At 39.2% G+C, this 60,929-nt stretch overlaps 1 protein-coding gene and 3 pseudogenes across 2 annotated transcripts; 3 read left to right on the forward strand and 1 right to left on the reverse strand.

Annotated features, from left to right (window-relative positions):
- Positions 1-14,827: 14,827 nt before the first annotated feature.
- On the reverse strand, positions 14,828-24,643 carry LOC115667626 (glucuronokinase 1-like; annotated as a pseudogene).
- A 4,986-nt stretch (positions 24,644-29,629) lies between these two features.
- Positions 29,630-30,909, forward strand: LOC115684251 (uncharacterized; annotated as a pseudogene).
- Positions 30,910-31,166: 257 nt separating this feature from the next.
- On the forward strand, positions 31,167-32,574 carry LOC115684238 (uncharacterized; annotated as a pseudogene).
- A 1,982-nt stretch (positions 32,575-34,556) lies between these two features.
- On the forward strand, positions 34,557-41,627 carry LOC115684237 (disease resistance protein RUN1-like). 2 transcript variants are annotated; one of them, XM_030608960.2, is made up of 5 exons: positions 34,557-34,716; positions 34,872-35,483; positions 35,594-36,689; positions 39,886-40,161; positions 40,521-41,627. In XM_030608960.2, exons 2-5 carry the CDS (start codon positions 34,909-34,911, stop codon positions 41,316-41,318), a joined length of 2,745 nt encoding a protein of 914 aa, XP_030464820.1. In that variant the 5' UTR covers positions 34,557-34,716; positions 34,872-34,908; the 3' UTR covers positions 41,319-41,627. The 2 variants fall into 2 exon arrangements, with proteins under 2 accessions (XP_030464820.1, XP_030464821.1); XM_030608961.2 differs by having other exon boundaries at positions 34,593-34,716; positions 34,905-35,483.
- The last annotated feature ends 19,302 nt before the right edge of the window (positions 41,628-60,929 follow it).

The following is a 60,929-nucleotide window of genomic DNA, read 5'->3' on the forward strand; positions in this document are numbered from 1 at the left end:
GGCCGACCATTGCTAGCCACAAGTAAAGGCCACGACCCTCACCTCCGGCCCACCAGTGGAAAAAAAAAAGGAAGGGAAAAAATAAAAAAAATATTATTAAAAATTATCCATGTTAGCACTGGTCGTGTCACGTAGGACCGCTGGCGTTCAAGTCAATGATTTCCGCTAAAATTGATCGGATGAACTTAATTGGGAAAACGTAAAAATGTTTAGGACTCAATGTATAATTAAAAAGTTTATGATTTTTTGAAGAATTTTTCCTCTATTTTAGTGCTAAAACTTTTGGATTGCGATCATTTAAGTGGCTCTGCGGCTCATTAAAGCCACTTAAATGGAGGTCTCACTGAATTGGCCGTTCATAGAGTTTTGGTATTAAATTCATCATTTATAAAATTTTAAGTCTGAAATCTTAAAATTAGAAATTTGTCTAAACGGCGACACGAGCCAAAAGCAAAAATCACAAAGCCAATATTCGACTTTGCCACTATTTTTCTCTTTCTTTTTCTTTTAGTTAAACTCAAAAGCAAAATAAGAGAATAAACATTCTCTCCAAATTATTTCATTTAAAACAAAAAAAATCAAAAAAGAAAAGAAAAAGGAAGTAAGTAAAATTTTCTTCAACTCTGGTAACTTCTCTGACCTTGCTCTGTTTTGAGACTAAATAATATAGCTTGGAGACTTGTGGGAAAGGATTGCTTCTCTTTGATTAACTAGGAGAATAAATGCTTGGAATGTTTGGCAAGCTAATCTGACCCCAATTTCCCAAATTTGGAAAATTGATGCATTTAATAATCCAAAACTTTATGAATGATCAATTTAATGCCAAACTTTTTAAAAAGGCCCGTTTAAGTAACTTCATAAGCCATATCAGATTTTGCATCACCAAAGTCTCTTAAGTGATCATTATTCAAAAGTTGCGTCACTTAAATGATCGATTGAAAAGTTTTGGCATCAAAATGGACGCCGTATAAGTTATGGCACTGATATATGTCATTATGCCCGCTACCTTTTCGTCTCATCCACACCATATCAAAATTCTCTAATGTTGGGACTAATAATACAATCTAGAGTTTGGTGAATAGATTGTGTCAAGATTTTGAAACTCTTTTCATGTAATATAATGAGATGCATCTCAACAGCACCAGAAAAAGATTAAAGAATTATGCGCAAATGGTACTAATGATGCTGGTAATGATAAATGTGAAATGTAAAATACAAAGCAATTTATAGTAGTTCGACTTTTTCCTCAAATCTACGCCCACTCTTCAGAAGACAGCCTCAACACAAGTTGGATTCCATTAGTAATCTTCGAGATAAGTTACAATCAGTAAGTGTTGCTCCTAAAATCAGCCCATTAACGTCTATGTTTTCTTCGTTCAACGGTCATCTTCAGATGAACAGGTTATCAATATCAACACAATTTAGTGCTCACTACTAGCATGTGCTCGGTATCATCAATCTGGTGATGCTATCCACGGTTAATCCGTGAAAAAGGACTTGCGATTGTTTATCCAATGTTCCTTTTAAGTATATTTGCCTTCAGAGACATTATGTGGACCAAAGGTCGACCCTGCTATCTCCAAGTCTTCATCTCGTCATATTGAAATTTCTTCTCCCTTTGTTAAGATATTTGTTTTGGTCTTCATCGAGCTCATATAGATCATTGATATCATCAGAGTCCATTTTGATATTAACATTGTACTTATAGTTTTCAAATCATCAAAAACTTATAAGGATGTAATCCTAACACCTAAATCTAATGTATCCCCAGCACCTAAATCTAATCCTTCTCTCTCTCTCTCCTCCCTTTCCACAAAAGCAAACCAGAATGCTTCGACATTTGGTGTGCCCGAGCTGCTGCAACATCCATCCTCGCCACTCCATTCCCACTGTCGCTGCCGCAGCCAACGGCAAGTTCACTCCCACGGTCTTCATCCTCGTAGCCCCCGTCCCTCTTTCTAAATCATCTCTTTGGTTGAGCTCCACGCCGCCTTTCAGCTAAGACTCGGCCGGCAACTCCAAGCCATGGAAGCTGAGCTGAGCCTTGGCCAATGGATTCCGGTGTTGACCTAACCCCCTCTCTATTCTTGTCGTCGAGCCTAAGCCTCGAGTTTCCAGATCTGGCAAGGCGGCTTGTCCATGGCCACGAGGTCCGATGGCATGGCCGAGATTCTGATGACCATGGACTAGCCACCGAGAAGAGGCGACGGCTGCATGCACAAAAACTAAGAAAAAACAACAGGAGGGCGAGAACAGAGAAGAGGGGAAGGCGGTAAAGACAATGGGCAGAGATGGTGGCGGTCGGTTGCGCAGCCTAAGACGCAGCTTGGAGGGGGGAGGAGAAGAAAGAGGAGATTGGATCACGGGGTGAAGGTGAACAGCTGATCAGCATTCGGTCACGCCAAAAACCTTGTCTCTATAACTTAATTTCCTCCGTGAATACCTAGCCATTGAGTTCCTTCTTAAAACCATAGAATTTGCCTTCCTAGAGAAGATTTTATGATCCCATACTCTTTCCTCTACGAGTCACTCATATACTGATCTCGATAAAGTTTCCCAATTAGGCGATTTCAACATAGCAGCTACGTCCGAATGCGTGGATAAAGCGTTGGATGTCTTAGTTGCTCTTTTCTTGCCGAGTCCAAGCATCTTCTCCTGGTCAGAGAATAGAGTTCTCAAGGAAGAGCATCGGTGCAAATGAGCATGCTATTTTGAATGTGACATATGTTTCTTCCAAATAAATTAGAACATACGATTCTAACTTATCCTCGACGATGGCTTCACTGTCACGCCCCGAACCCCATCGAGCCCGTGACATACCTCTATGGTCGAATATCGCGACGTCTCAGGAAGTCGTCGACCCCACACATCAGATATGAAGTACCAACGAAAGCCACAAACACCCGGACAATATTTGACTAGGGATAAAAGGGAGAATGTACTTCCATTACCATTACAAACTTATACAATATCCGCCATTTACATTCCACATAATATACATGCACACCGAACTTCTAAACTATACACCACCGATATAAAAAAAATCAGTAGCCTGGGCATACCCTAATTCCAAAAATGGGACACTTCAAAAGGTTTATCTTACCCCTAAACTAGCCCCTACGCCCTCTAGACGGCGTCCACTCCGATTCAGTCTCCCCGGAATCCAAATCTGAAACTCCCTGATCATCCTGCTCCTCGGAAGACTCCGTATCCACCTCGATCTCAATCGGGTTGTCCTCATCACCCGACTCTACTTGAACCTCAATCCGCTCCTCCTCTTCAGACTCCTCTTCTGGCCCTTCCTTTGGTTCATCCTCTGGTGCCACCTCTGGATCTTCTGCTTGTTCCTCCTCTGGTGCCTCCTCAGACTCTTCTTCGGGTTCTTCTTCTTCAGGTTCTTCTTTCGGCACTACATCTAGATCCACATCCATTGGATCATACCCTGCCTGTGATTCCTCCGACTCCGGATCAGGCTTAGTCACTGAAGGTTCGGGTGCTGCAGGTGCGGGCTAATGTCCGGACTGTGTGAGACTAGTATCCAGGCTAGTCATATCACCATCGGGAGGGGGTATGGCTGACGGATCCCAATCCCCTACTCCGTCAAACGGAACATCAAAATCTCTAACAGGGCCAAACTCATCCAGCCCATCCCGAAAACACCAGGTCGTGTAAGTGTGGGCCTGCCAAAGGGGTTGCCCTATGTCTACCCAGACTACCGTAGTATGCTTAATCCAAGTCATGTTCTCATCTATCGGATACTCGACAATTGCATGGTCGGTGTGCATCGGTATACCAAAACGCTCCGGCGGTGGCGGTGGAAGATTCATGTTTTAGACCGAGGTTCTGAAATTGTTTGGTTGAAACAACCATGAGAACACGTTTTAGCAAGTACACACCCTAAACCCCACCTCGGCTAACACGTACCTCCAGACAAGTCCAAACCTAATCACATTCAACGATCACATAATAGGCACACAATTTGCACTTACCTGGGCTTTTGATACGCGCAATCTGCAGGTTAGTCTCAAATATACAATTTCCAATCACATACACATTCCAAATTAATTTCATGCCCGAAACACAAGTCGAACACATGGCATTTCCAATTCCACATTCCACACACTCGTTCATGCCTCATCACACTATTTTCACTCGACTCGCTAGTGACCCGTGTTACAATACACGCCTCAGGTCCACTGCGATCATCTCATATTCACAACACTTCTTAGCCCGCGTTACAGTACCGCCTCAGGCTATGCCTCTTGCCCGCGTTATAGTACCGTCTCAGGCTCAACATCCACCACCTACGGCACAACCCACGTTGAAGTACACGTCTCAGGTTGGCAGTCTTCCGGTAATACCGGGTATCGTCCCGCGTTAAAGTACACGCCTCAGGACGGCACAATTCCCCGCGTTATAGTACACGCCTCAGGGACTTTCGTGACTACACGCACGACATTTCACACAATTTTTCATTCATTCACTTGCTCGATTTACACACCAACATGCCAAATTACCAGCCGATTAAATTCGGCCTATGCACGCATCGAACCTCACGCATTTCACATGCTCAATTAACACCCAATCATGGCCAATTGCCAGTCAATTCAATTCAGCCCATGTGCGCATATAACAGTCCACATTTCAATCAATTAATTCACAATCCGACTAACAAACAAGGTCGCCATTGGACCCACAATCACAGCCACAATTATGGACATAAATTCAACATATTCATGTGTATTTCAAGCCATAATAAGCACCACAACCAGCCACGACACCACACACATCAAACCGACACATTTAGTCCCCGAATTGGACCATATTGCTCATCATCACGAGCCACAATTTCCAGCACCCAATTCAGCATTAAATCAGCCCTAAACCATCACAAATCTATCCACAAACCAGCCAAGTTCAACCCCAAATCAGTCCGCCAAATTAACCCCTAAACTGTCTCTAATTCACTCAAATCGGCCCCTAATTAATCCGATTTAGCCCCTAATTACGTCCGTCGATACCCGATATCCTAAATAGAGTTTAGGATGCCACTTACTTGAAAACTTAGGCTAGCTCGGCTGAAGGGGAGGGACGGCTGGCCGGCGGTCACCCAACAGGCGGACGGCGACGGTGGCGGCTGCACGGCGGGCGGCGATGGCCGGACGGTCTGCTGGTTCACCTCGGCTGGGCTGAACCGAAGGGGGCTAGTGGTGGTGTTCGGTGACGGGGAAAACAGGAGAGAGAGAGGGGGGGACGGTGAGGCGTGGTGGTGGTGCGGCCGTGGCTCCAAGGGCGGACGGCGGCGGTTCGGCTCGGCGGGTGGACGGTGGCGGCGATCGGCCTAGGCGGCTGGCCACGGTCATGGTGGATGGGGGAGGAGGTCCGGCCGGGAGGGAGAGAGGGAGAGAGATGCCGAGAGAGTAAGAGAGAGTGAGAGGAGAGAGAGAAAATGGGAATAAATAGTCTAAGGGCCAATAATTGGTGTCTAACACCCTTGGAAATGACCATCTTACACTCCTCTCTATTCCCGAATCGACGGCCACGATTTGATCTTATCCTAAGATCGACGGCCAAGATTAATTCTTGCCAAAAATATCCAGAGGCAAAATGGGAATTTCACAAAATTCCTAAGGGCAAAATTGTCCAAAAATTTTCTATTTCTAAAGTAGGTGTGAAATGACCAAAATGCCCCTCTCACATTATACTTGGCCTTAACAAAGTCTTAGGGGTAAAACGGTTATTTTCCGTTTCTCGCCGAAATTCGAATTTTCTGAAGAATCCGGACAAATCTGAGGCTGATCGGGCTAATGACAACATCGGCCAATTATCCTGTCATGACCTTCATAATTTCTGAGGCCCAAACTTGATCTCTAATTAATGATTAAATTAAATTAACGTAACTTGAGCGTATCTCGAACTAACGGGTGGCTTTCGGGAAATTCGCACATTCGACCCGTGGCCGATACTGAATCAAGCCACATGTAAGTTCACTCAGGTCGTGACGACCTCGATTGTCACTTAATCGCGAGGACCGATCGCTAGTTCCGACGGGCACGATCGTTTGGTATAAGTTTAGGATCATTCGTCAACACATCTCATGGTCAAGCGGAATTACCCGAGATCCACTCGTATGACAGCGGCGAACTGATCCCTAACTATCCTTGGATCGGCCTACATTGGCTCAAAATGTCACCTTGACAATTTTCATGGTCGAAAGTCGGTTCACGATCGAGTTCTTTGGTCGCGTGAATTTAAATCCCTAATTAGCCATTCCCTATTGGTTAGTATCCCAGGAGTGATAAGTTCCGGGCGAGATCTAACTACAAGCACGTCCATAAATCATCCATTTCATAAATTCCAAGTGGGTCAGATTTCAGAATGTCACATTCACTTCCTCCACCGCCGCCGCCACGATCGCTTCCTCTTGCTTTACCATCACCTCGAGTCCTTGACCTACCCGTCCATGCCTTCATCAGTCTCTACCACCACCATCACCATCCCAAGTGCAGCAGTGGTGGTTGACGTAACCACCCCAACTTGTCCACCATTGCCGTCCCCCACCCAGTACTTCCAACTTCTCCATCACCACCACTCTCCACAGCCACCTCCATTAGCCATGACTAGTAGCACCACCCACAAGTGATATAACACCACTATGGCCGCCACCGCCGCCACCACGACCTCTTTTACCTTGATTACTGTGTATAATTTAGTTGTAATACGTTTAATTTCCTAAAATTAATTTATGCGGTTAATTTCGAGGAAGGAAGGTACATGAGATCCCTGATTTTTTGCAAAATGTTCAATTAGGTTTGTGATATTTTTTTATGCAATCGAGTTCATGAACTATATATATTTTTTGGTGGTTCTTTTGTTAAAAAAGATAATGGAAGTGCCAAAGTGGCCCTTTTGTTATATGCTCCATTGACTTCTTGGGTGGCTACCAAAAATCTCAAAAAAATATTCTAAAAATAATTTTTTTAAATATTGAGTAAATAAGGAAATCTGGAAAAAAAATAGAAAAATACTTAAAAACACAGAGTTCACAGCTTCCGTAGCCTTCGTCTCTTTCCCGCAGTGCAGCTCAGCCCTCTCTCTCTCTCTCTTTCTCTCTATTCGATTCTATTCATTAATCCAGGTCAGCAACAACTCAAAATAATATGCTGACGTGGTCTGACACGTCAACATTACCGTTCATAATTTATTGAAAAAGGACCAACTCAAACAAAAGAATGTATAATTTAGAAATTCAATTGAATAGAAAAAATTTAGGGATTTTATCCAACATTTTTGCAAAAGTTCAAGTACACCCGGTGCCTTTATTCTTATATCTTTCGCTTGAACAATTGGTATATGTTAAATGTATAGTAAATCAAACGAGATTGCTAAACTAGATAAACATTTTCCAAAATAATTATTATATAAACAAAGACAGTAATTGTGTTATCATTGGAGAAATGTACACTGACTAATAAAAAGCAAAAATTCAAAATATATGATGTTCGGGTAATTGGTTGATATAAGAAAAGGATATATGAAAAGCCCATGTCAAACTAGACATCATTCTAGTATAGTGTTGGAGATAAGATCTATGAAAATCAACTAATAAAAATCACAATATTGTCAAACGTAAAATGGTTAATACCACGAAAAACCCTGAACTGGTACATTTGTGACAGATTTACCCCAAACTATTTTTTTGACCATAAAAAACCCCAAACTGGTACATCTGTGACAATTTTACCCCGAACTATTTTTTTGACCACTAAAAACCCCAAACTGGTACACCTGTGACAATTTTACCCCGAACTATTTTTTTGACCACCAAAAACCCCAAACTGGTACACCTGTGACAATTTTACCCCGAACTAATTTTTTAATATTATTTTTTTTTTATTTTTCGAATTTTTTTAGTTTTTCTTTTCTTTTCTTTTTCCTTTCCTTTTCTTTTTTTCTTTCCTTCATCTTCATTGGACCAACAATGGATTGTTATATTGTAATTGATACCACAATAACGTGACACGTAACATAAATGCTACATTTTGACCCAAAAAAAAAAACATAAACGCTAAATGAAAGACTTTCTTTTATATGCATGAATTTTCATGCCAACCACTTTTTTCTACATTTAAATGTCTCGCGAAAAATGCATTATATTGTTGTCGTGTCTTTCTTATTTTTGGGTGCAAGTGGATAGGCAAACTGATGGGGTCCAACGTAGGCTTGTTACCTAAGCTTGGAGTACAGCTAATCAACAATTTATATACGTCTTGCTTGCCAATTTAATTTAACAGATTAATTTACAAAATTAGTATATTTTATATATAAGATGAGAGATATTATATGTGCATGGCGATTCATAAATCAATATGATCACTTGAAATATATAATAAATAAAACGTGAGACATTTAAATGTAGAAAAAAGTGGTTGTCATGAAAATTCATGCATATAAAAGAAAGTCTTTCATTTAGCGTTTATGTTTTTTTTTTTTGGGTCAAAATGTAGCATTTATGTTACGTGTCACGTTATTGTGGTATCAATTACAATATAACAATCCATTGTTGGTCCAATGAAGATGAAGGAAAAAAAAAAGAAAAGGAAAGGAAAAAGAAAAGAAAAGAAAAACTAAAAAAATTCGAAAAATAAAAAAAAAATAATATTAAAAAATTAGTTCGGGGTAAAATTGTCACAGGTGTACCAGTTTGGGATTTTTGGTGGTCAAAAAAATAGTTCGGGGTAAAATTGTCACAGGTGTATCAGTTTGGGGTTTTTGGTGGTCAAAAAAATAGTTCGGGGTAAAATTGTCACAGATGTACCAGTTTGGGGTTTTTTATGGTCAAAAAAATAGTTTGGGGTAAATCTGTCACAAGTGTACCAGTTTAGGGTTTTTCGTGGTATTAACCCAACGTAAAAACACTCAAGCTCTGTTTATTTCCTAGAAAATAAATAATTTGAAAATTATTTTCCTTAAAAATGATCACTTGTATTGCTTGAAATAATTAGTCAATGGAAAGTGTTTTTATTATCGATAACATATCATGTTTAAATATTTCCGTGGACAATAAAAATATATTTTGTTAATTCATTTTTATAAATGATACAAGTGGTTGTTTTTAAAGAAATATTTTTCTAATCATTCATTTTTCGAGAAACAAATGAAATCTTAGATGTAGTATATATGAAAAGATTATATGAAAAACCCATGTCAAACTAGCACATTTATTCTTCATAACATTAAAAATACTACTCTCATTTCACTAACGCCATTATAGTTTATCAGTTGTAAGGAAATTTTGACTTCACAAATACAAAAGGGTATCAATGCGATTGGACCTACCTCATCCGTTGCTAGAATGTTCGGGTTAAGGCATCGGTGAAAAACCGACTATCCACTAGGTGATCCCATCATTGCAATCCCACAATGTGCGAGTTGAGAAGTCCAAGATTGGCGATACACTTAAGTTTAAACTCCTTCTTTGCAGATTAATCAAGGATTCTTGAGATCGGGGATAGACCAGAGAATCTAAGCATGATTTTCAATTTACAAACCAAGCCTTGGACTAAACTACGAACCAACAATAACAATTATTTAATTATTATTGGATGAGCAAAAATTTCAAAGGTGCTAATAGTTCTTACGGTTAGTACTACGAAAAATCCCAAAGTGGTACACCTATGATAGATTTATATCGAACTAATTTTTTGACCACTAAAAATCCCAAATTAGTACACATGTAACAGATTTACTATTCATTAGTTTCCGTTAAATTTTACCTTCAAATTGTTGAGTTGGGTGACACATAACACTTTATGGGTGTACCAGTGTGGGGTTTTACTTCTTCGTTTGTCACAGGTTTATCAATTTGTGATTTTTTGTGGTATTAATCCAATTTTATGAAGGATAAATTTGTCACAAATGTACCAGTTTGAGGTTTTTGATGGTAAAAAAATTAGTTTAGGGTAAATTTGTCACAGGTGTACCACTTTGGTGTTTTTTTTGGTTAAAAAAATAGTTTGGGATAAATCTGTCACATGTGTACCAGTTTGGGGTTTTTCGTGATATTAACCCTAGTTCTTTTTTTTTTTGGCTAAAAGTATTAACCCTAGTTCTTATGACATAGAATGAGAGGTACCGCTCCCAATAGTAATGATGTGCTATTGCCATTGAATTTGCAATTTCATTCCTTCCAAAAATTTTACCATAATTTTAAAGGCACGAAAACCTCTTATCAGTTTTGTGGCAAAGAAGAAGAATATGATTTTTAGGCTCTGTTCGTTTGACGGAAAATGTGACATTTTTGGAAAATATTTTCTGGAAAGTCATTTTCCTGGAAAATAACATAATTTTTCGGTGTTCAGCTGAAATCTGAAAGTCTCAGAAAATATTTTCCATTGTTCGGTATGAAAAAGATTTTCCTCTTTGCAATACTTTTAATATTTTTTAAAAATATTTTTAATTTTCTTTTTTTTTCTTTTTCTTTTTCTTCTTTTTCCTTCTTCTTCTTTGACAGGTCGCCGGCCACGGCCATAGCTAGCGACCGGCCAGAGAAGAAGATAGAAAAGAGAAAGAAGAAGAAAAAAGAAAAAGAAAAAAGATAATGAATGAAGCGAGAAGGTGGGGGAAAATGTTTTCCTCTTTTGAAAAGAGGAAAATGTTTTCACTCATTGAGAGAAATTGTTTTCTGCGGGTAGTTTATTTTTCACCCCCGAACATCGAAAAACCCGGAAAATATTTTTCGCGAAACGAACGAAGCCTTAAATAGAAGAGATTTGTAGTCATTTCCCTCTATTAATCTAAAGTAGGAGATAATCGGAATCAACCTTTACCTCAAACCAAACAACCTCCTACTTTTTTCATAACATTTTCACTTGATTAGATAATATGTTGCAACGTCATATGAACATTTTATCTTGCGCTATGACGTTTTTATTTTAAATTACAACCACACGCCGTAATGATGCATGTTACCCCAGGTATACCATAGAAGTTTTCCATATATTTTGGCCTTTGCTACGGTTCATTGGCCTTGAGTTATATTTTGTCATGCTCAATCCGATCTGACATTTGACAAAGTTTTGATTGAACATTTAACAACACACATTAATTGGACGGTCGACTTTAAGACAGTTGCATTGGATGGCTAACAAGGGATATGGCGAAATTGCTGTGCACAATAGTATGGGATTAGAAACGACCCCGTTCCTCATATATTTTAAGAGGCTGTTGAATTATACATCACAACTGTCACGAGATGAAAAGAAGAGCAATCGATTGCATGAATTTTGGTGCACATAAATCTTGCTAATCTTTTGGAAAAAAAAATAACTTCGACCTTTGAATAATGTAGGGAATTTATGAAACTTACATAATTGGATTTTGTAGGGTACTTAAGAGCACTTGTCAACCATATCCAATAAGAGAATTTTATCAAACTAAAGATCCAACTACAAATAGAAGTCATAGGCCTGCCCGAGACCAGATTGCCGGTGGCGGACCGATTGCTTTTGGTAACGGCGGCGGTACTCGATCTTCAAGTAGATTCGCGGGCCCTTGCACGATCGGAGATGAAATTGAATACATGAAAACAGTTTCTATTTCTATTTTGTTTCTTACGAAAACACATTTGTCATGAAAATTTTATGTAGGAATTGGAATTAAGAATGCATGTATGATATGCCTCTTATAATGTATCTTAATATATCTTTTGATATATTTTCAGGCTTCGGTCTCTCTATATACTATTTGTGTTTGTTAATAATAGCAATTAAAAAATTATCTCACTAACCAAAATGATTTTTTTAGATAATCCTTCTAGGAAAATCATCTTAATGAGTGGGAAATTACTGAAGTAATAAAACTAGGGGTGTCAAAGCTGAACCGTGTGCCCAGACCCGAACCTGAACCGACCCGACTCAACCCGAAATTTCCGGGTCTTCCGGTTTGGGTTTTGTTTGTGTTCGGGTATACGGTTATAAAATGGGTATTGTCATTGTTTCGGTTCGGTTCATGTTGGTACTCGAACCTAATCGAAACGTGTTGAAATAAAGTTGCATTGCCCACATCATTTTCTGGGAAAGAGAAAGACACGATGCGTAGCAATGTTAACGAACCAGTAGAAATCACATCGACTGTTGTGCATCGGCGTCACCGCCGCTGCTGCGCCGACAGCCATCGCGGCCTCCACACCGCTCACCATAGTTTGCTTTCTCTGGTGAGACGCCAACCCCTTTGGCCCCTATCATCTCTCTCTTTGTACTCAATTTGTAACATCACTACTAAGGTTGACGGGTCCTCCATTCCCGCTGGACCTTGGCCTCGCCATCCATCCTCGATGGCCATGGAGGAGCCGTTGCCTCTCGATCTGGGAGGGTCGACGCCTCCATGGCCCATCGAGCTACCAGACCCGGTCTTCGAGCTTCAAGATTTAGACATCTCACCCGCTGATAGAATGGTCCAATTAAGGCGCCAATAAAACACCAATCTTCCACTGAGCGAGGCCATCTTTGCACTCCCACAAGGTGCGAGTGGGGAAACCAAAGACTAGCGATACACTTAAGTCCACGCCCATCCTTTGCAAACCAACTCAGGATTCTTGAGATCGGAAATAGACCGGAGAATCTAACCTCCCTTTTTTTTTTCCCCATTTGTAATTTGAGGTAGAACATTAAACATGTTAACAAAATAGATTCTACTCACGAAACAAAAAGAAAAACAATGGGTTATGATGGAATGTTATTTACAATATAATTGGTCAAAGTCGTAATATTGTAATATAGTGGGTTCATAATATCCAATAACTGATGATAAACACCTTTACCGGAATAAGTGATAATCTTGACTAAAAAGCTAAGATAAAGAAAGAATGTCAACATGAAAAAAAAAAAGTTCGACTAAAACTCAAATAAAAAGGAAAAAAGTATAACTTTATACTTATTCGATTGGGGAGAACCCATTGGCCGAGAATTTCTTAATTTGACATTGAAAGAATAAAATTTATGTTAAATGTTAAAAATTATTAATTTAAGGAGAGAGATCAAAGTGACACGGGTGAGGGAGTGATGATTAGATAATCTTTAGGCATGATGTGGAATGGTAAAATCTAGTTGCGAGAAAATTATTTAGGGGAGATTTATTTCGGGAGTAACTTTTCTAGAGGAAATCTCTTTTGAAGAAAAAGAAGAAGAAGAAGTCATATTGTGGAGGCCCAATTTCCTAAAAAACCCTCAACTTTAGCCTTTGTCCCAATTATATCTCAAACATTTTTTTGTCTCATAAAAAACCCCAAACTTTTACTTTTGTCCCAAATCTACCCAGTTAACTTTTCGCCCAATTTTTTAATATTACTTTTTATTTTTTCGAATTTTTTTATTTTTTCTTTTCTTTTCTTTTTCCTTTCCTTTTCTTTTTTTTTTGTTTCACCTTCTGGCCGGTCGCCGGTCCAGCGACCGGCCAGAGGCGGGGGCCGGCGGGGCCGAGCCTCTCCGTGGCTCGGCCACGTCGGCCGCCGGCGAGGCCGACCTCGCCAATAGCGAGGCGGGCCGAGCCTCGCCATGGTCGGCGAGGCTCGGCCCGCCGGGCATTGGCGAGGCTCGGCCTTGCCATTACCGGGCGAGGCCGACCTCGCCGCCTGCCGGCGGGTTCGACCTCGCCAATAGCCGGCGGGGCCGAGCCTCGCTAGCCACGGCGAGGCTCGACCCCGCCGCAGAACCGGCGAGGTCGGCTCGCCCAAGAACGGCGAGGTCGGCCTCGCCCAAAGAACGGCGAGGTCGGCCGAGGCTGAGCCTCGCCGTTGTTGGGCGAGGCCGACCTCACCAGTTGCCGGCGGGGCCGAGCCTCGCCAGATCTGGTGAGAACTCGGCCACGCCGGCCCCCGCCTCTGGCCAGTCGCCGGACCGGCGACCGGCCAGAAGGTGAAACAAAAAAAAAAAGAAAAGGAAAGGAAAAAGAAAAGAAAAGAAAAAATAAAAAAAATTCGAAAAAATAAAAAATAATATTAAAAAATTGGACGAAAAGTTAACTGGGTAGATTTGGGATAAAAGTAAAAGTTTGGGGTTTTTTATGAGACAAAAAAAAATTTGGGATATAATTGGGACAAAGGCTAAAGTTGGGGGTTTTTTAGGGAATTTGGCCCGTATTGTGGATTGAAAATAATAAATTTTTCTTATTTTAATGTTAAGTGTCCTGCAGACACTTGTTAACGAAATTCTATATAACATGATATTGCAGGGGGCTGAAACGGCGATGACGAAGAGTGCATTTATAGCTAATGTGATGCTACATGCACATGCAGTGGAGTCGTGTCTACAGACTCTTCTCTATCTCCTCTTTGAATGTTAAGTGTCCCTGCAAACATTTGTTAACGAAATCCTACATAGCATGAAATTGCAGAGAGAAATATCACCTTCAAATTGAAGCATGTTCGATGTTTTTATGTTCAACATCAGCACATATTGCTGTCCCCTTGTCATGTGCCAACTCTTCAATCTGCTTTGCTTTAACCACAGGCAACAGTTATAATTAAATCAAGACTCATCAAATGCTTGGAGCTGTTCAGGAGAAACCAGATGACTATATGAGGCCGTAAAAAGAGGTTCCATACACGCATCAATTGTTACGAGCAAGTAAAGAAGAAAATATCCCTTTTCAAAATCAAACCAAACATACCTACTGAACAAAGAAAAGAAATTCGACCAAAAAAAAAAAACCAAAGAAAAGGAAAAAAAAGAAAAACAGAAACCTTTTAGCCCACTTAAACTAGAAAACTTGTTCAACTAAGAAACCGCTTAGACTAAGAAACCTGCTTTGATCGGGTGCAGGCTCAAATTCAAGACAAATTCTTAACAACAATGATGGTTGAGTTCGTTTGTTTCCTCTCCGAGCATATATTGGTTATGTCTTCTTTTGCTGATACAAGTCTACCTAATGCAGCTACCTGGATCGAGAGTATGCCTTCAATGGAAAACTAAGAAACCATATGTATGTCTTTCCTTTTGGTGTGTGCCTCTGGAGTTAATAATTGGGCGTCGTCCGATGCACAAAACTCGACCCTCTATGAGAATAGCATATGGTATATTGAGTCAGTAGTCTGTCGACGACATTACTTGATGCATGTTATTGTTAGTGATCTTATATAATAGGAAAAAGAACAGATTTCCCAGTTTATGTTGTTGACAGACCATTGATCCAATAAGCCATGCTATCATCATCAAGAGGACCGAGTTCTGTCAATCGAACAACGCATAGTTATCAACTCTAAAAACATAACACCGAAAGAAAAGACATCTGATTTCTCAGCAAGCTTTCCATTGGAGGCATACTCTGGATCCAAGTTGCTACATTTGGTAGAGTTACATTAGCAAAAGATGACATAACTAATATATGCTCATTGAGAAAATAAATGAACTCAACCATCATTGGTGTTGAGAATTTGTCTTGGAAACCCGATCAAAGTAGGTAAGTAGGTTTCCTAGTCCGAGTGGTTTCTTAGTTTGAATAAGTTTTCTACTTTAAGTCGGGTAAAGGATTTTTCCTATTTTGGATCAAAATATATAAATAAGAGTAGTTGTCGTTATCCCAATCTGCCAGGACTCATCAGTACTAAGTAATTCTTCATTGCGTCGAGATCGACGTAATTCAAATGGGATGGAACCTACTTGTATTGGTTTGGGGATGAATCCAGCTTTTCGACATTCATCCTCCGGACACTTTGCCTGCGATGGCCCATCAGGGTAGCAAGCAACCGCAGCTCCTCCACTGGCAGTGAACTTTGACGCAGCGCCCACTCTTTGGGCCACCTCCATCATCTCCATGTTTAAAGCACCAAGGCATTCATCTCCAAACATGCTCCTGAATGAAACCACAAGAAAAACTTAGTTACCACAATTCGTGAGGCTGCATTCTACTCATGTAACTAGACCAGCAGCATATTTCAATTCTAAATTTACATAAGCTCATTGAAAGATGAAAGCTAAGCAACTGTACACTCAATCGATTTCAAGCAGCGATAAAATGGTTGAAAAATTAATTTCCTAGCTAGTTTATTCTGCCAGATGGTGATTAAACACCTTATAGCTAGTTTTTTTCTGCCAGATGATCGATTGCTAACGAGTGCTGAGAACTGGGAGAAATTGTAATCTCCAGTGGCCTATGTATTCAGGGGAATGAGGAAAATTGGAGGGAAAAAAAATGTAAACCCAAAATGCGAGTGCTAACCTTTCCGGAATCACTTGGATTTTAAGCATAAATGAGCTATGAAGGAGGGAGTAGACACGTATCCGTTGGAATATAGACGCCGTGCCCCAACTTCCTCATGTTTCCTTGCTGAAATCCTACCAGGAGAAAAGAAATAAGCTACAATTTTACAGTGGTTCATACAACCTATGCATGACTCTGCAAGAAGGGGGTGAACACATACCATGTAAACAAGGGGCCCATATGCCTGGCAGCCCGAAACAATTCCCAATTCCTTTTCAGCATTAAGCAGAAGATTTGGTCTAACTTCCACTTTCACCAAATGCCTGACATTATAGAAGTCAAGAAGGCAATTTAAAGCAGCAAACACTATAGCACTCGAACCTGAAGCCCTGTCTGAGAAAACAAAGTTACAGTTCAGCAATATAATTAAGAGAGAAGAATAAAAAGATGAACTTAGCTTCATTCTAAAAATGAAAGGGTCTCGTAAGAAACTCGAAAGAGAAAATCTAGTTAAATCACATGTGAACCAAACAATCTAAAACAACCAGAACAAAAGCTAGCTCATTTTAGATAACAAGAGATGAAAAGATGTGATGCCAAGCTCACGAACAATTGATACCAATGCTGAAAACAATACTACTGCTATAGGAAAAATGTAGGAATCTAAGATAACGAAGAGTAGTGGATAACACTTCACGCTCAAGCTTCTCTCTTTACAGCTCTTCCTTTTTACTTAAAATCTATATTCACATACTTCAAAGGGGTTAAGAAAGAGAGGAAAGTTCCAGGTCGGGAAAGAATACAGCTTGTACATATGCAAGATCTAAATAGCATCATTTGGTCAGCCTTATAAAACTTGGGGTAACATACAATATCTGCCCACTCCAATAGCAGTTGTCTTTTGTATGCCACTCCTATACATCGACAAAGCAACTCTCACTTTCCTTCATAAATAACTCATAGAGACGGGGCGAGGGCGAGGATATAAACTTGCTAAATGAAAACAGCAAGAAGTCACAACACTAATTAGTCAGTAACTAGAGCTAGTGTATGCATTGTGAACCTAACAAAGAGTTTAGGATAGTCACTTGTGGTTACATGCGATCGACCTTTTCCATGAAAATTCACCAATCTAATTCAAATAGACAGGAAGCATTCTAAAAAGAATGTCATAGTTTAGCAATTCACGTTGCATACAATGATTATCACTACAAACCAAATAAACATCTTCAGTAGATAAAGGTCTCGTAAGAGAGATGTGAAATTATCTCCATGAAGATCGATGTTGTTATTCTTGTAGTAACTCTGAAAAAGTTTACAGAGGGCCATGAGCAAACGAACTCCTCCACAGTATCCTTCACTTTGCAGCCGATTCACCTGCGTTCGCACCCATTTCGAATCAATCCTCTCAGACAGCAAGAACATACAAATAACTCGCAGGATTTCTCAAAATGCAATTGCAGAGACTGGACACACAATGTTGCTCTCACACTAATCATCAACTCATCAATGCACAACTTCCAACCACATTTCCAAAACTCAAGCACGAGCAAGAGAATCGAAACAAACCTAGATTGCCACAAAATACAATGCAGCTAGATTCATGACGCGATCACAGCAAAAAAGGAGTCCACATTGTAAAAACAATGAACTAACAAGATGAGAATGGGTGGCACTTGCCAATAAGTGTTTTGTGTTTCAGTGATAGAATTTTTTTGTTACATACTTCGGTTATGCAGTGTGGTATCTTTATATAATACAAGCTAGGGTGACAGAATTAATGAGGGACACAATCATGATCTCTTCTCTTTGGAAAGAATTGATCTTCACTACAAAAAAACATGTTTTTTCCGACGAAATTTCCAACGAAAAATTTGGAAAAATTCGTTGGAAAACGAATTTCCAACGAAAAAAAATTCGTTGGTAATAAGTCGTCGCAAATTTTTCCAACGAAAAATTTCAATTTTCGTTGGAAATTTGCGATAAATTTTTTTTCGTTAGAAAATTCGTTGGAAAACTCGTGGCTAAATTCGTTGGAAACGAATTTTTTTTTTCGACGAATTTTTTTCGTTGGAAATTACAAATTTTTTTTTGGTCGAGTTAAAAATCGTGGAAATTTTCTTTCCATCAAAAAAGAATTTTTTTTTGGTCGAAATTTTTTTTTTTGATCGAAAAATAGCCCTCGCCGGCGGCGAGGGCCGAGCTCGCCCAGATCTGGGCGAGCTCGAGCTCGCCGGCCATGGCGAGCTCGGCCCTCGCCATGGCCGGTGAGGGCCCGCCTCGTCGCCGGCCATGGCGAGCTCGGCCCTCGCCATAGCCGAAGATGAAGAAGAAGCAACAGCAGCAGCAGGGGCGGGAGCAGGCTTTGGGGCCGCCGCCCGTCAAGTCCGTCGTCGTCTCCTAGCCTCGCCGACCATGGCGAGGGCCGAGCTCGCCCAAATCCGGGCAAGCTCGGCCCTCGCCGGCGATGAGGCTTGGTGGCGTCAAGGGCGTCGGGGCCGTCGGGGGCGTCGGAGGCTTGGTGTCCATGGCGCGGGAGCCGGAGGAGGAGGGGGGGCGGCGGGGGAGGAGGCGGAGGGGGAGGCGGAGGGGGAGATGGAGGGAGAAGGTGAAGGCGAAGGAGAGAGAGAGAGAGAGAGAGAGAGAGAGAGAGAGAGAGAGAGAGAGAGAGAGAGAGAGAGAGAGAGAGAGAGAGAGAGAGAGAGAGAGAGTGGATGTGGAAATTGAAAGTTGTGGGAATAACGAGCGCGAAAATATTGAATAAGGAACAAGTAGGGTTTTCGTTGCAAAATTCGTGGGAAATTTCCCATGAATTTTGCAACGAAAATTGTACACACTAAAATAATTGCTCGGAAAATTGAAATTCGTTGGAAAATTCGTTGGAAATTTCCAACGAATTTTCCAACGAATATAAAAAATGCCGAATAGTACCGGGTTTTTTTTGGAATTCGTTGGAAAATTCGTTGGAAATTTCCAACGAATATAAAAAATGCCGAACAATACCGGGTTTTTTTGAATTCGTCACAAAATTTGTTGAAAATTTCCAACGAATTTTTTTTCGTTGGAAATTTCCAACAAACTTTGCAACGAAAATTTTTTCGTTGGAAATTTTCAACGAATTTTGCGACGAAAATTGTTTCGTTGGAAATTTCCAACGAATTTTTGCGACGAAAAATTTTTCGTTGGAAATTTCCAACGAATTTTGCGACGAAAAATTTTTCGTTGGAAATTTCCAACGAATTTTACTTTTCGTTGGAAAATTTGTCGCAAATTTGCAACGAAAATTTTTTCGTCACAAATTTTCGTGGCAAAAATCCAGTTTTTTTGTAGTGCTTGTTTGATGAGCAAGTGGTGGAGAGATTGTAGCTGAAACATGACACGTTATCGTTTCCTTTGACACCCCCACGCAAGTTGATGTGGCCGAACACACAGTAAGCTTGGACTGTAGAAGTTGAAAGCGAGCCATGGAGAGTCCTTTGGTGAAGATATTGGTAGGTAGGTTGATCGGTAGTGGAGATGTACTGAACATTCAATTGATTTTTGGCGATCCGTTCTCGCACAAAGTGGTAATCAATTTCCATGTGCTTTGTCCGAGCATGAAAGATGGGATTCCTTGTCAGATAGATGGCCGAGATGTTGTCACACCAAAGAACCGGAGGGCCTTGCCAAGAGACACCGAGATCGCGTAGGAGAGCCTCGATCCAAATGAGTTTAGCAGCTGTGTTGGCTAAGCTTTTGAATTCGGCCTCTGTGTTGGATCGTGTGACCGTCCGTTGCTTACGGGAACTCCATAAGATGAGATTTGAGCCAAGGAATATGCCAAAGCCGCCAACTGACCGTCTTGTGTCATGGTCCCCAGTCCAACCTGCATCAGAAAAAGCATGGAGATGGAAATTACGGCTGCGAGTAAAGAGTATTGCATGGTGCGGCGTGCCGCGAACAAAGCGCAATATGCATTTGACAAACTACCAATGGACCTCCGTGGGTGCATGCATGAACTGACAGGCAGTGTTGACAGCGAAGGCAATGTCATGCCGAGTGAGAGTAAGATACTGTAATGCGCCCACGGTACTACGATAAAGTGGCGGGTCCGAGAACAGCTCACCACAATGAGTAGATGGAATATTCGAGCCCGCTACACATGGGGTGGTGACAGGCTTCGCATCCTGCATTTTTTGCTCGGGCAAGAAGATCCATTGCGTTATTTGTCTGGTGAAGAAGAATACCATCCGAAGTGCATTGTAGTTCGATCCCAAGAAAATAATGGAGTTCACCCAAGTCTTTGATAGCAAATTCCTTTTGTAGACTCCAAGAGAGCAGACAATGGTGCTATAGGGGATCATGTAATAATGATGTCGTTGACATAGACGAGCAGGAAAATACTGTATTGGGCTGTATGCAGTATAAACAGTGACGAGTCAGCGGTAGAAACTACAAAACCTATGGAGACGAGAAAATTACTGAGACATTGGTGCCAGGCATGGGGAGCTTGTTTCAAGCCATAGAGAGATCGTTTCGGGCGGCAGACATGATGAGGATGGTGGGGATCAACGAAACCTGAAGGTTGATCCATGAATATTTCTTCGATGAGATGATCATGGAGAAAAGCATTCTTGAAATCTAGCTGCCGGAGTTGCCAACCCCGAGAAAATGAAACCGCGAGGACTGTGTGAACCATGACATATTTCACCACCGGACTGAAGGTTTCATTATAGTCGATTCTCTACTGTTGACGAAAGCCCTTTGCGACTAATCTGGCCTTGTACCATTCAACAGAGCCATCTACACGAAGCTTGACCTGAAAGACCCATTTGTAGCCAATGGGCTTACAGTGCTGAGGAGATGGTACAAGCTCCCATGTCTGATTTTTCAGCAATGCGGTGTACTCTTCAGCCATAGCTGCTCGCCAATGCGGGTCTTTTACCGCCTGAGTGTAACAAGATGGTGTAGATGGGACTGCTACCGAAGTGGTGAGTGCATAGGTGTGATCCTTTTGCACATGTCGGCGAGGAATGGTGCCATCTTGAAGTCTGGTCACCATGGGGTGGGCTGGTGGCACTGGTTGTGGTGGCGGATCGGTAGCCTGCTGGATTGTGGTATGTGGGATAGTTTCAATGGCAGGAGATGGCACTTCTAGTTGCAATTGGAGATATATTGAGCGGGAGGTGATGGGACTGTTGTGCACAGGTGTTGACATGTGGGATGCATCAGTCCTCAGCTCCTGCATATGCGAATCATCAGGTTGCAAATGCGTTAGTGGGGGAACATAAAGGGGTAACTCCAATGATGCTGGTGGGGACACATTTGATGATATGTCGGTGACGGGAGCAGCAAACGGAAAAAACAATCTCATCAAAGATGGCGTCTGCAACTGTATAGAACCATTGTTGTTGTGGAGAATAGTAGCGATAGCCCTTGACACCTGAGGGATATCCCAAGAAAATACATCAATGTGACTTGGGCTCCAGTTTGTGCTTGGCATAGGGTCGTAGGTTCGGGTACACAGCGTAGCCAAAAAACTCGAAGATGCTCAATGGATGGTGCGGTAGAAAAGAGTACTTCCTTGGGACTGCGCTGCTGCAGAACAGGAGTAGGCAATCGGTTGATAATGTGAATTGCACTTTCAAAAGCGAAATCCCAAAAATGAGAGGGAACAAACGCATGGTGCATCATGGCTAGACCCATTTCAACCACATGTCTGTGTTTGCGCTTGGCCGAACCATTTGAAGGGCTAGGTGAGGACAAGATGTCCGTTTATAAAGGCCACACTCCAGCAACAATTTATTAAAAGATGCAGAAAGAAATTCTCCAGCATAGTCACTTTGGATGGCTTTAACTCGGGTATTAAGCTGGTTTTCAACAAAGTTTAGAAAGACCACGAAGATATGTAAAAATTGATCATGAGAGTTGAACACATAAAGCCAAGAAAATTTGAAGTAATCATCAATAAAACAAACATAATATTTATTGTTTTGATGAGACGTTACAGGAGCCGGCCCTCAAATGTCAAAATGAACCAATTCTAGGGCAGCCTTGGATCTATGAAAAGTGGGAGGATGAGGATGATGATGACTCTTACTAGGTGCACATGCCGAGCAAGTTGGTTGAACAATTGATGACTTATTTAACATGCGATAAATAGTAGAATATGCAGCATGGCCTAAACGATGGTGCCAACGGACAAAGGAGCTTAACTGAGACAGGTAATAAGCTGAAGGAGAAAGCTTGGACTGATCCGACAGTTGATAGAGTCCCTGATTAAGGTTCCCTTGGAAGAGAATCTTGCCCGTACGGCGGCACTTCACAAAAAAATAATTAGGTGAGAAAATGAAATCACAATTGTTTTCCTGTGAAAATTGATGAATGGAAAGTAAGTTTTTCTTTATAGATGGAACAACTATGACGTTAGACAAATGAAAATTTTGAGAAACAAGAGTACCTGTATGGATTATCGGGAGGCTAGACCTATTACCTATGGTAACATGTTGGTTGCCTTTGTAGGGCTGAAGGAAGGACAATTGAGAATGATTATTTGTGACGTGGTGTGTGGCACCGGAATCTGGATACCACGGGTCCAAAAAGACTGACGGTGATGGTGGAATTTCAACAATGTGGAGCTGTGGTGCCGAGCCTTGGTGGAGGCCCAAGATCACGACACACATTGGCTCGGTGGCCAAAGTGATTGCAGAGTTGACATCGAACACTGCCCCTCCTTTGATTTCTGTAATTGCCTGCATTTGGTGAGTAATTTAGTGTTCAATTTTGTGGGCCAAAGTGCTGCCCACTTTGCAGAAATTGTTGCCCAGGCCGTGGTGACCTGTCCATGCGAGAAGGAAGCTGTTGAGGTGTTTGGTGTGCTGTCCACATCATGAACATTGGTGGAGGGGAGGTGATGGGCTCAAGCAAATCAAGTCGTGCCTCATGAGCCAAGAGCAGCCCGTGTAGAGACTCACGTGTAAGGGATTGGTACTGACTTTGAGCGGAGATTGACACTGCTAAAATTTGATATTCCGCTATGAGTCCCCTCAATAGGTGAGTTTGATATTCTTGTGAAGAGATGTTCTCACCAATCGAGGCAAGTTGATCAACAAGGAAGGCTGCTTGTTGTAGATATTCCGTGATTGTTTGACTTCCCTTGCGGAGAGTCTAAAGTTGCATTTGTAGATGTGTGGCACGGGCACTGTTACGTGCTGCATATGATTGAGCCAAGAAGGACCACACGGCTGCTGAAGAGCCTAAATTGGAGAGCTGTGCAATGATGTTGTCAGCTGTGGAATTGAGAATCCACCCCAAGGCAATTTGATCCGGGTAAACCATGTTTGATATGCTAGATTTTGTGAACTTTTGGTGACACCATTCTTGCTGATTTCAATGATAGTGTGTGGAGGGCATGGTTCGATTCCATCCACAATTGACAGGAGTGGACTAGCCCAGAGAAAGGGGAGGAGGCGTGCCTTCCATATGATGTAATTGTCTCCGGTTAATTTGATACCAACCGCAGGACATGTGATTAATCCAGATAAGCCCCCTGTGGGAGGGATGAGAGGACATGGTGGGACAGCATTCTTGATGAGATCAGTTGGATTAGCAACACTTGGGATTGGGTTGCTTATTGTTTGATTGCTAGCAGCTGCGTTTGGGGAAGATGGGGATGAATTTGAATCTAATTGATTTGCCATTTATGCTTTTGTGAGATATGGCTCTGATACCATGTAAAAATAATGAACTAACAAGATGAGAATGGGTGGCAATTGCCAATAAGTGTTTTGTGTTTCAGTGATAGAATTTTTTTGTTACATACTTCGACTATGCAGTGTGGTGTCTTTATATAATACAAGCTAGGGTTACAAAATTAATGAGGGACGCTATCATGATCTCCTCTTTGGAAAGAATTAATCTTGCTTGATGAGCAAGTGGTGGAGAGATTGTAGCCGAATCAGGACACATCATCGTTTCCTTTGACACACACAACTTCTCAGCGTCAACAAACGCCAATGCAAAAGAATCAAACCAAAACGTAGATCGCACATAAATCAATACAAACCTCAGAAGATTGAGAGAATTAAAGTGGACGAGATCGTGGATGGGGTGAGGCATGACGACGAGCTCGTACGGATGCCCAGAAGTTGCCAAGACTGAGAGAGATGGTGCAACCATAGTAGACATCGCTAGGGTTCCCCAAGAGACTGACACGAGCATAGACCTTGTGCTCGATCACCCCAACAGAAATAGCCGGGGATTTGGCGTTTGTCCATGGTGCATTGGTATGATCGTGCAAGAGAGACAGAGAGAAGTCAGCTAATGAATTGTAGTTGCCATTGGGGCTTTGGAGGCGACAGCGGAGGCGGAGGCGGAGGGGCTTGGACCCAGCAGCTTTGACTGGTGGGGCCTTTTGGGGAGAGGCGATGGGGATGTGACGGAGAAAGAAAGAGTCGGCCTTGGTCATTATTTGGAGGTGAGAGAGGGAGTGAAATTTGAAATAAAGGAGAGACAAAAGAGACGTAGGTCTTTAACGGGGAGAGAGATCCATGGATGACACGTGGCGCCACGTGTCGTTTATTTTTTTTGTTCAAAACGTGTCGTCCATTGAATGGGCCAATCAATGCAATATTTTCTCGTCGGTGGTTCCTAGGTGCGACAATGATGTTCCCAAATCGGTTTTCTCCTGGCTGTCAGGTGACTATTGCCACAAACAACATCCATCAACTTCGCCACCAACGTGCAAACTTAGGGCGCGTTTAGTAACGTTTCTATTTCTCAGTTTTTCTGTTCTTTACTTCCCTGGAACAGAAAAAGAACATAAATCTGTTTGTGTACGTCAGTTAATTTTTCTATTCCCCAGAATAAAAAAGTGGCCGGATAATAGATTTGGAACAGAAACAATAAGTAAAAAAAATCTACTTTTCTGTTCTCAGGAACAAAACGAGAAACAATGTCATTTTATAGAAACAATTTCATAAACCATTAAATCCCAAAATCTCAAATCCTAAAACCCAAAACCCCAAAATCCCGAACCCTAAAATCTTAAAACCCCAACCCCTAAACCCCAAAACCCAAAAATCGAAACCCTAAATCTTAAAACTCTAATTCCTAAACCCTAAAACCCAAAATCCTAAAACCCTAAACTCGAAACCCTAAAACCGTAAATCCTAAAACCCCAAAATCCAAACCTTAAAACCCAAACCCCGAACCCCAAAACCCAAAACCCAAACCCAAAATCTAAACCTGAAAACCCAAAACCCTAAATCCCAAACCCAAACCCCAAAACCCTAAAACCCTACCCCAAAACCAAAAATCGAAACCCTAAATCCTGAAACTCTAAACCTCAAAACCCCAAACCCTAAAACTTGAAATCGTAAAACCCTAAACCAGAAACCCTAAAATCCTAAAACCTAACACCCGAAACCCCAAAATCCAAACCCAAACCCCGAACCCTAAAACCCAAACCTAAAACCCGAAATCCAAAACCTCAAAACCCTAAATCCCAAACCAAATCCAAACCCCAAATCCTAAACACAAAACCCTAAAAACCTAAATCATAAATGTTAAACCCTAAACCCCAAACCCTAAACCCCAATTTCCTCGAATACCACCCAGTATTTACTTTGTCTATAAGGAATAATTTTTTTTATGATTGTATTAAGGTCATCCAATTCTATATCTTGATTCTATTTCTAGTTTAGTTTTATCAAAATATGAATTGTTAAGTCTTCACTGACATTTTTATAATTAAATGAAAAAAATCGGGAATAGAAAATTTTAGGATTGTACCAAATGCATTTCTGTTCTTTTTCTATTCCGGGAATAAAAATTTTGTGTAGTTACCAAACACATTATTCTATTCAGAAACTCATCTAGGGAATAGAAATAAAAAAAAACTATTTCTGAACAGAAATTGTTTCTAGGAACAGAAATATTATCGTACGCACCCTTAGGCTACGTTTAGTTACTGGCCAAATAGTAACTGATTCTATTCTTTTGGTCCCAATATCAGTTTTAGAACAGAAATCCGTTTGGTAAATTTTTTATTCCCGGGCACAAATTTGCACAAATTTGTTCCCAGAATCATTTTTGAAACAGAATCAAGAAACAAAAAAAAGTTGCTTCTTAATTCTAGGAACAAGAATAAAAAATGAAAAGAAATTTTTTTTTTGCTTCTTCTTCTTCCTGGCTTGTGGCCGGTCGCTGGTCGCCGCTGGCGAGGGCGAGGGCTGGACCCTCGCCGGATCTGGCGAGGACGACGGTGAAGGTCTAGCCCTCGCCGGCCCTAGCCTGTGGCCGGTCGCCGGCGCCGGCGACCTAGCCATGGCCAAGGAAGGGGAAGAAGAAGAAAAAAAAAGAAAGAAATATTAAAAAATTCAAAATATTATTAATAAAAGAAATTTTGTGCAGTTACCAAATGCATTTCGGTTCTTTTTCTATTTCAAGAATCGAAAATTTGGGTAGTTACCGAACGCCTTCAAATGCTTAGAAATTATTCCCCGGCACGGAATCAAAAAGAATAATTTCTAAACATAAATTATTTCCAGGAACAGAATGGTTACCAAACGCACCCTTAGTCATTTTATTGTTTTGGTTGTTATCTGAATTACGAGGCTTCACTTTTGGCTTCAACAATTTTTTTTTGGGTCAAATCCGTCCGCAATTTACGTGCTTCTTTTCAATGCTACAACGAGTTACAAAAGATTTGTTTCCTTTGGTCACTATGACACGTCTCATCTATTTTTATTTAGGGTTAATATCACGAAAAACTCCAAATTGGTACACCTGTGACAAATTTAGTCTGAACTATTTTTTTTATCACAAAAAATTTCAAACTGGTACACTTGTGACAATTTTACTCCGAACTAATTTTTTGACTACCAAAAACCCCAAATTGGTGCGCCTGTGACAAATTTACCCTCCGTTGTACTATCAAATTGCTAAGTTTGATGATACGTGGTAATTGATGGGTGTACCAGTTTGGGATTTTACCCTATTGTTTGTCACAAGTTTACCAATTTGTGATTTTTCGTGATATTAATCCAATTCAACGAACACTAACAGAGGGTAAATTTGTCACAAATGTACCGATTTGGGGTTTTTAATGGTCAAAAAATTAGTTTAGGGTAAAATTGTCACAGGTATACCAGTTTGGGATTTTTGGTGGTCAAAACAATAGTTCAAGGCAAATTTATCACAGGTGTACCAGTTTGGGATTTTTGGTGATCAAAAACTTAGTTCGGGGTAAAATTGTCGCAAATTTACCGATTTATGATTTTTCGTGGTATTAACCCTTTTATTTACGGGGAGTCCAATTATATTTATAATTGCAGGCTGTCATGGTACCTTGTAGCATCAGGGCTTTCCTGATTAATTACCGTGTAAATTGGAAGAAAATGCTAAATTACATAACTCATGGAGATATTTTGTTTAGTAACGTTACTGTTTCTTTGTTTTTCTGTTCTTTTATTCCTCGAAATAGAAAAATAATAGAAATCCGTTTAGTAAAATCAGTTAGTTTTTTGTTTCTCAAAACAAAAAAGTGATCAGGAAATATATTTGGAACAGAAACAAGAAGAAAAAAAAATTTACTTTCTATTTTTGAAACAAAAAAAAAAGATTTTTTCTAGAACCCTCTAAAGCAAAATATCTCTTTCTCACTCCTTCGCCTTTCCAACTCGTGCTCTCCCTCTCAGCTCGCCCCTCCAAAGCATCGCCTCGGTCTCGCCGTCCCTCTCCGGTGGCATCACCTCCGTCTGGTCGGCTCTCTCCAGTGGTGTCGCCTCCGTCTGGTCACCTCTCTCTGGTGGTGTCGCCTCCATCCGATCGCCTCTCTCCGATGGTGTCGCCTCCGTCCCGTCGGTTCTCTGTAGTGGCATTACCTTTGTCACCTCTCGTCCAGTCCAGATCTACACACAACTCTCCTCTGGCGGTCGCATCAGTTCGGTCGCCCTGTCCAGTCGCGTTGCCTCTCTCCTGTCTCCTCTCTCCAGTTGCCCTTTCTTCGCTCGGTTGTCGATTGCTCCAATCGTGCTCACCTCTCTCTCGGTTGCTTCTCTCGATCGCCCGAATCCAAGTTTTTCGCTTCAATTCCTTGTGGTTGTACATTCTTTAGTTGTGCTTCTCACTTCTTGAAGTTGAATGGCTGCATTCTGCATATGGATTTGCTGTGATTGTTTATAAATTTGAAACCCTAGCGTCGACTGATGCTGTAGCGTTGATTACATTATGCTATGAATCTCATGTCAAGCTTTAATTTTGGTTCAAGTTTGGAAGCTTCCGCACATTCTTATGCTATTTAGTATCTTTGGCCGACCGTTTACAGATATTCTCTGGCTGTATCGGACTAACCTTGCACTTCTGGTGGTTAAAAATATTTCTCTATTTTTTTTTAATTAATGAATTTGATACGAGTCCTTTTTCTTTTAACATTAATATGGGGAAAGCCTTTTGAGGATGTGCTTTTCTAAGCAATAGTTTAGACTAGGCTTCAGGTGGTTTAGTAGAAAGCGGCATTTGACTGCCTTCTGAATGGGAAAGGCCAAAGCTATTGTGTGCATCAGATAGAGCGTTTTATATATGATTCAAAGTCCACTTGTTCTAGAGCTACTACTTGTCTGGCATGCGACTCGCTTTGTGGAAAGATTTACTTAAGGGTACAAATCTCATGTCAAGCTTTAATTTTGGTCCAAGGAAACAATGACAAACGCATTATTTTGACGAGCTTCTATAGAATGTCTTATTGCTTTACAAGAAGTTCCTGATCATCTATGTGTTCATGTTGTGGTGTATTAAAGTTTATAGGATATCTTGTTGCCTCTGGATGATCGGTCTTTGAATTTAAAAGACTTGCTTGAAAAAATGTGGACTGAAGAGTGTTTGTCTGAGATAATGGAGGAGTTTACAAGTTTTCAAGGCCAAATTTAAGAGGTTCAATATACTTTACGATAGTCCAGGTTGAAGTACCAAAAGTAGCCCCATTTATTGGTCAATCTTGTGTATTCTCTGTTTTGATCATCAGGATAGTGAGGTCTTTGTGTCATACTAAAAAAAAGTGGACAAAGCTTTTGTTTCGCTGTTAGTATATGCTTGCAAAGGTTGGTTTAAGGTGTTTACATATCAATTCACGTATTCATTTATTTATTGATGCTAGGTTGTATTCATGCTTGTGGAATCAAATTGGACTTTATAATCTCTCGATTTGGAATATTGTTTTAGGCTTTTTTTAATATCTAGTCTTTTTTATGAGTAGCTAGACTGGTTGGAGTCATTTGGCTATATGATTTCCTGATAGATAAGTGCTTGGTGACATTTCCCTAACGAGAGGAAGGGAGGGGAGGGAGGAGGGCAGGGTGTTGTTGTGGAGTTGGGTGGGGGTGTTGTAGTGGGGTTGGGAAAAAGGAAAAGGAGATGTAGTTGGAGAAGCATAATATAGCGAAAGGAACAAAAACAGGGCTAAAATCGAGTTGATTGAATTTGGAACAAAGAAAGGTTATTCTCGGGGTTATAAAAGTGAATGATGTTTACTAAATGAGGAAAACTAAAGACAAAGTTACCAAGGACTTGTGTAAAAACAAACTATATATATTTTTAGGTCTTCTCTTTTTGGTTGGTTTTCATTTACTTTGCATGGTATTTGGTGTGGCACTTTTTGTGCATCTTTACTTTAAAAAACAATGCAGAAAGTGGTTTTCCATCTATATGATTATCATGAACTCATATGATGTTCAACTAGTGAAGGTTAAATGACATCCCAGAAAGAGGCATTCAACACAAAGTGGACCGAGTCTTTAACCAACTTGTATGTCAGTTTGTTGGTAGAAGAGGTCAAAAAGGGAAATCGCACCTCTTCTACTTACAACAAAGCAGGGTGGACTAACATACGGACTGAATTTAATAAACGGTCAGGACTCCAATATAATCAAGTGCAGTTGAAGAACAAGGTGGACAAACTGAGAAAACAATATGGTAGTTTTAATAAGCTTCTTTCACCATCCAGATTTGGCTGGGATAATCTAAACAAAACAGTTGTTGTTGATGATCCAAGTATATGGGAACGTCATGTCAAGGTATCATTTAATCTTTGATCATTTTAAAATCACTGTACGTGTACATGGCAAGAGGTTTCATTGTCTTGCTGACGTATGATGAAAATTGTAAGATAATAGTGAGTGGGCAAAATTCAAGAAGGATGGGTTTCCTCAGTATCCCGACTTGTGTCTTGTATTTGGTGATACATATGCTACTAGGGAGCATGCAGTAGGAAATGCCAAAGATTTGATGGTGTCGGACGAAGGTGACACTAGTGGTGGTGATGCAGACGGTGGTCGAGAGGATGTAAGTGAACACCATATTGATGAGGGAGTATTTACATCTGACAAAACTGCTACTCAAGTTCATGATAAGCACAAGTTGGATAAGACTCCAAATACCAAGAGGAGAAGACAGAGTCACGTAAATGTTATTAGTAGCACCTACAAAGCCCTATAAGATTTGATCAAAATTAGGGCAAGTCAATCCGTGTCTGGTTTTGTCACCTCACAGGTCGCATCACCACCTGTAGACCCCTACTCTATAGCTGCTGTGATTGGAGTCCTGGTAAGCATGCCTGAGTTGGAGCAGGATCTTTATAACAAGTCAGTGGAACGAGCTTGCGTTAGTGCCGCATGGAGGGAGGCTTTCATCTTATCACCGGTTGAAAGGAGAAATGGACTTCTCCAATGTCTTTAGTAGATGTTGGGAAATGTACTGTGAATTACATGGGGTTTCATTGACTGTATGACTTATCTTGTTGGTTTTTATTTGGTTTTTTAAGGTTTTGGATGTTCAGACTCTTGCATTTGTATGGTGGCTTGGGTACGATAGATTGTATGCGATTTTTATATTTTGTTTGTTTCACTTTATGACTTATGTTATTTGTTATTAGTGGGTATTTTTTTCATATATCTATATTGATATTCTTGTATTTGTGTAATGGCATAGGTACTATGGAAGGGGGACAAAATAGTATGTCCAATGGGCAGGTAGCACAAGTTGAACAGGTTTTGGATGACATTGATATTGACGTAATGATAACATGGTTGAATATTCTTGCAGTGGACATGTCTGTTCATACGAAAGAACCTATTAGGGACAGTAAATTGTCAGGACCCGAATGGGTAAGGGAGATTGTTTATGGACATTCAGATAGGATATATGAAGCCTTCAGGATGGAGAGACATGTTTTTCTGAACCTATGTAGTTTAATGAGCGCAAGAGGTTGGTTGAAAGATAGTCGATATATAAAGGTAGATGAACAAGTTGGGATATTTTTATCTTTGATTGGTCACAAAAACTCCGACGAAGATTTATGTGAGAGATTTCAACGTTCGGAAGTAACAATAAGCAAGTATTTCAATATAGTGTTGAAAGCAGTTATCAAACTGTCAAATGAGGTTATCAAACCACCTTCCTTTAATGTTTTCCAAGAGGAGATTCTTATGGATCCTAACCATAAATGCTATTTCAAGGTATGATTTTCATATTAATTATACACAATCAAATACATGTAGTTGATAATCATGTGTAACACTAGACTTTCATAAAATCTCAGGGCTGCGTAGGTGCTATTGATGGCGCTCACATTAATGCTTCCATCCCTATGTCGCAGCAAATCCCACTATGTCGCAGCAAATCCCATTTAGAGGTAGGAAAGGAAGTATCACACAGAATGTGATGTGTGCTTGTTCGTTTGATATGAAATTTACTTTCGTGTATGCTGGGTGGGAAGGATCTGCCAACGATTATTGGGTGCTCTCAGCAGCACTTGAGACTCCTCGACTGCAATTTCCTCGACCACCACTCGGTATTTTCGTTGTCTACAAAATATAATTTTCTTTATGATTGTATAACGGTTGCATATCATAACAAATTTATGTGTACCTTCTTATAGGCAAATATTATGTGGTAGATTCTCGTTATGCAGCACTTCTAGGATTTTTAACTCCGTTTAAAGGTGAACGGTATCATTTGAACGATTATAGGGGTAGAGAGAGACGGCCCAGAACAGCGAAAGAATTGTTCAACCATAGGTACTCTTCACTCAGGAATATCATTGAGAGGTCATTTGGAGCATTAAAGAATCGCTTCTTCATTTTGAGACACGTGCCTCCATTTTCAATTCGAAAGCAAGCACTTATTATAATTGCTTGTTGTGCTCTCCATAATTACATTCGTGAGGAAGACAAGATGGACAAAAACTTTTTCCTATATGGAGATCCGGAGTACCCGTTCGGACCTACACAAATGGAGGTTGCAGACGATACATCACTTACGGGGGTAGCTGAGATAAACATGATTAGGAAAAATATTGCAAATAAAATGGCAAGGGATCACAATATGGATGAGATTCCATGACTTTGTATTTTCAACTTTTGTGATGTCTTTGTAAACTATTATGAATACATTTCTGTTAATCGTATTAAGGTCATCCATAACTTTTGTAATGTGTTTGTAAACTATTATGGATACATTTTTGTTAATCGTATTAAGGTCATCCGATTTTATATCATATATATTATGATTTTATTTGTTAGGCCATGCCACTCTCATAATGACCCCATAAAGGTATTTTTTTTAAACGTAAAAATCATGAGTTTATGAATGTTGAAGTGATTAAAAAATACCAAAGAAGTTGTCTTCTTCAAAAACTTTAAGTAGATAATCATATGAAAAAATTAAGAACAAATTTTTTTTTTATTTCAGGAATAGAAATTTTGTACAGTTACTAAACGAATTTTTTTGCTCAGAAACTGTTCCAGGAAATAGAAATAGAAAAAAACTATTTCTGATCATAAATTATTTTTAGGAACAGAAACGTTGCTAAACAGACCCTTTGTGGTAACCTAAAGGTTTGATATGCATACCTAATCCCAGTAATACCTCTCCCATTATGTACAGTCATAAATTGATACTGTGATGTTAAAGAAGTATCTCTTGTATCTCTATTTCTTGATGGGCTTATGGTTCTTGAGTCATATTCTTGGCTGCCATTATCTCAATTTTCTTTTTGATGCTACCTGGAAGATATTGTCTAATAAGTGGGTCCGCGACCATTCATATATTTCTGTGATTCGGAGAGCTGCACTTTGGGGTTTTCCGCCGATTAGGGATTTGCAATTGGGGGCCTTTTTTGTCTGAGTTTTTGTAACATTGGAGCAAAGGACATCATTTTCTAAGCAAAACGGAGTCTCTTTCAAAATATATGTCCACGTTGTTATAATATCAATAATATCTTCAAGTCCTTTAGAATTTTCTAACACACGTTAGACTGCCGATTGTGATGTGTAAGACGGCTGGCAGCAACTAGATTGCCGAGTTTCAAGCAAACTTGGCTGGAGGACTTGATTGCATATTCACTCAAAGTTATGTGATCAAGTCATGATGATACACAACATGTTAACATGTTATGATGCAATATTATATGACAATATAGTTGGTCAAAGTCATGTTATTGTAATATAGTTGTTGGTTCATAACATCCAATCACTAATGACACACCCCTTACTGATATAAGTGAAGATATTGACTAAAATAATAAGAAAAAAAAGAATGTCAACATGAAATAAAAAGTTTAACAGAGAAAAAGTATAGAAGGGAAAAAAAATGTCGCAGTATAATTATTCGATTGTGGAGAACCCGATGACGGAAACATCTAGACACTAAAAATTATTAATCTAAGGACAGAGATAAAAGTGACTCGGGTGAAGGGTGATGATTAAGTAATCTTTAGACAGGATGTGGCATATCGAAATCTACCTTTTTTTAGAGAAATCTCTTGGGAAAAAGATCAGATTGTGGATTAAAAACAATATACTTTCCAGTTTCCATATTTGAATATCAACTGTCTTACAAACAAGTCTTATATAATCTGGGCCTGGCCTCTGAGATGTATCTATTATTGACTAGTGGATTAGCACGAGGAGCATGTTTGTACCGGGTGGTCAGATTTCCATTCTATTTTTTTCTTATTAATAGAAAAGGCAAGTGTTAGTTAAGTCAAGTCGTGCTGGATCTCTCAAGTATCTATCAAAGCACCGCAAAATTTCCACGCACCTTCCGCATAATGCCGTGGAAATTACGCGTAATACTCAAAAATATCAGTAGAGCACCTGCGGGTTTGCTCCTGTCCTGATAAAACACGGATTTGATCCAGAAAAAGACAATTAAATTAATGTACCTGCAAAATTTCCATCGCTCGTTGGTTTTCTTTTCTATTTTTTGTTTATTAATGGAAACAGCAAGTCAAGTCAAGAAGCAACCGCGTGGGTTCCACGCACCTCCAGTGATTGTCCTTTCCTTGCAGCATGCATGCATCGCAGCGATTGGATTAGCATAAAGGGTCTTGGATCGGTAGATGGCAAGTACTACCCATCAGCCAAGACCGCACGGCTGAGAGTGTTGTGTGGGGGTAAACCAAAGTCGAAAGGCTGAGAATGGGCGGAGATCACAGCAGGTGGAGAAAGTGGGTGGGTTGTGTGTAGAGTCAGCACTCCTCAGGTAATCGATACTCCTTGCTCTTCTCTTCTCTTCTTTGGTTCCTGTTTTGAGTGCTCCATTTTCTTCTGATTAAGGTGTGTGAGAATTCTTTTGTTTTTTGTTTGAATTGATGTCGCTCTGAATTGGGTTCTGAGAGACATTCTTGCAATTAGCAGATCTCTGGACAGTGAAATCTTGCTTTCTTTTAGGGCTATGCTCGATCAATCTCCTAATCCCTGCGTGATGAATTCGGAAGAACAGAATTTCGAGGCGTCTTCCTCATCGACCCCTCCGCATGGAGGAGATAATGAAGGCGGAGATGAACAGAAGAGAGGGATTGACTACGAAGTGTTTTTGAGTTTTAGAGGGACAGACACTCGTACAGGCTTTACTGATCATCTCTATACAAACCTTATAGAAGCAGGAATTCACGTGTTCAGAGACGATGATGAGCTCCGAGTTGGTGACGAGATTGGTCCAGAGCTTATCTCTAGTATTACGCAATCTAAGATCTCGATTCCAATTATCTCGGAAAACTACGCTTCGAGCAAATGGTGCCTCCGTGAGCTAGCTCAAATATTGAAGTGCAAGAGAGGCAGAGGGCAAATAGTGTTGCCCATATTTTACAAAGTGGAACCTTCACAAGTGCGACATCTTACGGGGGGATTGAGAGATGCTATCAATGCACATAAAAAGAATTTAGACAAAATGATTGTGAAGGAATGGGAAGAAGCACTCAGAGAAGTTAGTTCCTTGAAAGGATGGGAATCAGAGAAAATTGATAACGGGTACGTTATTTTCCTCCAATACATTGTTTACTTTTTCATACATAGATCTTACTTGAAAATGAATATAAATATTGCCATCATATATCAAAATTTATATTTTCATTTGACAGGCATGAAGCAATATTAGTTAAAATGGTTGTTGGAAGAGTTATGAGTGAGTTAAAAAGACTTTTTCAACTAAATGTTCCCGAACAGTTGGTGGGAATTGACGATCATGTAGAACAGATTATGAGCAAGATGGACTCTAAATTCAATGGTACATGGATTATCGGAATCTATGGAATGGGCGGCATCGGTAAGACAACTCTTGCAAAAGTATTATACAACAAACTCTCTAGTCAGTTTGAGGGTCGTAGCTTTGTGGCAAATATTCGAGAAACATCTCAGCGTGAGGGTATTAAATTCCTACAAATGCAACTCATTTCTTCTATAACAAGGAAACCGTGTGACGTGTCTAATGTTGATGAGGGAATCGGTATCATTAAATCCCAATTTACAAGTAAGAAATGCCTCATTCTTCTTGATGATATGGATGATAATACTCAATTGAAAGCTTTGGCTAGAGACGGCAGTTGGTTTAAAGCTGGAAGTATAGTCATCATAACAACTAGAAACAAGAGTATTCTTGACGAGGCTAGGGCAAGCTACATGTACCAACTCAACGAATTGCCTTTGGATCAATCATTGATCTTATTTAGTCGACATGCATTTGGAGAGGATTCTCCTCCGAGTGATTATGAGGTTTTATCTCATGATGTCGTATCTACTACTGGAGGTCTTCCCTTAGCTCTTGAAATTATAGGTTCATCCTTATGTGGAAAGGCAATAGAAGCATGGAAAGATGCATCAAAGAAATTGAAGAACGTGCTTGATAAGAAAGTGCAAGAGTCATTGAGGATTAGCTACGATGCATTAGATGAAGAGGTCCAACAAATATTTTTGGATATTGCATGTTTTTTTAATGGATCATCTAAACAAATTCCGACTTATATGTGGGATGCCTGTAACTTTTTCCCGGGGAAGGGGATAGAAGCATTAAGTCTTATGTCCCTAATCAAAATTGACAAGGACGGCAAAATAATGATGCATGATCAACTAAGAGATCTCGGAAGAGAAATTGTTCGTCTGGAAAATCAAGAGAAGCCTCAAAAGCGTAGCAGATTATGGAATAAGGAGGAAGCCGAAGATGTGCTTGACAACAACAAGGTAAGAGTTTTCTCTACTTGTCTTAGTCGATGAATGTGAGGCCACCTTCTCTTTCTTGTTTGAAATAAAAATTATAGTCAATCCCAAGTCCCCAAAGCTTACCATTTCTACTAGCAAATGAGCTCTTTCGATTAATTGTTGTCATTGCCTAATCTTAGGACATAATTGAGGAGCAATTTCTTGGTTATTGATGATACAAGTGTTGTGATGAGGACACTCTCCTTTAGTAACTTCAATGGAACAACAAAACTACAAAAACATAATTTGTGACAAAGAACTTTTAGAGAAAACTTGACATTTATAATGTGTCAGAGTTCATGCTTTTCCCATGCATCTGTTTGATGCACATATTTGATGTTTGGATTCTTTCTTTTGATTTCTTGTGAGGTGTTCTCTTCCTATTTTTTTACCGAGTATTGACTTCTGTTGTCACGATTAGCAATCTTGGTTCCTGTTTTATTCAAGTTGGGTTAAATACAGATTTAGTACCTTAAGTATCACCGTTTGCGCCCCTATCTTTTTTTTTTTTTTTGCTCAAGGTAGTCTGATCAGATTGAGTTAATCACATATTTACATTCTAATTAATCCTGGAAAATTACGAGATATTACATTACAGTAGAAAATGCGAAGTAAATATTAAATATCGTGCATAGCACAAAACTTCTACTACCATAACGGTCTACAGCACTAGAAAAGTATAGAATGTAAACATTATTTTCATGCAATATAAAAGAAGACGTTGTATCGGTTGTCTAAGACAAGTAGAGAAAAAAAGGAACCAAGATTGAAGAAAGGAGTAAAAAAAAAAGAAAAAATATTATTAAAAATTGTCCACGTTAGTGCCGGTGGTACCACGTAGACCGGCCGGCATCCACGTCAGCCATATCTGGCCAAGATTAGCCGAAAAGATTGAATTGGCACAAAGACAAAAGGTTTAGGACTCAATTGGCACCAAAAAAAGGTTTATGACTAAATTGGCACCAATGCAAAATGTTGAGGACTTTTCTAACACTTTTCCCCAAAGATGGAGGTGTTTGATGAATACCCATGTTCTAATAATGAACCTCTAACTAGCCTTAATATGATAATTTTGAAAACATTAGTGGCTATTTTATGACGCGTGGGCAAATTTGAAACTAGCATGAAAATTGGAGATTTCTTTTTAGACAAAAAAAAAGTTCGGGCAAAATTGAATTGAACCTAAAGCTGGAGGTTTTTTTAGAGAATTAGATCAATCAGTATAACTTATATCACCAAGAGTAAAGAAAGAAAGCAACAAAACATAGAGTATGTTCGGTAAAAAGAAAAAAAGTCATCAATTAACTACGCCACTGAAAATGCAAAGAGTAGTGTCTGGTCCAAGCATATTTCTTCCTACAGAGGTATCTATTCATCATAATATGAATAATACTATTTGTTAAATGTCGTTTCTTGGAGACAAATGTCTTTCCATGCAATAATATAGAAAATGACACAAATCGTGGGGTCCTACTATCTTGAATTTGAGAAAGAAGAGAATCGTAAGTCGCATAACAAACGAACCAAATCAAAAATCAATTGAGTCTACCTTATCCTTGAAAATGTGAAAACTGATGCATATTTAAATGCACTATTTTGAATAGAAGTGTTGGTTACTGAGAATATGTTTAAAAGCTCTATTCATCTATGTTATTTAAAACATATATGGCTCTTTCTTGATAGAGAATCATAAACGTTTATATTTTAGTGATCACATAATACTACCTTTACAATTTCTTTGGAATTCAAAACCATATGCTTACATAGAAGTAATATTGACTAAATATATATATGCACACACACAATTTTTTAATCCAATCGACAAATTTAGGATAAGAAATAATGTTGATCCTAAATTTTTTAAAATAAATTATCATCATCAAATAAGTCTTAGAACCATGCGTTTACGTAATAACAACTAATAATATCCTTATGTTTTAAGACGATCAAATGCACAATTAGAGATAGCCCTTATCACTTTGTAATACTTAATTTAAGTCAAAAGGTTTTTGTTTATTATTAGACATAAATGTGAAGGCTATCCATCGTCGCGTTAATTTTACAAAGAATATTTATTAGTGAAAAAAGTGACTGATGAAATTTTACTAATGAGAATAATATGCGTAAGATTAGTAAAAATGGGGTTAAATTCAAAGCAATGGCTCATTCCAATACTTCTAAGTTTAATTTTTCTTGTCATGTAAATAAATATGGTTTTGAATTTTGTGTGATGATTAATTTTCATTATTAGCATGAAAGCTTAAAGGTACGCAGCTAAAGGCGATTATAACCTATGGATGATTTGTCCAAGCACGTGCAAAACATAACGAAGTAACAAAATTATTTAAAAGCATGCTACCGAATAGAACATTGCTTTTCAACGAGCATATTTTTGCACAAATAAAAATGTAATAAACTGAATAGAACATTGCTTGGAACTGACAAAGGGGGTATTTGTAAAGTTTTTGACCAAAATACAATAAATATACTAGAATGTAGAAACTTTTGAAGGAAAGATAAGTAGTGTCTCCTCAGAAAGAATAAAAGTTTGAAGGAAAAATTCAAACCACCTAACAAATCATCCATGTACCTGAAAAACACTCACGGGAGAAACACATGATAAGAAAGAAATATAAAAAACAATCACGTACTTTTTGCGGCGACATTCCTGTGTTCATTTTACTATCAAGAATTGCTAACAAGGTACACCAAAAAATAGAGGGGATTGTACAATTGGGATTCTTAACTCTGATACATATTTTAATGGCAAGTTTGATGGATGTAATTGGATTGTAAGAATCGTGTTGCTTTACATATAAAGGATGTGAGTTTGGGTTGTGTTGTTTCACATGTAAACGGCTTGAATTTTGATAGATACATGTGAAGTACTGTGTGCATAAATAGAGACCTTTTAGAAAAAAAAAAAAAAAAAAAGGGTTCTGTTTTGGGAATTCAAAAGGTGCAAATGGCGAAAGGCGTTAGAAGAGAAACATTCCAAAAACACCCTCTTAAGCTTCACATTTTTACATAAATAAGATATGCAACCACAACCTGTCATGTGATTAGCCTAGACCATAATAGTATGACAACAAATTGAAATTAGTCCATCTATTTTTATATACAATTAGCCTCACCTCATCATGCAAAATTTACTGTCCATAATGTTTCCGAATTGTAGGGCACTTGCAAGATTGAGGCCCTCCAAATTGGCAATGGCTGGGGAAAAAGCTACACATGTGAACAATTTAAAGAACTGGCCAATTTGAGATTCCTTCAAATGGAGTTTGGGGGTCTCACTGGAGATTTCCAAAACCTACTTCCTAATTTAAGATGGCTTCAGTGGCAAACTCCTTGGAATTTCGCAGCAGCTAATTTTCAACCAAAGAAATTAGTGGTGCTCGATTTGTCTGGGAGTGGGATTTCGGATGACTGGAGAGGATGGGGTCCACTCAAGGTAAGATGTAGAGAAAGCATACCTTATAAAATAATAATGTGTTGTCGAAGGTCCAATAGGACCAAGTTCTCTTTTCTTCTTTCGAAAAGAAACATTTATACGATGGTGACGTAGCCAAACGCTACTGCTTAAGAAACATTTAAGTAAAACAAACATGAAGTAGTGGGGCATCAGAGCAATGATAGAATGGAACCGAGCTATGAGACATTTATATAGTTTTTAGAAAGTCTAAATAAAAGGAGTACTGGCGCATGTGTATTTTTTACGAATTTTTAAAAGTCTAAAATTGAACAAGGAGTAGTGGAAAATCACACGTTGCAGTGGTCCAATCTCATTGAGGTATCCTCTCTTTCTTTCAGATGGCAGCCAAGCTCAAAGTTCTCAACCTTTCAAAATGTCATTACTTAAGAAGAACTCCTGACGTTTCTGCTTTCAAAAGCTTGGAGATTTTGAATCTGGAAGATTGTGGGAATCTAGAAGAGATCCATCCTTCTCTCGAAGACATCGGGACCCTCCTCTCTTTGAACGTCAGGAGATGTCGTAGACTGAAGGAGATACCGGCAGGAGTTGGTAGAATGGAAGAATTGAGGGAGCTTTTCTTAGATGGTACTGCTATACAAGAGATTCATATTTCAAGAGGTTGTTTGATGAAGCTGGAGACTCTAAGTGCCTCATGGTGTAAACGACTTGCTCAACTTCCAGAACTGATGGGCCCCATTGTATCGCTAACTCAGCTGAACTTATCTATTTCAGGGATTAAAAAATTACCAGAATCCATGGGTTCTCTTATATCGTTAACTCTACTGGATCTATCTCAGACAAGGATTAAAAGGTTACCTAAATCTATTGGTTCTTTGAAGGAGCTCGTGACTCTTGATCTCTCTGATTGTGCATCGCTAGTTCGCCTACCTAGCTCCACAGGCCATCTAGCATATCTACAGTGCTTGTTGCTACGAGGATGCCTCTCGTTGACAGAAATTCCCGATTCAATCGGAAAGTTGGCATCATTAACTAAGTTGAATTTAAGATGGACATCAATTACGGAATTACCAGAAAGCATTGGGAATTTGCAGAATCTGAGGATCTTGGACATTCGTGACACTCGCATAACGAAATTGCCTGGTGCCATCGGAATGAGAGAAGGCTTGTTGGCTTGAGCTAGTGTTGTTCCTGCAGTTGAACGATCCACAATGACAATGGAGACAACGCCTCCAGCATCTTAACAGAATCGCCTAGTGCAGTCGCAATGTTGGCTCATTTTGTGTTATAATTTCAGGCCTAGTTCACCCTAAGATCGCCGTGCTTTCTCTTCTTTGTCAGGTGTGTTTTTTCACTGCAAACTTAGGTGGAAAACGAATGTTGCGAACGCTATATATGGACCGTGTCGTGAGGCACTAACTCTGTCACTTCGACTGAGTATAATATTTTCCAAGTGGTTCGCGAGTGAGATTGAGATTGAGATTGAATGATGCATTTGCATCTCTTATTTGATGGAGTGGAATTGGTCAATTCTATGATATTGCCTAAACGGATCACGAGATGGGAGTGGAATATTGTGATGTTGTATGCTCGTACATGTATTATTTAATTATTCATCAGTTGGAATCTTCTTTACATTAGTCTTACTTTGGTTTTTCATCTATATAAATAGAATTGTTATACATAGAGAGCGCTCTACACCATCTGCCATTGGATTGAGGAGGATGATTTTGATCATGAACTGTGATATTGCAAATTCTTTATTCTCTATTATATTCAGTTTGTAGATTATTCTAGCGACAGACCAGAACATTTGACTATTCGGTATTCACTCAATCGAATCAAATATATATAACGAAATGTCAAAAAGTTCATATCATGTTATGTTAGTGTCGTGGACAAGCGATCGAACATAAAATAGACTAAACAAGGAAATAGATCGGACACCAAATTTATGTTGTTCGGTTGGTGTAACCTAAGTTCATAGAAAGAGCGACAAAAGATTCTACTATAAATCAAGTGATACAATAGTTATTACAATCAAACTTGAATCACTCAAACACATTTTCAGTGTTTCTCAGCTTTCAATTACACCCAATAACTAACACAGCATTTACCTTCACAAATTCTGATGAAATAATATCTCAATCTCATAAAGAATTCACAAATCTATCACAAGGTTTATTGGCTTCAACACTTTCGGATTACTCCAGTGTGCAATTCACAAAGAAGTTGCCTCTTAAACACTCTTTACAATGAAGACGCTTCTTATAGATAGACAAGACTTTGATTCAAAATAGGAAATTTCTTTTAGGAATCCTATTTAAACTAGAAAACCACTCAAATAGGAAACCCACTTGAATTAGGTTAGTTTCATTTTTGGGCTCAAACTCGATACATAGTTTCTAAATTATTTTTCACCTAGATAGGCAAGCTTCTATACCCACATGAACAGTGTCCCGTCACCACGGGCAAGACCGGCTGTGCACCCAATCCTCACCGAGAAGTGCCTGTTGACACCTAATTTTTGCCTATCCGTTTTAGGTTAATTACATATAAAATTAGGGGTTAATTTTTAACCCCTAAACAAAAAATATTTTCATTAAATTGCATGGCATATAGACATTAGGTGCATTTGCATTAATGGGGTCTATTAGGCATATTTTTCTTTAAAAAAATTCAAAAAAATTCAAAAAAAATCCGGGCCGGTCCGACCCGGTTCAAGTGAATCAGATCAGCCCGGCCGGGTCTTATTCCCCTTTCCCTTTTCTCGCGCTGGCCGGCCCAGCCCCTCTCCCCTTTAGCCCGGCCCGGTCCACCTCCTTTTTCCTTCGCATTTTCTCTGCAAAGAAGCAGAGGGGAGAGCTGATACGGGGGAGCAAAACGGAACGCGTTGCAGAGGGAGACGTCGCGCAGCGGCAGGGGACGTCGTGCGATGCCGACAATGTCAGAAGTGTAGCCAATGGTCCCGAAGAAAAAGGAGCGACGTCCAGGGATAAAGGGGGGGAGAGTGCTTGAACAAGGAACAGAGAGAGAGAGTTTGAGAAGAGAACGAGGTGGAAAAAGAGAGATCTTGAGGGCGAGAAGAGAGACCGAGAGCCTCGCCCACTTGCCGGAGGGCCGTCCGAGTCGCCGCTGAGCCTCCAGCCGTCATACCTCGCCCCGGCCAGCCGTGAACCAGGTGGGTCTTCTTCGTTTTCCCCTGTTTTGGTCCCTCTCCTGCCTCTCGGGTGCCGGGCACACCGAATCTATTCGGTGATCGGCCGGCCCCACCTAAGGAGGATAACGCTTGTTTTACGTTCAAAGAAGTGTTCTTAAACGTTGTATGTCGAAGAGAACTCATGAACCGTGTCCAAATCGACCCTGTAGCTCCCATCTTTAGTCGCCTACTACCTGTTCGATGAAACGTCCCAATGAATCAACGTAGGTTTAAAACGCCGCGATGATTTTCAGTGTTTTCTTACGAACTAAGACGAATTTGTTACGAAATATGGCCGTTTAGACCTTTAAATATCACGTTTGAGTCAAAGAATCACACTGAATCTCAGTCTTAAGCCCTTGTTTGAACTAGCACATCACATGTTCGGGGAAATGTCTAAATGGAGGTCCGAATCACATTTTTTTGGAATCAGTGCTTGGAACTCGATTTTTATGCTTGATTAGTTCTCATATATGTCGAATGGTTTCTGACTTTGTATTTTTTTCGTTGTGATTTCTTTCGGTTTTGTGGCATATCTCTCGTCGTTCGAGTCGGCCATGGACGAGACATTCGCTAGAGATCTATTCCCCACGCCGGCGTCGCCCGCGGTCTGATGCCGCTACCGTCGGTTCACTATCCCCATTTCATATGGGTGTATGTCTGTTTGTTTGCGTTTTAGCACGTATTGTTGCCGTGGGAAATCTAGTGATCGAAAAGTGAAAAAATGGTCATCAAAGTTGGCGTTTTGGTGGCTGGTGGTGCTGGATTAAGGATGGTGGTTCGGTGATGGTGTTGTCGTGATTCTGGTCGGAGCAGATTCGACGTTGGTGCCAGTCGAGGAGGCCAGTTTTGGTTCGGTGTGGCGGTCGCCGGTGAACCACTGAGAAGAAGACGTTCTCAGTGGGAGTTCTGGGGAAGAAGACGTCCTGGAGATGAAGACGTCCAGAAGGGGAAGAAATACAGATAAAAAGTACAAAGAAAAAATAGAAAAAGAAAAAGAAACCAAAAAAAAAAAGAAAAAAGAAAAGAGGAAAAAAAATTAGAAAAGAAATAGGAAAAGGGGAGTCCTGGGCGGGTGGGAGAGCCGGGTCAGGTAATCGGGTAGATCGGGTCAGGGACCCGGTCCGGAGTTCTTATTTTATTAATAAAAATATCAAAATATTTAAAAAAAAATAAAAAAAATTCAAAAAAAAATCGAAAATGTTTAAAAACTCAAAAAATATTAAAAAGTCTGAAAAAATAAAAAAACATTAAAATTTCAGAAAATTAAAAAATCCCAAAAAATTCAAAAAATTAGGAAATGTTTAGAAATCAGTTTTTGGCTTTATTTCACTAGATATTAGTGTTTATTTCATTCTAGACTTAGTTTAAAACTTATAAAAATTGAGAAAACCCTTTAAAAATTTTCCAAAAATTTGAATAAGCTATTAGGACTTTACTTTAAGGCTTTTGATTGCCTTTTCTTTTTTAGAGACAATACTAGGTCACTGGTTGTCTATTTTCTTTATGATTATTTGATTGCGCACATTTAATATATTGGTTGTTATTTTCTATTTTTAGAACAATTAGGTAGAATCTTAAGCTTTTTCGATAGGCTGCCCGGTACATTGGTTTGCGAACGTTGAAGTTTAGGTACCGAAAAGGCATTAGTTAAATCGCTAGTGTAATCAAGTCTCCGATCTTTAGAATCTCTTATTTTTCCACATATCGAGACAACACTCCCACATCTCGATTAGGGTTTCTAGCCAACCCTTGACTATGGCTAGTGGCGACTCCAATTGAATGCTTAGTTTAGATAATTCTCATTGCATGAGGTATGAGGCTTGAGAGTGTCTCGGTCCTTCGATTAATGAACCATTTGGTTTGTTTATCAAACGAATCGATTAATGTTCACATCCATCGACAAATACCTCCAAACCTCACCCGTCAAATATTTATTCCCCCCGATTGGGATGGGTAGGTTGCGCCGGTTTGGCGACTTCGTTGGTGACTTAAGGATTTAGGCCTAATATAACTTTATTGTTTGTTAATTAATTTGGTCTTATGGCAGCGCATCGTGAAGGCTAAGGTAAGCCCGCTAATGTTGTGTTAAATGGTTTTGTAGGTTGGGAGTTATAAGGGGTGGAGTGTTTGTTGACATGTTTGTTTGCAGATTGGTGTAAGGGGTGTATGTGTATGTGAATGAAAATAGAAGTGCTGTTTTGATACCAATTGTTGCGTATGTTTTTACCTGCTTTAGCACTACACCTCACACACACAACCCGCGATCTAAAACCCTGATCGCCTTAGGAAACCCATTGGAGGTGCCAAAAGTGTGAAAACCGTGCGGGGAAGGACCCATGACTATCCCCTTTTGGTTCCGCCCATTTTCAAATAGTGATAAAGAGGACTGTCAAACGCAAGTGCGGAGTGGGGAAAACTCTTTTGACCTATTTGGGATGGAGACCGTAAGCCTTTAGAATCCCACCTTTAGTGAACCTCACAAGCGCATCCGAGTGTCTTTGTGATTTGAAAAAACGATCGTCACTCACTGTAAGTATGATTTATCTCATTATTGGTTCACTTTGAATTGAAATTTTATTTTCGCAAAATCCATGGAAATCAATTGAATGCCCAACATGATTTAGGCCCATAATAAGAAAATTCCTACATGCAACGTTGGCTAATATTTCTCATCTGACCCCGTAGAACAATTGGTTTGTTGGAATTTTCAATTGTGGGTCTAAGATCAATTTTTGTCACTAAATTTTTCAAAGTCAACGTTGCCATTTGAGATGTCGAATTGAAATTATATTGGATGTTTGGATCTTTCAAAATTGAAATTTTTTCAAAAGTAGATTCACATTTTAATGGGTGAACTTTTCAAAATTAAAGTCACAAATTTGTAGGAAAATTTCTCGAACTTAAATGATTGAAACTAATTTGGTTTGCAAAATCTGAATGGGCGTTTGATTGATAAACCATGGAATGATCTTTCAATGATGCTTTCTCTTACAAGTGAAACGGTGGCAAAACACTTAACCCTCGTAAGCGGGGATTCGGGGGCGAAGTGTTTTTGCCTCGCTTTCATTACAAGGGACGGCCTCAATGAGAGATCAATTTTTTCATTCCCATACTGACATTGTCTTCCTTTTGCAGGTTATGCATAACAGTCGTTCCTTGAAATTCTCTTGCTTAGTCATGCGAGGGAGTGGACTTCGAAGCTAGGACGAGAATTATTACTGCATTCCTCTATGCAAGAGTCTTTTGTACTATGTTCTTGTCTTTATTTTTAGTAGAAACCATGTTTTGCATTTTGGATTTCGATTGCAGACCCAATCGAATGGTTTTGTAAATCATGCAACTCACATTTTTGGGTAAAGAAATTCTGGTCCATAAATATCGTTTTGCTTTGAGGGCAATTGGAGATATTGCAAGCTAGCCATATGGGTTGAATTTTCATGGAAGCGTGGGAGAAGCATTCTAGGATGGTAAATTGTGATCGTTCTAATTAAATCAATTTATTCCGAAACTGATTTGTTCATACATTTTCTCATTAACAGGTGACAATGGAAAATTTTGAAAATTGGTATTTATCTCTCTTAGAAGACAGAGAATTTAAATCATCGCCAAATGTTGTGCGCAAAATTTTAAAAGCCAGGCCAAAGATTGGTTGATATAAGGAAAGCATTGAGTTCGACAGATGCCGAGTTATCTACTGATGAATCTATCATTCATCCATATTAACACTAAATATTGTAAGATTGGTGGAGCCGTCCTAAGCTCATGGATGAATGGCAGCGAAAATTCTTTACATCCAGCGATTGATGAAGAGAGTGTTCATGGACTTCACATCCTTTGGGGACTTGTGACTTGAGTATCAAATATCCCATAACAAATGGGAAGGGGCTGCCTCATTGTTAGACTCAATGCCTTAATCCGCGACAGGTGATGGAAGGTTCTAAATCATTTCTGGTAATTCGCTGCCTAGCACAATAGATAGACACATTTGAATTGGATTGGAGAGCGCATCCCATGATTCATTGCTAGAGGATGTAGGCGATGTAATCTGAATGTTATAGAGATACTCGCCAACAATTATCTAATTAGCGGACCTATGGATGATGTTATGAAGACAGCCACTGACAATTTTGATGAGATTGCAGAAAAAGGACGAGAATTGGCTGCTATTGCAACTCTTGTGTATGCCTATATCCCTATTCACTACTCTTGAGCACAGACAGTGCGAAAGGACAGAGTACTTCCTCACAATGGCCATTGGAGAACCTTCGACTTAGCCTGCAACATTTTTGAGCTTGGTGGAGCACCCATGTAGGGGCATATTTAGAGCAAGATGTGAATTGCAATTTTCCTGAAAGTAAAGTAAGAAATGTGTTCAGATGTTCAGTTTTATCAGGCAATTCGAATGTTACCTTGCTGGTTTTCCAAGGTCGTGAGAAGACTAGTTCAGCTACACATCCCAGGTATTGTTGGATGGCATACATACATGTGGTAACTGGAGCATATATTTCTCTTGGCCTCTAGTGATCGGGGAGAGGACAATGGACTCACTGATGCCCCACGAAGTTTGGAGTTGGATCATTTGCACCTTTCTTTGTCACAACTGTTAAGGAAAATTCCCAATAGTTTTTGAAGTTGACAAAACTGTCCATGAGTGTTTTGTAAGTTTGATAAATGCTTTGAAGTATTTTGATTCAGGAAGTTATTTTTGGAAGAAAAGCATATGTCAATCTTGATCTAGTTCGTGTTCAGATTGTGAAAGAACTTCAAGCAAAAGAGATTCAGACTCAGAACGAGAAGTTCAGACTCAGAACGAGAAGTTCAGACTCAGAACGAGAAAGTTCAGACGCAGAATTTCTTCGCACGCAGAAATTCTTAAGATGCGCACGCTGAAATTATTCGGACGCTTGACGCTAAAATTATTCAGACGCGAATTCGAACGAAACATAACAAGCTAGTGATCCGGTATGGATTTCACGAAGGAAAGTTTTGATTGTCTCAATCTAAGGCTATAATTGATTGACAATCAAACATTACGACAAGTATACATTACAACGGATAAAGCTCTACTTATGGAAACCAAGATTCTGATTGTATGAGCGACCAGAATCCCGGATTCGATTTTATCAACCAACGGCTACTCAATCCATTTTATACAAATCTGTCCAAAGGTGAATATTGGAAGATGATCCTCTGAAGACTGTCCAACGGCTAGTTTGGAAGTGGAGGAGTATAAAAGAAGATCAACGAGAAGCAGAAGGTACAGAACGAAATCAAGAATCAACAAGTCCAAAGTTTGAGCATACTCCGATTCAATCTCTTGTCTTTCGTGAGCTTAAACGTGTAATCATTTGAGAGGTGTAGACAGTGTTATAAGTGTGTGCTTAGGTGTGAGATAGTGTGATCTATCGGCTTGGTATAAGCAAGCACCAACTTCGGGAGAAGTGCTTGGGTTTAAGCAAGACAACTTGTCTGTAACTTCTCATTGATTTGATTAGTGGAATCCGCCGTAGGGTCATGAAGCGTGGGAGAGTGGACGTAGGCTTGCTATAAGCGAACCACTATAAACTTGTGTGATTCTCTATCCCTTATCTCTTACTTTACATTCTGCACATCAAGAGCACAGTCTATATAATCTGTCTTGAATCTGAATTTTATTCAGACTCTTCTGCGATTTATTTTGTTTCCGCATAAATTATTAAAACTTGTTTTAGATCACCTATTCACCCCCCTCTAGGTGATCCTTGCTAGCTACATCAATTGGTATCAGAGCAGGTTGCTCGTTTATTGAAGTGTTTTACTTCTGAGCTAACGATCTATATGGCTAGCATGAGTGCTCCAGGTCTTATTGAAGGACAAAGCAATTCCAGGCCACCATATTTCGATGGCAAAGAATATAGCATCTGGAAAAACAAGATGAAGGCATTTATCAAATCAATTGATCACATGCAATGGGATGTTGTCATCAGAGGAATCAATCCAAAACATTCCGTATCTGCTTCAAACGAGAAGCAAGAAGAAAGCAAATCAGCAGATCCTTCATTATCTCAAACTGAGATAACAAAAAGAGAAGCTTTAGATTCAAAAGCAATTTATTCATTTTATTGTGCTTTATCACCTGTTGAGTATAAGAAAATTGCTTCTTGTGAATCAGCAAAGGACATCTGGGACACCCTCTACACCACATATGAAGGAACAGATAGAGCGAAGGAAACACAGATCAATCTGTTGCTTGGACAATATGAATCGTTCAGAATGAAGACAGGAGAATCAGTTGCTGATATGTATGACGGATTTGCTGACATAGTAAACGGTCTTGCATATCAAGGACAACCAGTCTCAGATGCGATGAAAGTCAACAAACTTTTGAGAGAACTGTCAAAGCAGTGGGACAACATCAAAACCTCACTTCGAGAGACTGAAAGGATCATGCCACTATCAATGAATGAACTGATTGGAACTCTTCAGTCATATGAAGTAGAACGTATACATGAAGAAGATCCAGAAGGTAAGAAGTTAATTGCCTTAAAATCTAACATTGATTCTGATGAAACAGATTTTGAAGGAGATGAAGAAGACGACGATGAGGAGATGAAGTTGCTGATCAAAAGATTTCAACACCTTGTGAGAAAGAGAAGAAACCCCAAAGAGAAGAAGCCAACAAAGAAATCCGGAGAAAGAAAATATCTTAAGAACAGAGACGACAATGAAGAGTCTGAATCCAGCGATGATGAAATCCTTGAGCAGGGAAATCTATGCTTAATGGCGGACATTGAATCCGAAGAAGATGAGGTGATTTGTTCAGATCCTATTCTCGATGATGATGATCTTTTTGAAGAGTTAAGCACGGAACATGAGAATGCGTTGAAGAAGATCTCCAAGTTGAAAAAGGAAGTCTCTAAATTGAAGCAACAAAATATTACGAATGAGAAAAGGATCATTGAGCTTGAAAAGGAGAATTCCTCTGTCAAGGAAGAAAAGGATATTTTGCAAAAAGAAGTTGATTCCTATAAGGAAGAAATTCCGAAGATTTGCAAAAAATTTTCTCTTGGCTCAAAGACATTAGAGCATGTTCTATCCATTCAAGTCCCCTATTACAACAAATCCGGCCTCGGTTTCGAAAATGAAAGTAAGATCAAGAATGACTTTCCGAAGGTCAAGGAGAGATTAAAGCGCAGGCCTTCAATCCAGCATTATAGAAATCATTTTGGGAATAAGGAAAGAGAATTTGGTAAGTAAAGGTATATTTTTCAAATTCTAAATTTGCTTTGGATACGTACTTTAAATATCTATGAATTCTCTTTGGACTTAACATTTTATCTTCATGCTCTGCTTTATTTTGACTTGAAATGGTGTGTTTTACATCGTTGGTTGTGTTAGAAATGTCCTAATAAAAGTCAAGTTTATTTTGATGGATTTTTTAGATGAAATTTTATAAAAGAGATTGTTTGATATCTTATTAGAAATGAAATTTTTTTTATGGACTCATTATGTGTTCTCCGATATTGTCATGCCTTACAAAGAAAGAATTTATTTTTGCGAGATATTGTTTTATTATGCATATTTCCCTTAAATACTCTACTGAGATGAGTTGGGAAAGTATCCTTGGGCTTCTATGAAAGTTTCCTATTTTGCGTCTAACAAAAAGAAAGGATCCAAATACAAGGATACTAGAAAGGAAATGAGTTTATTGCAGACAATTATACAAAGGAAGCATGAATGCAAGCCTACGCAAGTCATGATGCAATCAACGAAGGATCTCAAGTGATGAATTCTTTTCTAAAAAGGAAAGGTATATTCTGCACATGCATATTGGGATATGAATCAGTAATTTCTATTGCCATGTGTGTCAAATATTGCATAAATTTAATACATCAAAATATCTACATTCCTTTTGCGAAATTCGTTAATGTCATATTATCTTTATGCATCTAAGATTCATGCTTAAGGAAAATTCATACAATCTTGAAAGATATTATTGCATATTTTGGATACACTTGGTATATTCTTGGAAGCACTATTATAATTGGCATGTTTGATCCGCAAATCGGAGAAAGGTATGTACGTGACATTCTCTATATTTTGCAAAGATTATTATCTCTCTTACAAGTATTTGCAGGATGTAAAAGAATCTTTCCTTGTGAAGTTTGGAAAGCTTGATCCCACAATTGGGGAGATTCTGCAACATTTCCGAAGGATCGAAAATTTCTCCTTTATGCAAAATTCTGACAAATTATTGGAGGCATGTCAAAACACGATGAGCAAACGCTTACTGCGTCGTACGAAAGGATAAGTTGCTTCAGGTTTAAATATTTGATATTATTTTAATTGCTAAAGAAAAGGCATTACATATTATGTGAGATATTATATCTTTAATTTGTGCAAAAAGTTTGTTGAGTTTATGCAGTTTGAATCCGAGACGAGCTTGATGGAAGAAAACAAATTTCTTTCTCGAATTTCAAAATACAAACAAATGTGGTGGATGTTGCTGCTACAAAGAAAATAGAGGAACAACAATTTGTTCAAAGTGCACAAGCTGCAATGAAAGTTATTTGCAAAAGCTGTCTTGATGACAGGGGGAGAAAAACAAAAAGTGGAAAAATGCAAAAGAAAGGGGGAGAATCATCTCAAAATGGTATCAAATTGAGGGGGAGCGTAAATCAAGTATGAAAGTCAATTTAATTTCTGCCCACTCTTGATTACTATGAAAGAAAAGGTAATGTATGTTAGAACTTGCTAAGTTCTACACAATCCGGGTTAGTATCTCTTACTTTTTGTCATTAACGAATCTCTTATTTATATTATCGTTTTTTCATGACAAAAAGATTGTGAAATTTATTATGTGCATACGTGTTCGTTGATATATATGATATTTGATTCTTCAGAACATGAGCTATATTTAATATATGTTATGTTCGCGAAAGATGATATTTTTGAAGGTTGTGTTTCATGCCAAATATATTTTGAAGATAGTATGTGAAGATGAGTTAAATTTATATTCTCTACGTGATACCCTTTCCATTACTATCACTTTTTGTTTATGACAAAAAGGGGGAGAGAATGTAAATATGCATATGTGCTTAGTGGTTAATTCTACTTAATTGATGCATAATATTGAGTTGTGATTATACTTCCATATATTGTCATAATCATTAAGGAATTTTATGCATATATCTTTTTGTGATGCTGACAAAAAGGGGGAGAAATATGCAGATATGATTTGGTTTGATATGCAGATTATTGGATTCAAAGAAAAGGAGACAGATTGTGATTTAGATTTTTTTTTACGGTTCATATTTTGTCATAATCCTTGTCTTATTCAAAAACTGAGTATAAAAAAATCTCATATCAAATTACTCTGATCATATATGATATCTTGAATATCTGCTACATTATATGCTTGATCATTTTTTTTCAAAATTATCTCAAAATCTATATATCTGCATGGAAGTTTTGTCACCATCAAAAAGGGGGAGATTGTTAAGGAAAATTCCCAATAGTTTTTGAAGTTGACAAAACTGTCCATGAGTGTTTTGTAAGTCTGATAAATGCTTTGAAGTATTTTGATTCAGGAAGTTATTTTTGGAAGAAAAGCATATGTCAATCTTGATCTAGTTCGTGTTCAGATTGTGAAAGAACTTCAAGCAAAAGAGATTCAGACTCAGAACGAGAAGTTCAGACTCAGAACGAGAAGTTCAGACTCAGAACGAGAAAGTTCAGACGCAGAATTTCTTCAGACGCAGAAATTCTTAAGATGCAGACGCTGAAATTATTCAGACGCAGACGCTAAAATTATTCAGACGCAGAATTCAGAACGAAACATAACAGCTAGTGATCTGGTATGGATTTCACAGAAGGAAAGTTTTGATTGTCTCAATCTAAGGCTATAATTGATTGACAATCAAACATTACGACAAGTATACATTACAACGGATAAAGCTCTACTTATGGAAACCAAGATTCTGATTGTATGGGCGACCAGAATCAGCGGGATTCAGATTTTATCAACCAACGGCTACTCAATCCATTTTATACAAATCTGTCCAAAGGTGAATATTGGAAGATGATCCTCTGAAGACTGTCCAACGGCTAGTTTGGAAGTGGAGGAGTATAAAAGAAGATCAACGAGAAGCAGAAGGTACAGAACGAAATCAAGAATCAACAAGTCCAAAGTTTGAGCATACTCCGATTCAATCTCTTGTCTTTCGTGAGCTTAAACGTGTAATCATTTGAGAGGTGTAGACAGTGTTATAAGTGTGTGCTTAGGTGTGAGATAGTGTGATCTATCGGCTTGGTATAAGCAGCACCAGCTTCGGGGAGAAGTGCTTGGGTTTAAGCAGCACAACTTGCTGTAACTTCTCATTGATTTGATTAGTGGAATCCAGCCAGTAGGCTGTAAGCGTGGGAGAGTGGACGTAGGCTTGCTATAAGCCGAACCACTATAAACTTGTGTGCAGATTCTCTATCCCTTATCTCTTACTTTACATTCTGCACATCAAGAGCACAGTCTATATAATCTGTCTTGAATCTGAATTTTATTCAGACTCTTCTGCGATTTATTTTGTTTCCGCATAAATTATTAAAACTTATTTTAGATCACCTATTCACCCCCCTCTAGGTGATCCTTGCTAGCTACATCAACAACGAGTCACATTTTGTAGAGGACCTTCCACAATATTTCCCAACAATTTTTGGGCACGAGGCGGTGGGGATCATGGAGAGTCTTGGAGAAAATGTCGACAAGGTAAAATGAAGGGTTTGTTTGAGATTTGCATATACCTCTTGATAGACAAAATGTTGGCCCTTTGAACTAGAGGCACATGCAACGCGGCATGATCGTCGATTGAATTGCACCGTGGGGGTATCAGTGCTCGTGATTCTAGTGGTACTTGCTAGATGGATAACGGAAGAAAAGAATCATTATTCACAATGGGCAAACAACGAAGTTGGCAAGCCTAGAAGACATAATTTCTTGAAGTTTCAAAGTATACTGTCCGTCTTCTCAAAGCTCCATGTACAATCTCTTGGAACACATATTGGATTGATGCTTGATTCATGATTTGCAAACATCAGCGTAATGAGAGTGGCTGGCTCTTCAATGGCGGCTTCACAATTACAAACTTGGAATTTCCGCAGCTTGCCAAGACAATGTTGATTCATGTTCGCTAACAGAGTTACCTGTTGCTGCATGCTTCCTAGCAGTGAAGAGAAGAATTAAAAAGGTTGCTCCAAAGCATTTGGACAACTTGAATATCCCTGGGAGTGAGATTCCACGATAATTTTCTCATAATGTTTCTCATTTTGTTGCTCCAAAGAACCACAAGGAAGACATGTTGGCTTCTTGTTTTGATGATAAACCTCTTCAGTCCCCTTTGCCCCACGGGAATGAGAAAATAATAATAAGAAAGTCAATGATGCTGATTGAGACACTGCTTGTCTAAACATCTGAAGGTCTCCAAGTCCAAGAATGTTCACTTCTCTTAGTCTACCGCATACTAATCGCCATTGCTTGCGAAGCTGTGCACCTTTTGGTTTCATCTGGCAATCAATGTCAAATGGCCTTATCCATAATTTCTTGAGTGCCTATTCTATGTTCCAGTTGTTGATCTATCTTGGTGACCTATCTGCTGAAACGATGGAATGTTTACTCTCTTGCCGAAATCAGAAGCCTTATTCTTACGGATAATGAAGACAGAATGAAGTTATGCTAGTGGACACGGATTGAAGCCGACGGCACAATAAACCAGGGAAGCAAACTGTCAAAGTCGCCCGACTTTAAAAAAAAAAAGATGAAATGATGAATGACTCGAGCAAAGCATAAATCCGTTAGTCGGCTATGATGGGATTGCACGAGCCAAACTTATCCAGTTAAATGTGGAATGCATTCGACCGACGAGTGGAAGTCCACCAGGCAAGCATGATAGGGCAGCATGTGTTGGATGGGAGTGCATCATGGGGCAACGCCTCTTGCCAACAAATCACAACAAGGCATTCAATTTTGTACAAAAGGGTGTATCGTTCCTAAATTAGTCCAATTCAATTTTGGAATGGAACTAACATGTCTCATCTCTTATAGACGAAGGCACACATTGACTACGGGAGCGACACCTCCTACCAAGGAAACATGCAATAAATGGAGCAAAACACCCAAGGAACAATGCCCTCAAAATGTCGAGAAAGGGAATGATGAAAAGTCAAGTGAGTTGTTCTTTACCAAAAAAAAAAAAGGTCAAGTGAGTTGTCAAGTACCCAAAAAGGCGAATTCAAATGAGGATAAATTGTATCGTTTCCAATTGTCCATTTCGATACCATCTTTTGACATGTTTCTCTTTTCCTTTGATAGGAAGCATTAAAGACCCAAAGGACAAATGCAAGTGAAGGGTAATGATGTATCGTTTCCAATTATATTGTTCAATCAATAAAGATTCATGCACTAACACATTCTTTCTTATTCTTTACAGGGTTACCAAGTCGCCGTGCCGCAAGTGAGTACCCTTCTTCCAAAATTCAAATGGAAAACAAATGAAGAATTTTCATTGCAAAAAAAGAGTTTTTGACGTATTTGAGAAAAACAAGCATGAAAGTGGAAATTGAAAAAACAATTTTTCACAAAAATTTTGAATATCGTCTTTATCTAAAAATTGTCTTGTCCGCTTGTGAATTATTCATTTTGAATCAAGATTCCTCGTGGAGATTAATCTACTTAGATGATCTCAACAAAATGAAAGTGAGATGTTAATCATGCCAAGTGAGAAATACTTAGAATGAGGAAAGGCAAGCCATTCCCAAACACGTCCCGTCAACACTTTGAGAGTTGAGCGGAAAAGAAAACCCGTGTTGTTTAAGGATGAGGGATTCATTCGCGAGTAGTACGTGAATCAAAGTGAAAAGAGGCATTTCTTTCATATATCCTACACACTACAGGTGATCATAGTTAAGCCCATTTGAGCCTTTAAATGTGAAGAATTCACAAAATACACCTGTCAAGAACTACCCCACAATGGGGCAAATTTGGAGATTTTGATTGATACTATTTGGTAAAGAAGATGGGAAAGACTTCTTTGCTCTTATATGCATTAATCTTTTTGTGGTAACTTCAGGTGAGTCCTTATGGAAGCTCGAAGCATCCCGAAATGAATAAGAGCGTTTCTTTCTATACCCAAACACTCGTATCATTTGCTTAGCCAAGTTGAGCCTGAACATTCATTTCAAAAGTCCGAGTGGCGATTATCTTCCCACACTAGGGCAAGGCACATGATTTATCAAAGCAATTGGTGCCTATGTGACAACGTGTAAAAAAAATCTCGAAAGTCCTAGGAGCTCAAAAGTTTCAAATGAGCAGAAGTCAAATGAAAGTTAGGGGGCATGAAAAAGCAGTGTGCTTGATAAAAGTAAGACCAATGCCCATAAATAAAAAAATAAAAATAAAAAGAGAAAAGTCGCATCAAGAGAAAAGTTCTCATGTAAAAAAAGATGTCAAAAGAAAAATGCTAGCAAGAAAAGAAAAATTATTGCAAATGCAAAAGCCATTAGAAAAATAGCAAAGCTCTTATGCTGAAATGATTAGCCGATGGACTTTCGAGACAAGTCAAGGAGTCATGCGCCTTTTAAAAAGACTGGATGATATGGTAATGATGCCATGATAATCACCCGCTCTTAAATCTCTTTTGAAAAACTTGAAGCCTTTTGAGCCTTTCACCAAACCAACGTTACAACCCTTTCCAAAGTCTCTTCTGATTGGGATGGTTCAAGCAAAAATTTGGACTTCTAAAGAAGCTACCGCTTGAAGAAGTAGGGGCAAAGTTATATTATCCCATCTTAAGGTTTCTTGACTTGTAAACCTAGCGGAGATGCTGATTGACAATTATTTCATTTCTCAGCCACTGATGTTCATCCATTGTTGAAACCATGACCAAACCTACACTACAGTCCTTCAAAAGACCTCTTAGATTGGTTGATGCATACTTATCGTGAATGATTCTCAAAGCCTTCGACATTGGTAATGCGAAGTATACTAGAAATCAGACTATTTTCCACATCAATGAATGGGATTAAACTGCCTTCTTAAGAGTTGTGAGAAGCCATTTCCAACTATGGAGCTCTTGTTTGGCATATTTAACAAGCCCTTTTCATGAGTCAAGATCATTTTGACAAAAACCTTTCTCTTAAGGGAATTTGATGATTAATGACACTTCTCAAGCCTAATGGCAATTTTGTGATATTGAATGATGCAAAATATTTTTCAAACAATTGAAACTAGCTTGAATTGCTCATGCAATCAACACTTTCTCAGTGATGATATTCTTTTAATATTGTCTCTCAGGATGTGTACTCAAATGACAATGATTTCGCCTGGTATGCCTTCGCTACCAAGGCGTTTGTTATGACACATCCCGTTAGATTGTGCAGTGACCACTTCGAAAGATTCCAAATTGACAATTGCGATAAGCCTTAACAGCCCAGAATCATTGCCATATGGCAAATTCCCCCTAGTGAAGTTGACATACAACAAGCTTCAACAGCCGCTTGAAGCACTTTCTCTACACGGAGCTTTATCGTAGCCCGTAAAGTTGCTTTTGGCCTGTTCATTGTTGGGATCCTCCACATTTTGAATTGGAAATATTGGCCTTTCAAGGTTTTATTCCCCCCATCTTAGCTATTCATAGGGTCTTAGTCCCTAGGCGGAGTCTTTGACGTTCATAGGGCTTTAGTCGCTAAGCATTCCTTCAAGGTGTTATTCATATTGCCGATCATAGGGCCTTAGTCCCTAGGCGGGACCTTTAAGGTTTGTGGTCCAACCTAAAATCATGATTCAAAAGGTTTGTGGTACAACCTAAGACCAAGATTCAAAAGGTTTGTGGTCCAACCTAAAACCACATTTCAAAGGGTTTGTGGTCCAACCTAAAACCACACTTCAAAAAGTTTGTGGTTTAACCTTAAACCATACTTCAAAAAAGGTTTCGGGTCTTCCCATAAACCCTGATTTCAAAAACGTTTCAGGTCTTTCTTCAAACCCTGATTTCAAAAGGTTTTCTTTTTAGTCAAAACTCATTCTTACATGATGAGACTTCATTTAGCCAAAAACCCGTTCTTACACGGTATGGCTTCCTTTTCGGTCAAAGTCCGTTCTTACACGGTACGACCTCTTCATTTAGCCAAAAGCCCGTTCTTACACGGTATGGCTTCCTTTTCAGTCAAAGTCCGTTCTTACATGGTAAGACCTCTTCATTTAGCCAAAAGCCCGTTCTTATACGGTATGGCTTCCTTTTCGATCAAAGTCCGTCCTTATATGGTACGACCTCTTCTTTTGGTCGAGACCCATTGTTACATGGTGAGACCTCTTTTTGTCAAAACCCATTATTACATGGTGAGACATCCTTCTCGGTCAAGACCATTTTTATATGGTAAGACCTTATCGAATAAAAGGATTCTCCTGTTAGGTGGGCATCCGCAAAATATATATATCCAATCACCCCTCATGTCTTAGCCATTGTGCCATCCCCTGCAATACGCCAGCAAAATTTAGGTGTCTTTTATCTTTGAAAGGAACCTCTTCGAGCTCCCATTCAAAGAGGGGCTGTTGTTGACACCTAATTTTTGCCTATCCGTTTTAGGTTAATTACATATAAAATTAGGGATTAATTTTAACCTCTAGACAAACATAATTTCATTAAATTGCATAGTATATAGACATTAGGTGCATTTGCATTAATGGGGTCTATTAGATATATTTTTCTTTAAAAATATCAATAAAAAAATCAAAAATCGAAAAAAAAAAATTCAAAAAAATCTGGGCGGTCTGACCCGGTTCGAGTGGACCGGATCAGCCCTGCCCGGTCTTATTCCCCTTTTCCCTTTCTCGCGCGGACCGGCTCTGCCACTCTCCCCTTTAGCCCGGCATGGTCCACCTCCGTTCCCCTTCACCTTTTCTCTGCAAAGAAGCAGAGGGGAGACGTTGGTACGAGGGAGCAAAATGGAACGCGTTGCAGAGGGAGAGGTCACCCAGCGGCAGGGGGCGTCACGCAACGCCGACAATGTCAGAAGTGTAGCCAGTGGTCCTGAAGAAAAAGGAGTGATGTCCAGGGAAGGTCGCGACAGTGCCGAAAAAACACTACGCTCAAAAAATTGAGGGATTGTATATGCAGAACAAAACCCTTATAGCAACCAATCTAACATCTAGAAATCACAACATTAATCACACCCCCCGAACAAACATTGCATGCCCGGAAGAAGGAGGAGGAGGAGGAGGAAGCTATGGCCGACTTCTTCTTCCTCTCCCGTGCCGACAAGCGACAACTCCCTTGGAAGACCTCATTTCCCAGGCCAAGGACCTCTACGTCCTCGAGCAAATCTCCACCATCAACTTCGGCTTCACTACCACAGCCTTCGCCTTACCCTTCGGCCTCGAGCCCTTCGGCCTAGCTACTCCCCCTCCCCTTCTTCCTTGTTTTGCTTTTTCTTCTTTTGGAGTTTGACTTTCAAGTCTTTTTCTAAAACTTTGAACAGCATATTTTAGGTTCTTTAGTATCATCTAGGATGCCACTTGTGATGCACATTAGCATTTAACCGCCAAGACAACATCTTTGTCTCGTTTTTAAGGATCAACTTGGAAAACAAAAAATTGTATATAGTTTAGGGACCTAATTGAACAAAAAAAGAATCAGGGGCCAGATTGAACATTATGAGATTGTTCGGGGACCTCCGGAACCTTTATCCTTAATTCCTATGATGCACATTTTTGTTTCTTAAAATTCTTAAAAAAAAAAAAACATACATCACTTTTGAGTTGATGATTACTTATGTGCCTCTATTTTTGTTGATGTCACTCACATAACTCTAAGTAAAATCCCACGGTGAAAGAACCATATCTCCTATCCTTGTAAACTCATTTTAGCATCTTAGTTAGGATTTGGATGGTTTTCTTTTTAGATGGGTTTTAAAGTGTTTTGGGTGAGTATTAAAATTTTAGGATTTGGGAATTGTCATTTTTTTGAAAGAAAATGACATTTTCGCAAATAAGGACACCAACATAATAATCGTGAAGGTCCAAAGAACTCTCCAAATGTAACACTTATATATGTATTTAATTTTTTTAAAAGGTATATAGTTGTCATTCGACAAAAACTGAGATATGTATTTGCTGTTATCCTTTCTTAGTTTAATGAAATAAAATAATTTTGTATGTTGGTAACATGAAATGGGATTTGGTTTAATCTGTATCCTATTTGGTCTACCACCACTTGTTCCCAAGTTATTCATGATGCAACATCGGAAACCGACCAAAAAATACATTTTTATTTGTTATTTGAGGTGTATATTTGTTTTGCACACGATACAAAATGGGCGTTTATTCCATTTCTATCAAACTACCCCATTTTGCGAAACTCTCAAATAGTTATGATAAATGTTATATTGGACTGTGTTTTTGTTATAGGGAGTTATTATTCTATCCATGCCCTTATACCATTAATCAATTAAAATGTGCCATTATGTTATCATCGAACATATAATAAAATGAGTTTATTTTTAATAATATCTACTAACTTTTTTCAGGCCAAACCCACTTTCTAATTCAATCCAACCAATACAC

Source organism: Syzygium oleosum, unplaced genomic scaffold (genome assembly GCF_021117445.2).
Source record: "Syzygium oleosum isolate NSW1041296 unplaced genomic scaffold, Sole_v2.1 Sole_v2.44, whole genome shotgun sequence".
Classification (NCBI taxonomy): Eukaryota; Viridiplantae; Streptophyta; class Magnoliopsida; order Myrtales; family Myrtaceae; genus Syzygium; species Syzygium oleosum.

What these genes read in the sequence shown, in the direction of transcription:
- LOC115684237 (XM_030608960.2), top strand. Translation starts at nt 34,909, where the DNA reads ATGCTCGATCAATCTCCTAATCCCTGCGTGATGAATTCGGAAGAACAG. An exon ending in TCAGAGAAAATTGATAACGG is followed by an intron (nt 35,484 to 35,593) that starts GTACGTTATTTT and finishes TTCATTTGACAG; the next exon opens with GCATGAAGCAATATTAGTTA. An exon ending in GAGGATGGGGTCCACTCAAG is followed by an intron (nt 40,162 to 40,520) that starts GTAAGATGTAGA and finishes TCTTTCTTTCAG; the next exon opens with ATGGCAGCCAAGCTCAAAGT.